The sequence below is a fragment of the Phascolarctos cinereus genome, unplaced genomic scaffold, assembly GCF_003287225.1.
Source record: "Phascolarctos cinereus isolate Bilbo 61053 unplaced genomic scaffold, phaCin_HiC Scaffold_1;HRSCAF=81, whole genome shotgun sequence".
Taxonomy (NCBI): domain Eukaryota; kingdom Metazoa; phylum Chordata; class Mammalia; order Diprotodontia; family Phascolarctidae; genus Phascolarctos; species Phascolarctos cinereus.
The window spans coordinates 189,025,839-189,097,927 of NW_027555514.1; the positions used below are offsets into that span (position 1 = coordinate 189,025,839).

At 38.6% G+C, this 72,089-nt stretch overlaps 2 protein-coding genes across 5 annotated transcripts in view; one reads left to right on the plus strand and one right to left on the minus strand.

The window, feature by feature from the left end:
* Positions 1-776: 776 nt before the first annotated feature.
* On the plus strand, positions 777-9,188 carry GPRC5D (G protein-coupled receptor class C group 5 member D). The gene is made up of 3 exons (XM_021001468.1): positions 777-1,656; positions 7,223-7,290; positions 9,117-9,188. Exons 1-3 carry the CDS (start codon positions 777-779, stop codon positions 9,186-9,188), a joined length of 1,020 nt encoding a protein of 339 aa, XP_020857127.1.
* Positions 9,189-47,467: 38,279 nt separating this feature from the next.
* Positions 47,468-72,089, minus strand: part of GPRC5A (G protein-coupled receptor class C group 5 member A) — a 25,827-nt gene continuing 1,205 nt past the window's right edge. The window contains exons 2-6 of one of the 4 annotated variants that reach the window (XM_021001709.2): positions 72,010-72,073; positions 58,646-58,825; positions 51,625-52,562; positions 49,025-49,086; positions 47,468-48,508 (exon numbers count right to left, since the gene is read on the minus strand). In XM_021001709.2, the coding sequence (XP_020857368.1) occupies positions 48,398-48,508; positions 49,025-49,086; positions 51,625-52,562; positions 58,646-58,680 (1,146 nt within the window). In that variant the 5' untranslated portion in view covers positions 58,681-58,825; positions 72,010-72,073 and the 3' untranslated portion in view covers positions 47,468-48,397. The remainder of the gene's footprint in view (positions 48,509-49,024; positions 49,087-51,624; positions 52,563-58,645; positions 58,826-72,009; positions 72,074-72,089) is intronic. The other 3 variants (XM_021001710.2, XM_021001711.2, XM_021001712.2) reach the window with 3 other exon arrangements.

Consider the following 72,089-nt stretch of genomic DNA (forward strand, 5'->3'; position numbering starts at 1 on the left):
CAAATATGAATTGAATCATAGTGAGATGAATAATTACTGATAGATTTTGGAAAAACCTCTCTTACAAAGCGTGGATGGTGTGATCACCAGAAACTTCAAGCAGTATTGAAAGTATTCCTGTGATCTCAAATTAATGTCAGGAAAGATGGATCAGGAGCAAAATGTAACAGGAAAACCAATCCAGGTACAAAGATTCTCCTTCCTATTTCATGAAAAACTCAAGGTTTTATGGAACACTCAATATGACAAGCTCAATGAACAGCATGACATAGATATGATCCAGTCAAGCTGGAGCCCCATCAATGAAATCTTTTTTGTTTCCCATTTGAAAGGGACAGATTCTTGGTATTTGGGGGAAATTTTTCTCTTTCCAGTCTTTACCATCACATTTAAATGAGTTTTGTAATATTATGTGATATTAAATTTGACTGTCTGTAGGTGAGATGCCTGCTCTTTGGTGCAGAGCATGCTTATACCTTTTGGAGTCTGGTTGCTTTTTTATGTATTTGTTTTCCCAGCAGAAGAAAAAATTTAGTTGGTATAAATACTTTTCAATCTTGGTTCTCTCACTGATGATTTTAAAAGCTTGCACATCTTAGCTCCCACATAGTTGTTGTTGTTGTTGTTTTAATTTGTTAATAGAAACCCATGACTAACTAGCAGCCATTCTTTGGGGGTGAAGAGCAACGCTATGTCTCCCTCAAGTCTGACCATCACCATGTTTCTGCAGGATTCTCTGAGAAGAATATTCTATTTGGTGCCACTCAGGTGTCACCATGTCTTCAGACTGCTTTGAGACCACCAATGACTACTATCTCCTCTGTAACACTGAAGAAGCATGGGGCATTGTTCTAGAGTCACTGGCAGCCATAGGGATTGTGGTAACAATTCTGCTCCTCCTGTCACTTCTCTTGCTCATGCATAGAGTTCAAGATTGCAATCGATGGAGTATCCTTCCCACCCAGTTTGTCTTCCTTCTGAGTGTGCTGGGTCTCTTCAGTCTCACCTTTGCCTTCATCGTCAGACTCAATCTACAGACCGGCCCTGTACGCTACTTTCTCTTTGGTGTCCTCTTTGCTCTCTGTTACTCCTGCCTCCTGGCCCATGCTTCTAATCTGGTGAAGCTTGTCCGGGGGAGAGGCTGTTTCTCATGGCCAACATTACTGGGCATTGCTATTGGTGTCAGTCTGTTACAGATCATCATTGCCATCGAGTACGTCACCCTCATGATGAACCGAGGTCCAATGTTTATATATATGACCACAAATCAACTCAATGTAGACTTTGTTGTGCTTTTGACCTATGTTCTCTTCCTGATGGCCCTAACCTTCTTTGTATCCAAGGCCATCTTCTGTGGCCCCTGTGAAGCCTGGAGGTGTCATGGTACATATATATTCATCACTATGGTCTTCTCAATTATTATCTGGGTAGTATGGATCACCATGCTCTTGAGAGGTAACCCACAACTACAACAGCAGCCCAGATGGGATGATCCTGTCATCTGTATTGCCCTGGTCACCAATGCCTGGGTCTTCTTGCTGACATACATCGTGCCTGAGTTCTATGATCTCTACTGTTCATGTAAGCAGGACAGGGTCTTCCAAGCTCCAACCTTCCAGCAGAGCTTCAAACTGGAGACCCAAGATGTTTCTCGAGGTAAATAACATATACACCTTTGTACAATGGGGAGATGGTAGAGTGGAATAAGCTGTATGATTTTAAGAAACAGGCAGATTTGAGGTGAGTTTTAGGAGAAAAAGTGATTCAGCAGTGCAGATTTGAGGTGAGTTTTAGGAGAAAAAGTGATTCAGCAGGGCAGGCATAGAAATGGAGATGCCCGGGATTATTTAGTAAATGTAAACCAAAAAAAAATCAATTCCCTCAAAATATAGAATATCATATGGAGGGACCAAAAGGGAAATGAATCATTGGCACCAAGTGAGGACAGTTTGATTTTGAGTGTATGTGGATAGTTATTTAAAGCAGATAGTCTTACCAGATGTCAAATCAAACTTGAACTGTGCAACTGTTGTGATATAGAATGGCAAGCCAACTGCTTTGGCTATTAAATGCAAACATCAACCTAGAAATAACTTAAAGTGAACTGACCCAAATAAAACATATTACACCTATGTTGGTTGTGAGTTTTACACAACTAGTTTTAAATATACCTTTATTAAAGTCACAAGACCCAGGGGCTTCTATAGATCTGATCTTTTGAAATGGAGTTTGTGAGAAAGCAATTGACATTTCAAACCCTGTAAATTTTTCCTAAGAGGAAAGAAGAAATTTTAAACCAGAGTCCCTGCATAATTCTAATAGGTGAGTAAGTTAACCCAGTAAGGTTACTGGGGAAAAAAATAATTTGTTTGGGTCACATTTTCTGTCTATTCCAGAGGATGTTACTGTCCTTTCATTTAAGACCAAGTTTCCTGTTTACCTTTTCCTGAGAGACAAGTCCAGAAATATGGTACAGTGGAAAGAATACTGGCTCTGGAGTCAAAGGGCCTGAGTTCAAATACCACATCCTATATTTTTCTGCCTGTTGGACCTTAGACAAGTCACATAACCCACTTGAGCCTCAGAATTTCTACCTTTAAATTTAAGGTTATTGGACTGGATGATTTTTGATAGAACTTGGACCCAGTAGCAAGATTGCTTAAGATATTCCAAGTTCATAGAAATCCTGAAGCCCTGCACCTTCTTTGGGAATTTGGGGGCTGATTATGTATAGTATAAAGTGCTACCACTTAGCCCCAATTTTCATTTCTCAGTGAGAAATTCATTTTTACGGGTAAGTTTATAGAATGTAAGCCTCTAAGACATTTAATTTAATTCCTTAATATCTTGTACAGTTCAAGGTATGCTCATCACACTCAAACAATGACTGATAAAATCTTCCCTTGAACACATGGAGGCACCAATTTATGAAATTGCAGGTGATGCTTCCTAAAAATTGTTTTAAATCCATGGCTAATTATAAATATAACTTCAAAATAAGCCCTATTCATACTTGTCTATTAATTAGTATCAAGTCAATTTAATAAGCCTCCAACATTAATACTATACATTACTCATTTATAGTGTAACTATAGTAAAACAAACTAGAAAAAGAGCTTCACTATGTCCAAGTACAACAGCAACAAAACAAATCTGAAGTTCACGACAGATAAGCTGATGACGAGAAAGTGGCATGGTGTTTGCTTTTGCTTTCTTAAAAAGCAAACACTTGAATGTGAGTGCAGCACATGAGAACAGATAATCCCCTCATTGTGTCAATCCCACACAAGACTACCCTGTCAAGTTTTAGGATCTACTAATGAGACATATGGGAAACTTGGAGAGAGTTTAAAGGAAATCATAAAGATGAATAAGGGGTTGGAACAGGAAACCTATGAAGAATGGTTAAGGCAATAAAACCTGGAATGGGAATCTTGAGCAACACAGGCCACTTTCAAATGCAACCTGCTTTTCAAAATCTCTCATTTCTAAATTAGGATTTTATTGTGTTTAAGATAGACAGACAGACAGATAGAGAGAGAATTTACTAAATATTTAATATGTTCCAGAAACCAAGTTAAATGCTAGGGGTGTCTGTAAATAAGACAATCTCTCCCCTTAAGGAGCTTATATTCTAATGGGAGAAGACAACAACATAAAAGAAGTGGTGGAAAGATAGTACGCATGGGGAAGGAAAGGAGGAATGCCAAAAACTATAAGAAGTGCTCTGGCGGCCTGGTTCCTAGCTAGAGAAGGCAAAAAGGCCTTCTCTTTCAGGTCAGGGGAGTCAGGAATGGTTTCTGAGTTTCTGGATAGATTGAGACAGTCTGAGTGAGCCCATGGTGGAGATACTGCAAGAAGTACCATGGTATCCTGGTTCCAGGACATAAACTAGTAGTTTAGAAGTCAGATGAACTGAGATTTAAATTGTTCGTACAAAGCACAAACCCCTTTGGATAATTACCATTATAAAACTTAGCAAGTGCCAACTAGCACCGGTCATAACATAATGAACAATTTCATGATTCCCAAAACAATTTTCTTCATGGCTGGGTGAAAACCATCTGACACATTACCACATAGTCATGTTTGTTCTTATAAACTTTAAAGAATCTCTTCTTTCCCTCAAAATAGATTCCTCCCTCAGAAAGATACCTTCTCCTATTGTATCCTCTTTCTCTTCTCTGGGTTTTTGTGACACTGCTCTCTCTCTTGATTCTCCTCTTACCTGTCAGACTGTAGCTTCTCAATTTCCTTTGTTGCACCTTCATCCATGTCATGCCCCCTAACAGTGGGCATCCTCTAGGGCTCAGTCCTGTTCTTTCTTTTCTTTTGTATCTCCTTTGATGATATCATCAGCTCCCATGGGTTGAAATAAGACCTTTTTGCAGATGATTCCCACATGTATCAGTCCTACATCTCCAACTGCATTTTGGACATTTCAAACCATATATCCTATAACCACCTCAAACTCAACATGTCCGAGATAGGAATTAACTATCCCACCTCCCCTGGCCTGCCTCTCTTCAAACCTTTCCTCTTAGAGTTGAGGCTCCCACCATCCTGCCACATTCGAAGGCTCACAACTTCAGCATCATACTCAATTGCTCACTGTCACTCATCCCACATAGCAAATCTGTTGACAAATCCTGCCATTTCTTCCTTTTCAGCATCTCTTCTATGGGTCCCCCTTCTCTCCACTCACATAGCCACCATCTTAGTTGAGGCCTTATCTCTTCTCACTTGAACTGTTACAATAGCCTTCTAATGGGTCTTCCTACCTTGAATCTTCCCACTCCAATCCAATTAAACTCCAGACAACTGCCAAAATGATTTTTCTGTCTATAGGTCTGACCATGTTACCCAACCTGCTCAGTAAAGTCCAATGGTTCCCTACAACCTCCAGGATTCCAATTAAAGTCCTCTGGCATTTAAAACTCTTCACAGCCCTACTTCTTCCTACATTTCCACTCTCGTTACACTCTACCTCCCATCCATGAACTTTATGACCCACCCGCACCAGCCTGCTTGCTGTCCCAACTCTGTACCTTTGCATTGGCCAGACCCCAGGCTTATAATGTCTCTCCATATCTCTACCTCTTGACATCCCAGGTTTATATCAAGACTTAGCTCAAAGACCACCTTCTCTTGAGGCCTTCCCCCTGACCCAGACACTTTCATTTTCCCTTTTTGAAGTTACTTTCCTTCTATCCTGGATGTATCTTATAAAAACTTATTCATTTACCTTCTGTCTTTTCCATTACTTTTTGAAGGCAAGGATTTGCCTTGATTTTGTATCCCTATCACTTAGGGTGCCTGGCACATAATAAGTGCTGAATAAACAGTGTTGGTTGATTGATTATCTCTTTGCATGAACCATTGTTAATAAGAAGGCTATTTATTAGGACCTTGTAAAATTAGTTTTCAAATAATTCAACTTGACATTCAGTCAAGCAACTTTATTAATTTAGTAATAGCTAGCATCTATATAGTACTTTAAGGTTTGCAAAGCCCTTTGCATGGTTTATCCTATTTGATATTCACAAAACCTCTTTGAAGTAGTTTCTATTATTATCCTCATTTTACAGATGAAGTAACTGAGGCTAAGATAAGTGAAGTGACTTCCTACATGATTAGGATGGATTAAGAGCTTTGGGTTTATGAAACAGCACAGTAAAAATGCAGAGAGAGTATTGAAGATAAAGCAGGGAAGGGAAGGACTAAGGGAATGAGACATCAGGAAGATTGAGTGGAGTCTGACAGTGTAGGATGACTTGGAGGGATGAGTTCTTGTATTTCTTATAATAAACGTTTGTTAAATTGAATTGAGTATGAGTTCAAACACCAGGACATGAATCAATATTCATTCATTCAGCATTCAATAAATATTTATTAAGGGCATTACAAGGCAGTGTTCTAAGTTCTAGGGAGGATCTGTACAAAAATAAGTGAAATCTTTGTTCTCAAGGTGCTTAACATCCAATGCAGTAGATAAGACAAAAACTTGAACAAGAATACATAAAGTACATAAAAGGTGTACAAAAAAGTTTCATACTAGGATGTAGTTATGGTCTTCATTTAATTTTGAAAGTAAGAAAGTCTCAACTTTTTATGAAGTGGAGTGAAGCTATGATCAGAGCTGAAAGAACTAGGACAGCATGATTCATGGTCCAATCTGATGAAATCTGGTCCTAAATGAAAATTTATTCCCATGAGACAGTTCCCTCATTATGAGTCACATATTCAACTTATTTTCTGGGGTTTAAGGGCAAGAACCTGGTACATTATATCATATCTGATAATAGTAAAACTAGTTGCCAAACTCCCCTTGTTGACAGAAAGGAGTGTACTATGTTATCTTTTTTATTTTTTACCTTAATTTTTTAACATTCTTTTTTTTTATCAGATTTTGAGCTCCAAATTTTTCTCTCTCCCTCTCCTTCCTCCCTTCCTTCCCTCCTCTCTAAGACAGTAAGCAATTTGATATAGGTTATATATGAGTAAACCATATTACCAAAGGGTCCTAAATCTCAGGTTGGAAGAAACCTCAGAAATCATGTAGTCTAAGTCCACTGTTTTACAGATGAGGAAACTGAGATCCAGGGATGTTAAGTGACTTACCCAAAATCATGCGGATAGAAATCATTAGAAGAAGAATTTGAATCCAGGTCATCTGACTCCAGAGCCAGTGCTTTTGACCACCTGTTATACAGGTCAGAACCTTTCTTCTTAAGAGGATGTTTTGCCAAAGGGACCCAAAAAAAAAGCCAGTAACTTTAACAGCCTTTCTCATTATTTATTTACAATTTGGCTAGTCAACCACAATAGTTCTCTTGCCTGTGTACCAAACTAACTCAATTAAATAAATATTTATAAATACCTACCAATTCTCCAGGCACCATGCTAGACACTGAGAATACAAAACAAACAAAAAATCCCTAATTTGAAGGCCTTCATGTTCTCCTGGTTGTATGTTGCATCACTGGATGCCCTTATCCTAAATATGAAGTAATAAACCACAAGTATCCTTGCAAATAAGCACATGACATTTCACTTTTTAAAAACTAACCTCCCTTCTTCCCAAGCTAAGTATTCATTACTAAAGCACTCTCTTGGCTTGAAGGCTAGAAGAGGCTATTTGTGGATTACTGGGTCTCCTTGTAGTTTTAATATGATATTTTTAGAGTGACTGATGCTAACCCAGTGCCTCTTTGGCTTTCAGCCCGAGACAGTGATGGAGCTGAGGAAGATATAGCACTAACATCATGTGGTACCCCTATTCAACTACAGGTAAATGTGCTCTCCTAATTTCACTAAGAGAAGAGAACAGTGAATTATCAAATGGAGCCTTTACATTTCATATTTGATGTGCTCTACGTATGCAAGAGAGATAAAGGCCACAACCAGATGAAAAGAAGGCAGAGTCAGACTTAGGGCTTTGCAGATCCAGGGCAATTCCTAGGGGCTACAACAAGAATAAATCACACACTGTGCATGTTCTTCTTTCCCTTCGCCCAACATTTCTAAATAGGGAAAATCAAGTTAAATTATAATTAACCAAAGCTTTGAAGGAGAAAATAAGTTATTAAATGTTAAGTTAGGGGGGAAGGGATAGTCTCACCCTTTTACCTTGGTAATGGAGGAAAATTATTGTTTTATTGAATGCACACGTTGTAATTGAGTTCTTTCAATATCTGACTTTTCGTGATCCCATTTGGGGTTTTCTTGGCAAAGATCCTAGAGTGTTTTTCCATTTCCTTCTCCAGCTCGCTTTGTAGATGAGGAAACTGAGGTAAAAAGGGTTAAGTGACTTGCCAAAGGTCACACAGATAGTGTCCAAGGCCAGATTTAAACTCATAAAGATGAGTTTTCCTGACTCCAAGCCTAGTAATCTATCCACTGTGCTACCTAGCTGCCCATATTGAATACACACACACACACACACACACACACACACACACCTACCTAAAAATGTGCACATATATGCATACATGCCTACATCTCAAGGGAGTTATGGTTTTAATTTGATTCTGAAAGTCTCATTTTCTTATAAATTGAAAAACAACAATCAGATATGAAAGAACGAAAAGCTTTTTAGCATCATTTGGATGGAGCCCAGTACTTCTCTCTTACCAGTTGTCTCCTTAAGTCATTGTCCATCATCTAGCAACCTGTCCTTCCCTCCTTCCAAGACATTGTACTGAAACAATCCTATTAATTTGCTATATATTAGCAAATTTCACTTTAGATAAGGACAGGAGACATAAAGGTAATAATAACAATAATTATTATTAATAACAACAACAAACTCACATTTATGTAGCAATGTAAGGTTTGCAATGTGGTTTACAAATATTATCTCACTTGATCCTCATAAAAGTATTGGGAGGTAGATTTGTATTATCCCCATTTTGCAGATGAGGAAACTGAGACTAGAGAGATTAAACAACTTGCCCAGGATCATACAGCTAGTAAATGTCTAAGGCTGAATTGGAACCCAGTTCTTCCTTACTGCAGGTCCAGTGTTTCATCTACTGTGCTACCTAGCTGCTCCAGGTAGGGAATATTGGAGGTACCTTCTGTCCACAAGAAGAAAAACCCAACTCCAGAAAGAAAAAAAAAGGGCTATGAGGAATATTTCCAGATGAGGAGATGGGGAGAGTGGGCAATGAGAAAATCAAGAACAAGATATAGTGAATTCCCCTTAGCTAATAAAGGTGAACTTATCTTTCTGATACATTCATTGGGGACTGGCTTAATTTTACTTTAAAATGACTTTAGCAGCAGGGCTTTAACATTTCATTCCTACAGAGATGCCTTATTAGTTTCTCCCATAGAATAAGGGAAATTTGACTGTCATTCAATCTAATAATTTTTTGACCTAGTTTCCAATTCCATGAATTATCCATTGAAGAAACTTCCCAAAAGATCATTGTCAATAGTTGAAGCAACAGGGAAGAAGGTGAGTAAGGCACATTTGGGAGGGAAGTATGAATCTGTCTCCTCAAAAAAAACCAAAAACATGGTAAGTGGAGGCAAAACTGGGAGTTATGTGCAGCATCCCATTCCTCTGTGTTCAGCTCTGAAGGCTGATGGTGATATTTATTCCTTTGCAGACTGTTGATCCAAATCAAGAGTATTTCATTCCACGAGTCAAAGTCAACCTTCACGAGGATACAGGATTATAAAGGGAACAAGAAGTAGCAATGAGAATTTGAAAAGAAAGACAGAACCTACCTAAGCATACAATTAATGAGTTGCAATACAGATATCAGCATTATAATTGAATTTCTAGAAATCATTATGCAAACAAAGCACCTGCCTCTCCTTGCTTCTTTCCTGATCTACAAGGTGCCCTTCTAACAGTTCTTTATCCAAAAAATCATTTACTTTATTAAAAAAAAAATTACAACTTTGTTGCCTGCTCTACATTCACTGAGTCTCTCTTTCTTCATTTATTTCACTGAGAAATTCACCTTTCTTAGGAGCAATTCCTCATGTTACACTTGGCATATGATTGGTAGAATTTAGAGCAAGTAGTAAATGAACTTTCTTATTTTACAGATGAGTAAACCAAAGCCTGGACAGGTAAAATGACTTGACCACATGATCAATAAGTAGCAGAGTCAGAAACCAAACCCAGTTCCTCTGACTTCAAATACAATTCTCTTCCCATTTTGTGAGGTTGCTTTGTACTGGTGGACTCAACAGACCCTTGTCTAAGAGAATTGTCATTCTCTTTATATGGCAGAAAAGCAGGGTCAGATTGCACTAGAGAATCACCTCCTGTCTGCTTTTAACACTATGACCCCTATCTGAAGGCATCATAATTTGTGCTTAAATTTTTAGTGGTCTTTTTATCATTTCATTAGAACTTGGTACCCAAACTGCATTGGCATGAATCTTTAGAGATTCTCCCATAGTGTGACCGGCCAGTACAGCAGCAGACCTGGAATAAGGTCAGTAACTTGTCCAATGAATCAGTAACACCAAAAGCAGAAGCAAGCCAATTTATACTCATAAAGAACTTTTAATAGCGAGTATGAAAAGTCTTCTTGGCGTGGTGTTTCTAACACACATATACCTTTGAACTAATTATCATGCCTTCATGAAGTTCAATATGTGTATAGGAGATTTACTTATTTTGTTGAAAATGGCATTTATTTCTTTATTTCTTTCATATTTTCAATATCCATTTTACTCTGGAGCAAAATAATTAATAAAAATAATAATATATCACATTCCTATAGTGCTTCAAAGTTTGCAAAGTGCTTTATATATATTATTTCATAATACTAAATGTAGCAGTGAACACTAAGGATCAAATGAGATAATTTACCAGATAATTTAATAAATTTAAATTTATTGAGCACTTCCTTAGTGAAAACTCTTTGAAGAAGAAGACAGATATCTATAGATAAAGTGTTATTACTGTTTTGACCAACTTAAAGTTCAGCACAGATTACTTGGTTGGGTAAAGAATCTCTGGGCAGAACTTTTGTTCATTTTGATTCAACATATGTCACTGACTGCCATGTTGCTTTGCTAGGTTCTGGAGGGAATATTCTGTGGATAACCTCAGTGGGTTTATGATCTCATCATTCTGGGTACTCCTTCCAATGGTGTAGTTCACAACCTGTCCAGGCGTTCTCATCCTGTGGGAACTTGGATACTCGTTCTCCTGCAAATTCTTCTTGGTGAGGCAGAGGGGTAAGGAAAGAAAGGTCAGCCCAAAATGCTAGAACACTTCCTCAGAATCTCTTGACATGAAGTCAACACAGCTGTCCATCAGGTACTGATCTCTTGGTATATGACCAACTACCTCTTTTTCTTTTTAAGTTTTTAATCGATAATATCTTTTAGGCCACTTCTTTTATATAATTTATCAGTAATATGCCGTAGACTATTTATACTAGTTACAGCCTATGTGTTTCTTCATTGTCGTATGGGTGACCTGCAACTTCAACTATTTGCACACTAATATTTCATATTCCACATTCATAGAGTACCACCAAAAAATTTGGGGAGTTTCTTTGAGGGAGGAGAGGAAGATTTGGTGATTCCTACAGTGTAAGGAATTCTCAGTATATAACCTCCCTCCATAATTACAGGGCAGCAATTTATAACCAAAAGTGTTAGAGAGTTGCCTGGGGCATTGAACGGTTAAAGGACTTGCCTGTGGCCTCACTACTAGTATGTATAAGATATGAGGCACAAATTGGACCCAAGTATTCCTGACTTCAAGATTACTCTCTATCCACTCTCTATCTGTCCTAACCTATTCACAGGAGGTTTCTGGTCAGGGGCAGGATTTGAGTTGCAAAGTTCATAGAATGTTCTTGCCAGCAGGACCCTCAGGGCTCATTGACTTTGACTCCTTCATCACTTGTAAGGACAGAAGATAGGCAGTATGGGTTATTGGATAGACTGTGGGTTCAGATCCTACACATACTAGTTGTGGGAAAATGGACAAGTCACTTAACTTCACAGTTCCTCAAGTGACTCTTCAGACTGTAAGTTACAAAGTTGTCCTCCAGCATCTGATGAAAAAGTTTCCATTTCAGAGATTACTTGCACTGATGAAGTCAGAGATTAGAATCGAAAAGAAAAAAGAAAAGGAAATGATGCACATGGAAAGTTTGAACCACTTAATTCTATGTCCAGTTCTATGTTCTCTGTATTGTTGACATTCTTCAAACCACATATTTCAAAAGGAGTGATTCATGAGAGTATGGTAACAAAAAAAAAAAAGCAAAATCTAGAAAAGTAATCTATAAATACTACTCCCCACATGGAGTTGGTTGCCAAGTTTTCTGCATCCTTCTTCCAAAATCTCTCTGAATCCATCACTTTCTTCCTATTTTTGTTTCTACCTCTCTCATCATTTACATACTTGGACAATTGCCACAATGTCCTAACCATTTTCCTCACCTCTAATCTCTACCCCCGACAATCCACCCTTCACATCTTTGCCAGGATTAATTTTATGCAGAGATCTTACCTTAGTATTTCTCTGCTCAAGATCCTTCAATACTCCTGGTTGACTGTGGGATGAGAGCTAAGCCCCAAAACCTAACATCAAAGCTACAACTAGGGATAAGCAAAGTAGGCTGCTGCCTAGGGTACAGAATGATAGTAACAGGTGTATGCATGCAGCAAAAGACAATTTTTCAATATTACTTTTTTCCATCAATATGTATGTAAGCTCCTTGAGGGTAGCTACTATCTTTTGCCTCTTTTTGTATCCCTAGTACTTGGCACAGTACCTGGCACATTTGTTGTTGTTCAGTCATTCAAATGAATCCAACTTTTCATGACACCATGAGCCATACTGTCCATGGGTTTTTGTTGTTGTTATTGTTGTTGGATTGTTGTTGATTTTTTCTGGCAAAGATACTGGAGTGGTTTGCCATTTCCTTCTCTAGTAGATTAAGGCAAACAGAGGTTAAGTGACTTGCCCAGGGTCTCACAGTTAGTAAGTGTCTGAGGCCAGATTTTAACCTGGCACATGGTAAGCACGTAATAATTGTTTACTGATTGACATACCAAATATTCTTTTGGAATTATGTACCAAATACTCTATTATCTATCCAAATAGAATGACTTCCATTCCCCATATATGTCCCACACTTTTCTGTCTTTGCCTCTGCCTTCATTCATCCCATTCCCTATACGTAGAATGTCCTCTCATCTCTGACATTTTCTTTAGCCCTCAAGGACTTATTTGAAAGCTACTCTTTCTAAGAAGTCTTCTCTCACTCTCCCAATTTGTGGCATGAGAATAGAGTGATGGATTCATGAGCCAAGGAGATCTTGACTTTGACATTTACACATTATGTGACCATAATATTGTAAATATAATATTAATACAATGTTATGTTATGTATAAAGGATTTCTGTGAGGCTAGAATGGTATGTGAACTTCTTTGAAAAGCTTAAAGCTTTATATAGATGTCAGCTATGATCTTTTCTTCTTCAGAACACACACAGCTTATGTGTACTTTCTCATGTACTTGTCATGCTCTATTATGTAATATAGTTATTTGTTTAAATGTGGCATCCTCCAATTAGATTTGCAAGTTCCATACAGATAGGCACTGAGTCTTCCTTAATTTTTTACTGTCCCCTCTAAACCTAGCACATTGTTTAAATATTTGTTGTCACTTAAATACTTGTTCAATTATACTGAAATACAAATTCCTTGAAAGGAGAACCCATTTAAAAAATTGTATCCCCTTTGATTTGTTAGAACATAGATGAAAACCAATGCCAAATTAGAACAAAGAATAAAAAAATGAAAAGATATGACATGAATTTAAATAGCTCCACCCTGATGTACTTAAACAAACTAACACCATTAATGCAAACTAGATGAAAGAACAAGCATTGAGAAAGACCATCATCATTTTCCACAGAAATTTAACCAATGTAAATCCTGCAATGAAGAAGCCAAAGAGCCTAGAAATTATTTTAGTCAGCAAATACTTGATCCCCTTGCCAAGCAGAAAGATATGGTAGTCAGGGCAACATCTATTTAGAAATAAACTTGTTTGCAAGATAGTGTGGTGAAGAATATTGGAAGATTATGAAAATAAACATTGGAGGTGATGGAGGTATAAACACATTTACAGAAATCTTGGAAAGAGCTTCAATTAAGTTGGATCACCCAAAGATGAGGATAAAGCTGAAAGGAGGACAACAAACAGATGATAAATGCAAAAGATGTAGAAGGATTTATACTCTTTCCTCCATAAGTGCCAATGGAAACACTACATTTAGACTTTAACATCCTGGTGCCCAGGTGCCCACAAAGAAGAAATGGCAATAAAGAAAACAAAGATGAGAAGAATAATTGGATTAGAACAAGACAATTAAAAGAAGGGGGGTGCTGGAGGCAATGCAATGCAAAATTTGAATTGAAATAAATTCTGTCAATTATCAAGATATGTAAGAAAAGTGGCAGGAGAGGAGGATATCAAATATTTGTGAAAAAATCTTATGCCATATTGTGACCAAAATAAAAAGGTGATTAGGAAACTATCAGTAACTATTTTCCTCCATCTCTGCCAGATTTTTTATGACTAATCTACCCACATATGGAGGGCATACTTGATGGATATGTGATAAGGAAAGATACATACTTTCAAAAATATTAATCTACAACAAATCACACACTAGAAGGTATAGCAGATACAATTTTCTATTTTATTTGTTGACTATAAAAAAAACTTTGATTCAGTAGAACAAAGTGTGACCTTAAAAATACATCATACAATATCCCTTTACAAATTTAACATCAGAGATAACTTTGTTAGATGACTCTGATTATTTACAGCAAATGAGAGAGAGAACAGGAGCCTATATACTTGGCAAAGGTGTTTCACATTTGTAAATGATGTCCAGCCCACATCCAAATGCAAGAGGGATTCCCTGGAGCCAGTGAGGTCTACCAGATGTTTTTTGTTTGCTGATTGCCTCAAGCCCTGGATGTGGTGGCTATGACTAAAGAGCTGTCAACCTGCCCTATCAGGGAGACTTTCTAACCACGATATTCTAGCCAAGTAGAGCTAGATGTCCAGCAGGTGTCACTGAAGAGATGTGCCCAGAAGCAGGTAGTACAGAACAATGCAGTAGGTTACTCAGCAGCCACTAGCCATCAGTTAGTTACCATAGGATCAATGGAGGTAACACCCACCAGAAGACCATCTCAGACCAGCAGAGCCATAGCCGGCTAAGACAGCTAAGTGTAGCAGTGCCCAGAATGGCAAAACCACTAAGGACCAGAAGGGCAACTCACCCAGAAGAAAAGGTACACATAGCAGGGATCAGACCCAATGAGAACACTGTGATGACATTACTAAGTGGTCTTGAAGCATGAGTTTCTCACCATGCGCCCTCACCATACATATCCCCTATATTTGTGCCCTTCATGTATAATCCCTATGCATGCCTACTTTCCCTTCTGATTGTGTTTGTATTTAAGGGATAGGGTACCCTGGGTTTGAAGGAGGGATTTCTGTTGCAGCTTTTCTTATGATATATTTTTTCGTTAAATATGTTGACCTAATTGTGTCCCCCTCCCTGACTAGAGAAAAAGAAAACTTATGAGTGGGAACTTTACAGGCCTATCCTACACCCTCTTTTTGGACTATCTGAACATTATCATAACAGTTCAGGTTTTGCCTGATTTTTTTTCCCTTTTCTTTAAACCAACTATTTCAACCAATTGTTTTTGCAGAGTTAACAACCAATTGATTCACTAAATATTTCACTTTGCAAACAGTGAATGCCTGTTTGGTATCATGCAGACACAGCCTAAGCCCCAGAAATAGACACTCAAATCATGACAGACACATACTAAGTCAGTCTATCTGACACAGTTATCACCCTTTTCTTGAAATCACCCACATTTGAAACCTCAGCACTCTGATTCTTCCCTCTTCCTCCCTTCCCACATTTAATCAATTGCCAAGTCCTATCAATTCTCTCCATATTATCTTTCTCATCTACTGATACTGCTAACAACCTAGTTGAAGTTCTCACCATCTGTTGCCTAGAGTCTAGACTAACGATGGAGCTTCCTAAGTGTTCTTCCTGCTTCCTAGTTCTTATTTTCCAATTCATCATCATTTATTGTATTTGAATTCCCAACACTGAGAATACTGACACATACCAGGTACTTAATAAATACGTGTTAATTGGTTGCTAGAGGAGACAGTGATTTTCCCCTCCTTGGAGGTCTTTAAACAAAGACTTGGAACAAGGATACTTCTTGAGATGCTATATAGGAAGTTTTTCCATAGGGCAACACAAGATAAGATAAACCAAGATAAGATAAGATAAACCATAAGATAAGCCAAGATAAACTTCCTAGTACACAGATCTTGTCACAAAATCCCAGAATTTCATTTGGAAGGGTTCTTAGAGGTCATCTATTCCAAACTGTTGCTGAAAATGACTCCCCACATAGCAATTTCATAAGTATTCATTTAATCTTGACTTAAAGACTTTCAATGAGAGGGAAACTACTATCTCATAAGGCAAACAATCAATTAACAAGTTTTTATTAAGTGCCTAGTATGCTTCAGCCAATGTTCTTAGTGCTGGGAATTCAAATGCAATAAATGAAACCCTCCTCAAAAAGTGCTTCCATTCCAAGACAGCCTATTTCACATTCAGTTAGCTCTGATCATAAGAAAGTCTTTCTTGACACCAGGCTTAAATTTTGCCTTTTCAGCTTCCATACATTGTTCCTCATTTTATTCTCTAGCACCAAGCAAAACAAACCTAATCTCTTTTGCAGAAGACAGCCCTTCAAAGGCTTGAACACAGGTATCATGTTTCCTTTATGCCTTTTCTTCTCCAGGCTAAAAACATCCTGAGTTTATTCTACTGATCCTAGGAGCTCACTCACTCTTAAATGAGACTTACTTGGTTATGACAGGTTTCTGTCAATAAAATCTGCTTATGATGCAACCTGTTCAGTTGCTATTTGGCATGTAGGACCGCTCTGCCAAGCCTAGCAAAGACAGAAGAAAACAGTTTTGCGGTATAAAAGTCCCTCAAGGACTGGAGTACACGATGGGGTCATCTGGAATGAATTCACAGACTCAAGCATTCTTTAAGTCAAGGCAGCAAAAAGTTTATTGTTATGCTTTTCAGCAAACAAGGATCCTTAAGGATCCTGCAATCTTAAAGGGGTACAGTTAAAGTTTATATAGGATAAAATAAAATAAAACATGTGCCAAATATGCTAACTAGGGGATTCAGGGTGGGATTAGGGAGTGGTTAAGGAGTGGTCGGTTCTTAAAAGAACATGCACTTCTTGTACCTACTACGCAGGCGTTTTACCCAGAGTTCACTAGGAAAAGTCCACAAGAGGGGTCACATGGAGGTGTGGTTTTAGGCCTGCTATGTCACTAAGTTAACTAGAGTTCAGGAGTAACTGAGAGTTGTTCAGTCTGCCACCAATCAAATTTCTTGTTTGACAAGATAGATGTAGGGAGTATACATATATCTTAAGTCTAGAATATAGTTAATGAGGAGCCCAGGATGTAGATAATGAGGTAGGGCAGTAGTATAGATAGTCCAGTGGGTATGGATGTCTTTATGACCCAGTGCAAAGCCATAATTCTTTCAGGTGCTGTTTGTTACTGCACCAAGGAGAGAGATAAGGGTCTTGCTGGGGCCCACTCATTAGTAATTGCTAGGCACAGTGTCCTTGGGCTGGGGAGAAACTGTCAGGGATAGTGTTTCTGAGGCTAGGGAGAAATTGGGGTCCAAACACAAGCACCCAAGCATCCCATCAACAGAAGCCTGTAAGCTCAAGTCAAAATCTTATCTAATTAGATCTTCCCTCCAAGGATCTCCTTTCCATTGATCCCCAGACATTTGCAGTCTTTCTCTGTTTCTCACTCTTATCTACCCCTTAGAGATGTGATGCACCCTGAGTACAAGCACCAAATTTTATTTATTTTGTATCTCTCCCTGAAGCTGCTTAATGAGCGTTTGTAGGCATTGATGCTGTTCATTCAAACAAGGAAGTGAGTAGGACTCCCTGAATGAAAGTGATTTAAAGATTAACCCCAAAGCCAACTCTTCCTGTGTGCATTTTTAAGGAGAGACTCTTCCAAGTAAAAGAACCTAGGAGGACCTGATCTTTTTCAAAATTGATTCTGTGCCTGAAGGTCATTGACACAGACTGTGATTCTTTGTTCCATGACTAAGATCACAGGTAAAGGGAAGTTGAGAATATTTTCTTAAAAAACAAAAGCCTATGATGTGAGCCTCTGGAGTGGTAAAGACTTAAAGAATGCTAAGTCTAATTTGCTAATCCTTTAGGATATATAGGGTGTTCAAGGACTAGCATCTATTGTGTGAGGCTTTGCTGAACTCTTTTTGGGGATGCTTATCCACCTTTGGTGTCTACCTGACACTCAACTTTCATCTGTGGCTCTGGGAAGCTGTAGCCCATGCAGCAGCCACACTCTGGTAAATCATCTCTGGTAAAACTGTCTTGGCAGATGATTCAAACCAGGTTGTGGTTAACCAAAAGGCTTCAAACCCATTGGTGAGTTAGACGGGTATTTACCCCAAGCATATGAAGACTTCCCCCAGCTACACATATGGTATTCCTATTGATTTCTATGGGAGCTGTGTGTATAGAATTGAGAACAGAAGTTTTCTGTGTATAAATATCCTTAGGAGAATGAGAATTTCTTTTTGTGCAACTTTTATCCAACAAGACTGTTATTTGCATCTAGTGAATGATTCCTCCTGCACCATTGTGTAAGGTAAACTGTTCATTTCTAGAATACCAAAATAATGTTTGATGACAACAAATTTACAGCCAAGAAAAATCAGCTATGCTTGCTTAAAAGCATTGGTTTTCCTATCAGTAAATCTCAGGTAGTGATTTAACAATCTGATACAGCACTGATCCTTCTATCCTTTCTGGTATTCATGCAGCTAATTTGATTAGGTGATGAATAGCTAAGTGTGCGCTTGTTGGTGGGAAGTGTGAGTAGGGAAGAATATTCACTGTTCTCCCCCATTATGCAGCTCTCACCTCTGGGTAGCTGTATCTACTGTTACCCATATCTAAAATAGGCTCTCTACCCCTCTGCCTATTAACATTTTTCCCTTCTTTCAAGACCCAGCTCAGATGTCATCTTCTCCATTGACACCTTCCCCAACCCCTCCAACTATCTGGAGGATAGACTGCCCTCCTATGCCCTGTAGAGGAGGCAATTGCTATCTCCCTGGGAAAGGGAGTGGGTCAGATCCCAGAACACATTATCTAACCATGTTACATATGAACTAGTTCATATCTTTATGTATTTAGACAGTAACTGCACACATATACCTAAAATTTGTAAGAACTTCACTAATGTGAAAATATGTTTAATGGGTATGTAAATGTAAAGCCTATATCAGATTGTGCGCCATCTTGGGGATGGTGGTGGGGAGGAAGGGGGAGAAAAATTTTCAACTCAAAAGCATATGGAAGTGATTGTTGATAAATCAAAATAAATAAATAAAATTTAAAAAAATAAAATAAAATAAAATTTGTAAGAACTGTGAGGTTTATGGTTGGAAACCAAACCAGACAAAGCTCTGGAAGACCTAATATGTGCCATGAAACCAAATATGTAATTTACATCTTTAAGATTTACAAAGTGTTTTATTCCACACTTAACCTCATTAGGACCTTCATAGTCATAACCAACTTCCTTTCCCTTGTCTTACCAACTTCCAACTTTTCCTCATGAATTTTTCATCATCTTCATCTTCCAGTCCTCTTTTTACTCTCTTCCCTCCAATCCTTCTTCCCTCCTTCTTCCTCTTCTCCTTCAACTTAGGCCCTTCTCCTTCTGCTCCTTTTTCTTTTTCTTCTCCAATCTTCCTCTTTGAATCTTTCTGGCAGCTAGATGGCACAATGAATAGAGCCCTGGAACTTGACCCAAGTTTGGAATCTGCCTTGCACACTTACTAGCTGTGTGAACCTGAGCAAGTCATTTAACCGCTATTTGCCTCAGTTTCCTAATCTGTAAAATGGGTCGTTGTGAAGATCAAATGGATTACTATTTGTAAAGTACTTTGTAAACCTTAAATTCCTACATAAATTCTAGGTATTACTAGTTTCTTTTCCTTTTTTTTTTGACCATCTTTGAATTCTTTTTCTTTCCTGCAGTTTGAGGCCTTCCCCTTCTTTGATTTCTTGACCTCTCCATAATTCCAAAACCCTATAAATCTCCTTCTCCACTCTTCTTTCTCTTCATTATTCTTCTTCTTCAAGTCCTTTTCCCAAATAACTATATTTCACTAAAAATGGTAGACATTATTTTCTAACCAATAGCAGTAGCCATTGGGAAATTCAGAACAATAAATCCATTCTGCAACCCATCTCAAGCATTGAAAGACTCTTTGAAATTTGTTTTCTCCAATCTGAACTGACTCTGTTCATCCATTTCCATTGAAGAAATCTCTGGAAAATAACATATACTTCAAAATTCTTTTTTTTTTCAACATGATCTTTTGGAGGAAAGGCCCAGAGGTGGCTGTTTGGTTTCCATAGCTGAACTTTGTTTTTATTTAATTCCCCAAAGGAGAAATATTTTCTGAAGTTGGAAAAAAAGCTTTAAGCAAATAACAGTTTAGATATGATGAAATATGTTCTGCCTGCAATGCAAGGATTGCTTTTTATTCTACCTTGCCTTTATATAACTTTCATCATATTGACATGTAAATGCTCTTCAAAATGAAAACAAGTTCTGCTATTTGACCAGCCAAAAATAGTTGAAATTCTTTGAGGACAAGTTGAAATTGGAGATTCCAGAACTGGTAAGTAGGAAATCAGATAGTAGTTTCCAGAAATAAAGAATTAAGTACTAAAATTGCCCTCTTAAAGATCTCCCATGGCATCCTAATTACCAAATCTAATGGTTTTTCTCCATCCCTCACCTTCCCTGACCCTCCTGCAGTGCTTGACATGGTTGATCATCCACTTCTCCTGAATATTCTCTGTACCTTGGGTTTCTGTGAGAAACATTGCCCTGATTCTTCTTACCAGTCTGACAGCTCCCTCTTTATCCATTCCACACCCTTTCATCATCATCCTCTGGCCTCTTCAGTGCAGATAGCCAATAAATAAATATTAAATACTTACTATGTACCAGGTCCTATGCTAAGTGCTGGGGATAGAAATAGGAAAAAAAAAAAAGAGAGTCCCTGCCCCCAAAGAGCTTACAATATAATGGAGGAAAATAACACACAAAAGGAAGTTGGGGGTGGCAGGTACCCAAAGAGATGACAGGTTTAGGATCCTTCTTTAAATGGAGGCTTTAGGAGGAATTCCTTACTCCATAATCTAATCAGAAAAGAGTTTACTAAGAGTAGTGAGGAGGTGTGAGTACCAAAACTGGCAGGATGCTGAGTTTCCTAATGATGAGGGTCTCGGGGGTGTTATTGAGTCCAAAGAAGTGCGACTGGGTGGGAAATGAAGACTCTTCCCTACATACTTTTCTTTCTATCCTCTATGCTCTTTTTCTTAGGGACCTCACTCATTTTCATTGGTTTAATTAACAAATCTATGAAAATAACTCCAAAATTTAGCTATCCAGCCTTAATTTAGGTGGCACAGTGGATAGAATGCTAAACCTGGAGTCAGGAAGACCTGAGTTCAAATCTGACCTCAGACTCTTACTAGCTGTGGGACCTTGGGCAAGTCACTAAATCCATTTGCTTCAGCTTCTCATCTATAAAATGGGGATAATAACGACAGCACCTACTTTACAAAGTTGTTACCAAGAGCAAATGAGACAGTAACTGTAAAGCACTTAGCGTGGTGCTATACACTATTATTATTATTATCATCCTCTCCTTTGAACTCCAGTTCCCTATCTCCAAAAACTCATATGGATGTCCCACCAGCCTCTCAAATTTAACATGTTTAAATTCAAATTCAGTATCTTCCCCCACCCCAGACCTGCTCTTCCTGCTAATATCCCTATCTCTGTCGGTGGTATCCTCCAAGTCACTCAAGTTCAAAGTCTTGGCTCTTCCCTCTACCTCACCTCCATATTGGATTACTTAACAAATCCTGTTGATTCTACTTCCACAATATACCCTGCATCCATCCCTTTTTCTCCACAGTCTTCCCTAGGACTGAGTGTACTTCATTATATAGCCATTTATTATAATAGCCATGCCTGGCTATTACATTAGCCTCCAAACTGGCTCATTGGTCTCACTGAATCCAGTCTCTGCTCAGTACTTCACACTGCTGAGGGAAGGAGGAAGAGAGGAAGGAAGGAAGGAAGGAAGGAAGGAAGGAAGGAAGGAAGGAAGGAAGGAAGGAAGGAAGGAAAGAAGGAAGGAACTAACGAACGAACGAACGGAGGGAGGGAGGGAGGGAGGAATGGAGGGAGGGAGGGAGGAAAGAGAGAAAGGAAGGAGAGAAAAGTAAGAGAGGAATGAAAGAAAAGAGGAAAGAAGGCAGAGACAGAGGAAGAAAGAGAGGGAGGAAGGAGGGAGGGAGGGAGGAAGAAAGGAAAGAAGTGAGGGAGGGAGAGAGGAAGGGAAATAGGAAGGAAGAAAACATGGAAGGAAGGGAAATAGGAAGGAAGAAAGCATGGAAGGAAGGAAAAGAGAAAGGGAAGGCAAGAGGAAGGGGAAAAGGAGAAAAGAAGGAGAGGAAAGAAGAAAGGGAGGGAAGGAGAGGAGGAAGGATGGAGGGAAGGAGAGAGGAAGGAAAGAAGGAAGAAAAGGAGGGAGGGAGGAAAGGAGTGATGGGAGGAAAGGAGGGAGGGAGAGAGGGAGGGAGGGAGGAAGGGTGGAAGAAAAGGAGGGAGGGAGGATTTCTTAGGCACTTACTGCATGAAAAGAGAACTGTGGTAAATGCTGGGGATACAAGTAGAAAAACAAGATAGTCCTTGCTCTCAAGGAGCTCACATTGTAGCATAAGGGAAACAAGACAAATGGAAAGTCCCAAAGGTCCCTAGAGCGCAGAAAACAGGTGGTGATGCATTTTCTGTAATGATATTCCAAATCGATTTCTGATCTTGATTCTTTGAACGGTGCCAAGTACTTTGGTGGTGAGAACTTTCTTTTCCATGGTGTAAGTCACCATGACCACTGAGTAGGTACAGGAAATGGTCTTCAGGATATAGCCACAAGGTCACTTCTTAGATTGATGGCTTAGGGGCTCTGGGCTGGAAGCAAGGCAAGTAGACTTGGGGTCTCTGCTCTGCCTACAGCTCAAGAGTCTGCCTTTCAGACAGTGGTATTGGGTCAGAGATTGGGTTGGTGGCAGGCCCTTCTCCAGGTCCCTTCTTCACAGGGATTGCTTTTCTAGGTGATGACTGCTGGAGCTGGGCTGGAGACAAACCTGTTGAACTAGGAGACGTTGTTCCAGGCATTCTTGGGTTTAATTGTCTGGCAGCGGCACATGGTCAGTATAAAAGATGGTGAATCCTTGTAATAAAGGGGATGCATCTCTAAGAGGGAAGGAAAGTTCAGGCAGTTATCTCCCTGCTGGAAACCCCTCTACTGAGGCTCACTACTTTTTCTTTTAATTTTTTTTCAATCATTAAGCATCTTCCCATCTCTATGAAAAGAAGAAAAAGACATAGCAAACACATAGTCAAGCAAAATGAAGCTTCACATTGGAAATGTTTAAAAATGTTTGTCTCATTCTGCATATTTAGCTCATCATCTTTCTGGCAGGAGGTGGGAAACATTCCTCCTTGTCCTTTGGAATCATTGATCCGCATTCTTAAGTCTTTCAAAATTCTTCATTTTTACGCTGTTGCTATAGTATTAATCATTCTGTTCACACTTCACTATTCATCAGTTAGTATAAGTCTTCCTAAGCTTCTTTGAAACTGTCTTATTTCTTACAGTGCAATAATATTCTATTATATTCAATACCATAACTGGTTTAGCCATTCCCCAACTGAAGGACACCCCTTTAGTCTTTAATTCCCTAACAATACAAAAACAGTTGCTTTCCATATTCTTGTACCTATAGGACCTTTTCCTAATGGGCTCATTACTTTTTGATTTCCTGCCACTGTCCTCTGTAATGGGCACCTGTAGTAGAATGCTTAATGTAGTTAAGCTCATATTGTCATGGAAAATTTAAGTTTTCTGACTTTCTGTCATTTTACTGTGAGGTTTTTTTCCCTCTTTGATTCTATACCAGACTTCTTCCTTCTTTGCAACCATTCCTTACCCTTTCCCTCTGTCATCACCAGCCCTCACGCTTTTGACTCAGCTTTAATCTTCTCCCCTGGCTGTCTCTTTACAATTAGTTGTTAGAACACCATCAAGGTTTTAAAAATTCTACAGGAAGTTGATGACTCAAATGTTTAAACTTTTACTCTGCGAATTTGACCTGTCTTTTTTATTTTGCTGAATGATACAAATCACAGGGTAGTTTTATTATAATCCACAGCTAATCATTTTCAAAGTATAGCATGTGCTATATTATGTCCTTTCATAAAAAGATTTCCAATAAAGAACTGAATTAGGTAGTATAATCCTTATGTTACACTTCTGACATAAATGGCGCAGGTACACTTTGAAGGCCTCTTACTTCTCTGGCATATTCCCTAATTAGGCAACTGGAAACTCCCTCAGAGGAGCCATCTGTCCCCTTTATAAACACACAAGTTCATAAGTTCAAATCCAACACTTACTAGCCATGTGACCCTGGGCAATCACTTAGCCCTATTTACCTCAGTTTCCTCATCTGTAAAGTGGGCTGGAAAAGGAAATGAAAAACCACTTCAGTATCTCTGCCAAGAAAACCCTAATGGAGTCGTAAAAAGTCAGACATGACTGAAACAACTGAACAACAAAGTATATGAACTCAAAAAGCTTCACATTATAAATAACATGTTTTCTGGGGTCCTGTACTACAATTTGGGCATTCTGATCTCCAAAAATGAGTTAATTACTACTCCTTCAGGGTCCTTGGGGTAACTCAAAGGATTTCTGGTATTTTCTGGTATTACCCCCCCTCTTCTCCAGTATATTTCTCATTGACATTGGTCAGTCAGACTAACTTTTTGGGAAAGGGTATTTACTAAGATGCTTTAGTAAGAATAATTGGCACAAAACACCTTCCCTCAAAAACCCTAGGGCACACTGTCCCACAAATATACATAGAGTCAATAAGAGTCTTCAGGGTGCTTTTTCCTTCAAATAGTTATCTTTCCATGTTTAAATTTGTCCTCAGTGTGTCTCTCCCTGCCCTTGAGTGCATAGCCTCTCCTTTCTCAAGAGACCTTCTGTTTGCCCTTAGTATGTCTCTCTGCTCCCTATTAGATGCCTTGTCTCTAATTGGTCCCTTCTTTCTGGTGACACTGTTAATGGAGAGAGAGACAAAGAGACAGACACAGAGAGACAAAGACAGAGACTCTCTCCCCTTCTCCCAGAGAAATTTCCTCTCAGGTGCCTGAACCTGAGGCTATTTGCTGTAGAACTGGTTCACTGATTGACTGCACTCATACCTGAACCTGACTACTACCTTTATAAGTATCCTAAGAAATGTGCAGGAATCAGTGACTCAGTAGGAGAAGGGAAACACTCAGTCTTCTCAACAAATCACAAAATGTTTCCAATATGGCATCATCTGCCAAAAGTCCAATGATTCTTGCAATCTGATTAAGGGCTTATTCCTTAATACTGAATTTACTCTGTTGATTGATAGATGAATGGGTTGAATCAAGGTTTCTATTCCTTCTGTAATTATATTAATTAGGGTGGAGATAGAAACTCCCACCCTTACACATAAAAATTTTATTTACCCAATAAAGGACTCAGATCTGAGACCATTAAACATCCCTCCTGCCATTGGGCTATCCTCCCCTTAAGATATAGCACCTTTTTGTTCCACCGAAGACAAGTTGGGACCTGTCAAAGCAGGCAGCCAGCATTCAATCACTCATGTCAGAACTCTGCACCACATTGCTCTCTCACATCTACTGCTTCTCCTTGTGCGTGGTCTTCCACACTACTGCTATCATTATTCTCAGTATCTGAAAGGAGACATGGATCCTTCTCATTTCTCTAACTGTCCTCAGCTATGCTTCACTGCTTTCCACTGCTCAGCTCTCCTCCAACAGAAGGTCCTCTCCAGGGACTCCTCCTGGGTATTCAGATTAGCCTGTGGCTCAGTAGACAGTGTGTCAGTTCTTTTAGGCCTCTGGGAGCCGGAATGCCTCCAGCCTATTTAGGTCTTCTGTTTTCTATAGCCCTGACTCTCCACACCAAAGGTAACCTCAGGTTCCTGGAAGAACATTCATTCATTGGAATCACCCAAAAGATTCTATTTTTCACCTTGTTATCAGCTCATGGCAAGTCAGTTCCACCTACTTTCTCCTCCCCAGTGTCTCAGTGATTAAAAACTCTTGTTCTTATCATCATTAATCTTTTGGTGCTCAGAAAGGCACGTCTACTCTTTTTAACTTTTGTCTTTCTGTCTCCTGTTTTTGTCTAGAGCCGTTGGGCCAAATAATACAAATTGTTTCTGGCTTTTCTTAACAGTCTATCTAAAAGGGAAGGGAGAAGGTCAAGGCCTTTTTTGTAGTCATTAGTGACTCAGTGGGAGAAGGGAAATACTCAATTCAGTCCATTAGGCATTGAATGAAAAGATTCAACACATTAATTTTAAAAATATTATTGATGCCCTTTGTTTTTAATCACATTCATTTCTGAATTCATATAGCTCTTTGCTCTTTTGAGGTAAATGAGAGAAAGAAAAAAGGAAGGTAAAAGAGAGAGAGAGAAAGAGAGGAAGAGAGGGAGGAAGAAGGAAGGAAGGAAGGAAGGAAGGAAGGAAGGAAGGAAGGAAGGAAGGAAGGAAGGAAGGAAGGAAGGAAGGAAGGAAGGAAGGATGTTCAGCAAAACCAACACTTCAACCACATCTGACGTTTTCAGCATTCCACCTCTACAATCCCTCACCTCTCTCATGACGGCAAGAAGGTACATTTTCTCATCCTTTCTCCTATGCCAGGCTTGGTCAATATAATTATATAGCATTCAGATTTGTTTTATTGTTTGTTCCATTTCCATTCTTGTAGTCATTAGCTTGCAATTCATTGATTCTTGTGGTTTAAAAATACTGCTTCAGGGGACAGCTAGATGGCATAGTGGGTAAAGCTCATGCCTTGGAGTCAGGAGGACCTGAGTTCAAATCCAGCCTCAGACACTTGACACTTACTGGCTGTGTGACCTTGGGCAAGTCACTTAACCCTGATTTCCTTACCCCATTAAAAAAAAACTGCTTCAAATCAAAGTTAAGAGACGATCCTAATCTTTGTTTGAAGTCATTTAATGAAAAAGAGCCTACTAATACCACATGAGTCAGCATATTCCAATTTTAGAGAGCTCTAATTCTTTGGAAACTTTTCTTATACATTTCCAATTCTGTCTTCTGGTCTAAACATAGCAAGTCGAAACCTTATTCCATATAATAGCTCTTCAAATACCTGAGGGTACATATCATGCCATCTTCCCACCGTGTTTTCTCTTCTGCAAGTTAAATATACCCAGGCCTAGGGGTGTGCTGAAGCTGGCTCTGACCAGTTTTTGACAGGTAATTGTTGAATTTTCAGTGTGCTTATGCTGCAGAAGTTAGCAAACATTACAAATCAGGAATCAATTTATCGTTTTGTTGATTTCTAGACTTAAAGTGATGGAGAAAATGTTAATAATGAAGATTAAACTTAAATGTTGTGTTGGCTTTTTTTTTTCAGAAAGCTAGTTGTTAAGCATTTACTAGCACACCCCTGAAATAACCTATCTCCATCCCCCAGTTAACCTGGGGGATGTAAATATGGAAGTGTCCTTGACAGTAACAGGCAAGTTAGGGTGGGTTTGTGGGAAAAGATAATGTACTGATATCTAAGATCCAGGTCATAAGTCACTGATGTTTGCTCATTCTGTATGACTTATTCTGTCCCACCCATGATAAAAATGGAGAGCTGGGGATCTTACTCGCTGGTCACTGCCCTCAAGCATTGAGCCCGTCTCTCACCTGCTGCAGCCATCATGAGATGTGGTAGAAGGGAAGAAGTGGGATCAGAATTTTCCCATTGACACCTAGAAACTACTATAAACAGCCATTACTTTAGTTTATAACTGCCCCGAAGCTCTCTCACTTGGCTTAGAAATTGGAGGATTAAGAACTTGACCCACAGAGAAAGAGTATAGAGTGAATAAATCCTGGTAGCTAAGGACTGATAGATTGTATTAGAGGTAAGCCATAGACTGGTATTAAAGCAGGGGTGTAAAGCAATATGTCAGTTTTATAATGTACGTAATTATTAGAATAGCAGTAAATGGGGCAACTAGGTGGCACAGTGGATAGAGCACCGGCCCTGGATTCAGGAGGACCTGAGTTCAAATCCAGCCTCAGACACATAACACTTACTAGCTGTGTGACCCTGGGCAAGTCCCTTAACCCCATTGCCTAGCTCCCCCCAAAAAAATAGCAGTAAATGTATACAATCTGTAGGGATAGGGACTAAACCACCTGTGATTTCATTGATAGAGGAAATTCACAGATGAGGAAATCCCCTCTATTAATGCAAGTTGCCTAGAGCCATGAGAAGCTAAATGACTTGCCTAGAGTCACACAGTTAGTATGTTTCAGGTATAGGACTTGAACCCAGCTCTACCTCTCTCCAAGACTAGCTTTCCATTCATTGTGCCATGCAGCCTCTCATATAATTTATAAATAAGTAAATGTACATATATTAAGATACATGCTGAAACAGCTTTTAGGGATATGCCATTGAAAAAGTTTGTAGACTACTGATCCAGACTATGACATGCAGTTGGATGGCCAGTCCAGTGATTAGCCCAACAACATACATGTCGGGAGCAGCAATGTGGTATAATGGTTAGGGTTCTGGACCTGGAGTCAAGGCAGTATACATGCAACTCCTGAATCTGACACTAGCTGTAAGGTCAATGACTAAGTCGGTAAAGTTATACAAGTCTCAATTTCCTCTTCTGTAAAATGAAAGTAAAGGCCAGCTAGGTGGTGTAGTGGATAGAAGACTCATCTTCCTGAGTCCAAATCTGGCCTCAGATACTTAATAGCTATATGACTCTGGGCAAGTCACTTAACCCTGTCTGCCTCAGTTTCCCCATCTACAAAAGGAGATGGAGAAGGAAATGGAAAACCACTCCAGTATCTTTGCCAAGAAAATCCCAAACAGGGTCACGAAGAGTTGGATGCAACTGAAATGACTGAACAACAACAACAACAAACGAGGGTAATACCTGTATCTCTGACCTTATAAGGGTGCTTGTAAGATTCAGATACAATAATTACTGAAGCAGACTAAAGTCAAGCCCCACTCCCTCTTTTATTTTTTTTAATTTAAAATTTGTTTTCAATTAACAAAAAATTATTTTCTCTCCCTTCCAAAGAAAGAAAAATAAAACCCTTGTAATGAGTAGGTATGTGGAAGTGCAGCAAGTTACTATACTGGTCACATCTGAGGAAATATGTCTCATTCTGTACCTTGAGTCCATCACCTCTCTGTAGGGAACTTGGTAGCATCTTTCATCAATTCTCTGAAATTGTGCTTGGCCACTGCATTGTTTAACATTCTTAAGACTTTCAAAGTTGTTTTTCTTTACAATCTTTTTATTGTATACATTGTCCTTCTGGTTCGTTCTAATCTTCCCAGGTATTTTTCTGCAATTATCCCTTTTGTTGTTTCTTACAGCACAATAATATTCACATATCATAATTTATTCAGTCATTCCCTAATTGATGGGCATGCCCTTAATTTCTTTTTTTCCACTACACGAACAGTTGCTATAAATATTTTGTAAATGAGTTCTTTTCCTCTTTTTTAAATCTCTTTGCACTATAAGACTAAGGGTTGAATCACTGAAAAAAAGAGTATGTGCAGTTTAGTAATTTTAGGGGCGTAAAACCAAATCACTTTCCAGAACAACTCAACCAATTCCCACCAACGGTACATTACTGTACCTGTTTTCTTGCAACCCCACCAATGTTTGTCATTTCCCTTTTTTGGTATCTTTGCCAATCTGATGGGTGTGAAGTGGAACCTCAAAGTTGTTTTAATTTGTGCTTCTCTAATTTTTAGTGGTTTGGGGAGCATTTTTATATGAGTATGGATAGCCCAGATTTCTTCTTTTCATAACTGCCTGTTCATACATTAATCATTTATTAATTGAAGTAAACACCATGCCACTGGGCATCAGTGTCACTGCTTGTTATCGCTGAAATGACATTGAATATTGTGCCAAAGTAATTGTGATGAAACAAAGTACAACTTTTGTCATCATCTTACTGTGTAGCAGTGTGTATTGAAGGTCCTTCTTTCGGAGCTGTTGTATAATTTTTGGAGAATGGATATTTTTGTAGTGAGATTTAAGTCTCATCAAAGACTAATGATTTGGGAGAGTACCATTTGATAGTAATAATGATATTGAAAGAACTTTATACCATTGTGTGGACATTTTGAAATACCATCAAGCACTAATATATGTGTGATAGAAAACAATGGTGGGTGACTTTTGAGCTCTATGAGACTATACTATGTTCAGAAGAATTCAGAGATGGGCAAGCAATGGTATAATTGCTTTTCATCTCTTCCCCCTGCTCTCCATTCCCCTGCCCTGCCCTTGCAGACAACTCTCCCAGAATGGTCTGGGATGGTCCTTGTTTTGAGGAGGAGAGAAGGGAGATGACTGTTTGGCTGCCTTGCTACTTGGGTCTTAAAAAAGACCCAGACAAATGAGATGTGTCTGAATATCCCTGAGCTCTACAGCCTATGAAGGACATTTTCCTAACCTGGTAATTGTGTAGCTGGAGAAGAATATGTTTTGTATCCTTTTAACTATGAAATGGATTCTTTGAATCTTTTAAATAGTGTTAACCTGAAAGTTTGGTTAAAGAAGGCAAACAAGTTAGGTGATACATAATTACATAGTTTATTTCCTTTTAGCTAGCAAATCATGTCAACACGGAAGCCAGAATGTGATTCTGACTCGGAGATTAAGCAAAATGAGAGAGGTTTTATACAGTTTAGAGTGATCAGACTCAGGATGTCTGTGTTACAAAAAATACAGCCTCCACATGTTTGTTTAACATATAGCATGGGAAAGGAATTTTCTTGATTGAATAAGGTTGTAAATACAATAAAACAGAAGAATGTCAAAGTGTCAATAGAAACTCAAGATAAGAAAAGTCCCATTATTCAAGAGAGTATCTGGTCCCAAACATCTGGGCTTGGTTGATCAGTTCTATCTGTTCCTGGAATTTGCTGACACAAGAAGGGATGTTTTTAGTTCACTCAGAGAGAAAAAGATTAATTCAGGTTTTTTGGCCCTTGTTGGGGCTCAATTGATCTTAAATGATTATCATTTTCTCCTTTTGGTCAAAGGTAAGCCAAAGGCTTCACCTGTAGACCAAGAAAGGTGTGGGAAAAACCTTCCTCTTCGTCAGGATGGAAAGAGATGTCCACTTGGAGCAGGCATCTTCAGATGATCCCAGAGTCCATATCCAGAAGTTGGCAGCTATGGGAGTAGTCACATAGACCTGATAGAGGCTCATAGAAGATGTATGAGTTGGTAATTGAGAGAAAATACATAACATAAGTCTTTAGTTAAGGCACATAGAGATGGTTCAGTTTCCCAACCACACAGGACTAGGTTCAAACAATACAACAAAGTTTTCTCATAATTCACAAAATCACATAATTACATTAAGTCAGGTACAGATTAAATTACTTAGAGGGTTCACAATAGACTAGTTTTGAGAAGAGAGATTTACATGTAACCAAGATAACCAAGAAAACTTAAACATGAATCATACAAAGCAATACAATCATTACTACCAACATTAATTAACATTAAATTCCTTGCTCATGTACAATAGGTTTAATTCATAGGCAGTTCAAAAAGGGAGTTCTGTTTCTCTGGTTTAGATTTAGAAGTTCCCAGATAATTTTGACTTAGTATGAATTAGTATAGTCACTTAAATTTGGTTCTTCATTTTTGTATTCATCTGTTCTTAACTACATCCTGTACCTGGTATAAGAATTGTTTAAAATGTGAAGATCCAACCATAAAATGAGCTCTCCTGCCTTTTAAAATTACCAGATACTTTAATAAAGGAGAAATAATTTCACTTACTTTTACCACTATCCTATACAATTTTTGTGAAAAATCTAAATTGGAGATCTTATTACCTAAACATGTTTAAAGCTTGGATTTCCATGATAGATACATTTTGGAAGCCAATCATATACATCTGTATATAATTCTTAGAGGAATCAGCCTAATCCTGTTGTTTTTCTCAAAATTTGCTATCCTATTTAATTAGACATCTATCACATTACATCTTTGTCTTATTATTTTGTCTAAACATTTCCTCCTTAGGAGGATGATATTCCTATATTATTATTACTTGGCCATGAATGTAAGTTAAAATTGTAAGCTATTCATACTTGCATCGTATTATGATAACTCAGAGATGTTCCAGAGGGACAAGGTCATATATCATATCAGAAGGAAAGAACTTCCTTAGCTCTATTTGATTCCAGGCATGAGTCATATCTGATAGCCAATCATGTAGTCACTGGATGTTAAAAGCAGGGCTTAGGATTAATTAGGTGGGGAATTTTCCTTTTCAGAAAGGAAATAGTACAATTGGGAAATAGAGTCAGGAAGATCCTACCTAGGCTGTGTCCAAGGTGTCCTCAAAACTCTTCCCAGACACAGACATCCACCTTTATCAGTTCTCAGCCTGCAGCACATGCCATCCTACTATTGGCTTCATGACAACTCAGACAATTATCCTGGTAATCAAAGCTCAAAACAATAGTAAATTTCTGTCCCATAAAGTCACATATCCTAGATAATAAGAATTTAATCTCACATTTGTAACAGTAAGAGACTGATCACAGAAAAATACTACTGCTCTCATAATTCCTTTAAACAATGGGAACATCTTTAGGTGAGTCTTCAGAAGTTTGTATAAATTTCTGCACATGTTCGAATTCCAGATTGATAATAATATTAGATTTCCCATTAAGTTAACACAAAAGAGCTCATAAATTACTACTCTTCACTAACATAACTGCACTGGAATCCTAATCCTTAAACAAAACAAAGAGGTTACTAACTTTAACCTCAGAAGTTGATGGATTTATGTCCTTGTTCACAAGCTTGTTTATTCTTCTCTAATTATACTCACTCTGAAAGAATGAGATATTTCAAGATTTGAATCTTATACATATAAGTTCAAACACTAATTTAACTCTTGCTTAGGCCATGGAGTAACTACAGATTCGGATCAAAACAGCAAGATCTCTTCTGCTTTACAGCTCATTACAATAATTTAGCAGTAAGTTATCTTGCAAATGAAAATTTTGTAGGCCTCAAAAAAAAATCAAACAAGATATATCTTCTAAAAGTATTTCCCTTCTTTAAAAACAGTTTAAAATTTGTCCTGATGTTAAGAAGAATAATCACTAAACTTTTATGAAGAACATTTGTTAGAAATTTTTAAAGTGAAGATATCTTTCCTTTCCACCTTAAAGTAAAAATAAACCTTTAACATTGGAATTTATTAAAACTAAGTTGATGTAAAATGTCCTTAAGTAACATAAATAACTTCCCAAAGTACTATAACAAACTAAATTCCTAGTTGTTACAGAATTCCTAGATATCACAAAGTTCCTTAGTCAAAAAGATATTAGTAATGGAGAAAAAATTCAGTTTTTATAATGCATAAAGAACATACCCATTTAAATTAGCCTTATCACAATAAAAAATATTATCAAGCCTTTAAAAATTTACTCAGTATTTTTTTTCTTTCCTTTGTCTTTAAATATATCACTGGAAGTTAGGAAAAACTTTACATTCTGGAATCTCACAAAGATAGTGAATGTGGTAATCCATAAATCTCCAAATTAACATATCTCAAGGATTCTCATTTACTCAGGAATTTCACAACACAGGAAACTTTTACACAGATTTGATAAGAATTTTAGGTGAAACTTCCTCTTAAAAGCAAATAAAACTTGGAAGTTTATTCTAACCCATTCATTCTCCCCTATTATTATTATTTTGGAGGGGTGACAATTCTTGATCTAACATCTCTGGATTATAAGAGAAATTGCTTTTTTTTCAACAGTATAGCTGATACAATTTGTTTACCAGATTACACCATATAAAAAATCTCAGAAATATAACTATACCATAAACAATTATCAGGTATTTAAAACTTGAAAGAACCAATTAATTACCTGCTTACAACCAAATATACCTCATTAAATGTTAACAGTTTTCAAATTATCCAATTTTATCACATCCTTTTAAAAGACAAACCATATGTACCATTTCTACCTCACAATGATCTCTCAAATTTTACAATCTAAGAAAGTTTTAGAAATACAATACAATTTAGAAACATACTAACAACACAAACAATAAACTTCAGATGACATCAGTTGCATTTCCAGATTATCACATATAGAAATTATTGATCTTATTACTCTGGTATTTAAAAACCACTTCAAAGTTATCAGGTATGGAACAATTACATTAAATTAGAGAGATAATAATAATGTTGTCTAACATATGTCATTGTGTTAAGCACTTTGCAATCATTATATCATTTTGATCCCATAACAACAACCTATTATTTTTCCTTTTACAAATCAGGAATCAGGGCAAACAGAGATAAAATAACTTGCCATAAATTCGAAACTGGAACAGAGAAGTATGGGGCTTACCAAGAGTAGAAGTTGGCTTCTCACCTCATAATGCTATTGCCAGGCCTTCCAGGGGTTTGGGTGGCTGATGCCAGGGCTTTGCCAGTGGTGATAATTCTTGGTGGCAGGGCATATGGAATCTTATCATAGTTCTGACCTGTCCACTTCTCTCCTCCCCACAGCTGCATAATTTACTGAGGCTGGTGCCGTTTGCAGCTGCTGGGGCAGGCTGGGCAGAATGTACTGAACCTGGATGTTAGTCCCAGGTCTTGCCTAGAAGTGGGCTGCAAGATGCCCAGGGGCATAGGGCTGATAGCAGACCATCACTGCTAGTCTGTGTTAGCTGCCCCTCTCCTCCTTTTGCCAGATAGGGAAGGCTGATTTAATTTTCCCTACAATTCTCTAGCATTCTCTTCTCTTTTTCAGTCCCCTTATTGAGATGCTTATCTCTGAGGGGGGGAGTGGGGAATGCTGAGGAATCAGGATTGGAAGGAGGTGTTTTAGCAGAGGGTGAGCTCCTGGAATCACCCCCAGTCTCAGAAGTTTTCTCCAACAGTCCCAAAAATGAACAACTTCCCAATTTCTTAATGATTAATCTCAAAACCTTTAGAATCTGCTAAGAAGTCTTTAGCTGTATCTAACTTTTCACTGTAGGTCTAGGCTGGCCAGGCCTGGACCCACAAGAAAGGAGTTTTACAATTTGTTGTTTCCCTAGCTGCAGCCCTTTGAAGTCTTGAGCTGCGTTTAAAATCTTATAAGGTACAAATACAGAGACACAAACCGACAGACAAATTGACAGGACAAATACAATACAAATATAATGACATAGTGTGCACTTAATGACAGAGACAGAGGGAATTAGAGGCTGGTTAGAAAGCCCCCCCCACACGAATTGGCTATTATTATTATTATTATTCTGAGGAAAAGGGGTTGGAGAATTTGCGAGGATCCAAGACCTGATAGTGTAACTGGATCCTGTGAGCCTTCCTCAGAGTGACCCTGAGATTGCAGATTTAAAGGGGCAAGTCCCAAAAAAGTTAAGTTTGGGGATCTGAGTACCTGTCAGGACCACAGCCTTTAAGGGAAAGGGGAGGAGGAGGAGGATTATTTGGAGCCTGGGAAAGAGTGCTGAAGCGGCCTTGCGAGCCTTAAGGGAAAAGGCTTCTGCCTTTCCTTCTCCCCCAGCCACCTCAGCAACCCAATGATGAAAACATTCCCACTCCTGGCTAGATGTTTTGTTGGCCTTTAAACTTGATTTGGTTTTAAGATAAAGTAGCTTTGACCAGTCAAAAGAACCCCATATTGTGACCAACATGATTTCGGGTTATCTTTAGTTTAACTGACATCAGTGCTAGCAGTACTTATGGTCACCAGATTGGCAATGGCTTGACATATAAGAGGCGGCGGTCTTGTTAGCCGGATTTTAGTTTAGTTTCTGACTGACCCATAGCCAATTTCTCTAGATCGATCTTTACCTGAGGGGATCTAACAGACACAGGAGTCGAAGTTTCTGAACCTCGACTGGATCCCCGACCCCAGAGCTAGCTTGAAGGGAATTTTCTTTCGGACTTCAACCAAACTAGTGGGAGGTCCATGGAAGCTGGGAATAGAAGAAACTTACCCCACCCCATCAAGGTTAGGACTCCAGGAAAAAATGGATCCTGAGGCGCCTGAGCCACTAAAGCGTTGCCGAGGTGGGCTGGAGTTTTCTCCCATTCCTTCAGTTCCAATCCAAAGTCACGGCACCATTACTGTTAACCTGAAAGTTTGATTAAAGAAGGCAAACAAGTTAGGTGATACATGATTACATAGTTTATTCCCTTTTAGCTAGCAAATCATGTCAACATGGAAGCCAGAATGTGATTCTGACTCAGAGATCAAGCAAACTGAAAGAGGTTTTATACAGTTTAGAGTGATCAGACTCAGGATGTCTGTGTTACAAAAAATGCAGCCTCCATATGTTTGTGTAACATATAGCATGGGAAAGGAATTTTCTTGATTGAATAAGGTAGTAAATACGATAAAACAGAAGAATGTCAAAGTGTCAATAGAAACTCAAGATAAGAAAAGTCCCATTATTCAAGAGAGTATCTGGTCCCAGACATCCTGTACTTAGTTGATCAGTTCTGTCTGTTCCTGGAATTTGCTGACACAGGAAGGGGTGTTTTTAGTTCACTCAGAGAGAAAAAGATTAATTCAGGTTTTTTGGCCCTTATTGGGGCTCAATTGATCTTAAATGATTATCAGTAGTAAAATGATTTTTATTGTATTTTAGGGTCGGTCCACAAATGACTCATTGAATGTTAACCCTTGATCCTGAACCGTTAGAACAACTTCATGTAGGTCTGACCCAGAATAAAACCAGATTATGGAGAGCCTTGAATACCAAGCTAAAGAATTTGAACTTTTTTTTTTTAAATAGACAGTGGGAGCGGTATGCTTAAGTTGTAGTCATCATATTGAGTCTTTCAGTCAACCACCCTACCAAACAACTCAACTCAAATCGACCATATCCTTTTTAGTAATGGAAATCTCACTGGATTTGAGCCAGGAAACCAGGATTCTAGCCGCAGCTTCATTACTAGCCAGTTGTGTGACTTCGAGTTTCATTTTCATCTGTGGAAAGAGGAGATTGGGCTAGACAACTTCTAAGTTCCTCTCCTAGCTCTAGCATTCTGTAGTTATGTGATATTTTGTAGCAAAATTGTTTTAAGTTTGCAGAAATCAACACCAGCTGCCTCCATTTATTCAACAGAACCCTGTTTTGATAGCTCTGAAAGAACCGCAGCATAATTGAGCCCATTGGCTGGATAAAGCAAATTACTTTTTGAGGGCAGGAACTGCTTTTTGCCTTTCTTTGCATTTCTAGTGCTTAGCACAGTGCCTGACACATAGTAAATGCTTATTGAATGCTTTTCACTGACCTGCAGAATGACCCAGAGGATTACTGTGTTGAAACCATATAAAACTCATCAAGGAGTTTCTGAAAAACCCTTCCCAGAAAGGCAGTTGCTCAGACACTTGCAAATGTCTCAGAGAACAATATTTATGAAATTTATATTTCTGTGTAAACAGAAGCCTGTCTTTCTGAGGCAGTCTCTTTTTCTTTCCCCCATGTATCAGTTTATAGAGCAGTGACTGACACACTAACTTGGGGTAGAAGCAACAGGAAACAAGTGACTACTCAGGCACAGTTCAGTAATGGGAAGGGATATATAGTACCAACCTTTTTTGAGCAAGCCTGGTACTGTACGCTTAGGCCCATAGCAATGTACTCGTGCCATATCCCATGGATACTAATCAACACTCGATGACAGCAGAGACAGCTGACATCAATAAATACATTATATGGGCATACAGGTGGGCTTGTGATATCTCTGGGTGTTGCCCAGAATTACTTTTGCCAAAGGGAATTGAAAATAAGAAAGAGGGGCAGCTAGGTGGTGCAGTGGATAGAGCACTGGCCCTGGAGTCAGGAGGACCTGAGTTCAAATCTGGCCTCAGAAACATAGTACTCACTAGCTGTGTGACTCTAGGCAAGTCACTTAACCCCAATTGCCTCACCAAAAAAGAAAGGAGGAGGAAAAGAAGAGGAGAGAGGACATTAAACAAACCAGCAGCAGCCTTTTAAAAGGGACGGAATTAAAATCCAGAGTCTGAGTAACACAGTAGATTCTGCTCTTAACTTTTCAGAGACAAGGTCACAGTCATTTTATGTTCAAGTACCATGCTGTGACTCCTGTGGGTATGACAATCTTGCAACAGTCTCTCAGCCTAAAAGGATAAGACATGATCTGGTTCTCAGATGACAGTGGGAAATGGGAAATAGGCTACTAAAAGTTAGTTGCCAATCACCCATTTAGTTCAAAGGGGTTACCAGTTTAATTACCATTTGTCAATCCATTGATAATACCCCTAAGACCAGCAGATTTTACTCATTCATTTGATTGCATTCTAGGTTGGGACAGAAATTGATAGAAACTATTTTAATGCCCTCTTCTGCAATATCTGTGAAAACACCCAATTGCCTACACTCCACCACACATCCTACAATCTATTTATTGTATAAAAGAGCAAGGGAACAAATGTGTGATTATAGCTATGTATATGTACAGACTATTTAAGTCATTGAATGAGATGGGATATGCAGCAGGATTGGCACGTAAGGTGAATGTCAGATACTTCACAATGTGGCAAATTAATTTTTGTGATCTGATGTGAGTGAGAATTTAGTGAGGGAATGGGGTTGACCCACCCTCAGCTCTGAATCTTCATTTCTCTGGAAATAACTGAGGTGTGTAGAGGAAAGAGGGATTAACATGAAGTCAAAAGAACTGAGTGTGAGTCTCAGGATCTCTTAATAGCTATAAGTTCCTGGTCAAGTCACATAACCTCTTTGAAACCCAGTTTCCTTCCATGTAAAATAGAAATAACAATGCATTTATTACCTATTTCACAAAATTATGGTGATTCTGACGAAGAAGAAGGAACATGAATCTGAAGTGAGAACCTTGGGGGAAATGGTCTTAAAATGAACAAAGAAAGGGACTCTATATTTTAAAGAATTCAGAGAAAGGATAAATTAGGATATCAAGGTATAAAACTCAACAATGGAAATAAAAAAGGAAGAAATTTTAGTGATGCAATCAATAATCAAGCATGGTGGCACACATCTGTATCTGGGGATGCTGAGGCTGGTGGATCACTCGAGTTCAAGAGTTCTGAGCTAATAGAGCTAAAGTCGGCTGGGTAGCCACACTAAGTCCAGCACCTATATGACAAGCTTCCACGAGTGGGGGATCCCTAGGCTGCTTAAGGAGAGGCAAATCAGCCCAGATTGGAAAAAAGAGAGTACATTAAAGCCTCCATAGCTATCACTTTAGGCATCAGGTCCATGAGTGACCACTACACTTCCAGCCTGGGTGAGATTTTTTAAAAAAAAAGGCAATCAGTAACAACTGCAATGATGAAGATAAAGAAAAGTGGAGATTGTTTAGAGGGTCTGATGTAGTTGTACAAGGAACTCATTAAGAAACTTAGATTTTTTAAAAGCCATGTATAGAAACCGCATTCATAGACAGGTGATGGAATATGAACACAAAAGGGTAAAAAAAAATTCCAGAAGAATAGCATCAAACTATAGTTCAGAATGAGCTGGAGCTAGTGATGAAATAAAATAATAAACAATAAAAGAATTTAATTCCCCATAATGAGTTTAAATAATCAGATAGGTACATCCCATAGTACTGAAAGAAATGGCAGATGTGATTGTCGTCCGTGACTGGGAAATGCTTATGGAGAGTGATAGAATTGCCAAAGAAATGAAGAAGGGCAAATGTCTTGGTTTTTAAAAAAGAGAAGAATATTATCTTCTATCTATAGACCAATGATTCCTGACCATATCATTAAAAGTATGGTCTATAAACATTTAGAAAAGGAAACAGTGATCCCTAAGAGCCAGCTTCATCAAGAACAGGTCTGACATAACTAAATTCATTTTCTTCTTTAGCAGGATAATGGGGAATGCTTTAAATGGAATTTACCTAGATTTCAACAAATAGCTTCACAAAGTCTCTTTTTTTTGTGGATAAAATGGAGAGATGTGGGCTTGGTGAATTTGTTGGGTAAGTTCAAAACTAGTTTATTGATTAGACCCAAAGAGTAGTCATTTATGGCTCAATGTCTAACAGAGATGCAATAGATTTAGGATGCAGAATGAGACATACTTATTTTTGTATATACCCAATGAGGGAGATTGTCTTACTTAACTATGCATATTCATTACAAAGAATTTTTTTTTCCTTTTCTTCTTGGGGGATGAGAGGAAGAGAAAATAGATTTCTGCTAATTTAAAAAAATTAGAAAATAGATGGAGGTGGGGGAAGGAATGCTTCAGATGTGGGATGTTGCATGTACTGTGTGAGGTCACTATATTGTTATTTTTATTTATTATTTTACTTTCATATGAGACCTCTCATAGAGTGAAAGTCATCTGGAATTGTTCGTTATATAAAAACAAAATACATCAACAAATTTTTTTAAATGGCACAACTACACACCAAAAAATCAGATGTGAATGTTAACAAAATTATACAAATCAAGCAGGATTATAATAAAGAACTATGAGAAGTCACCCCCAACTCACTCCTTTGTGATGGTGGGAGGTCCATATGTGTTACACTTTGTACAGATTTTTGGACATATATCCATTAGTTGTGCTGACCTTTTTCCTCTCTAAAAAATACCATTTGTTGTATGGGATTGTTCTCTGGGAGAGGTAAGGGAAGGAATACTTAGGATAGCTATTATGATGGGGGGGAAAACCAGATCAATAAATATGATCAATAGAAACTTATTTTTAAAAATGAATGGCACAATGTCAACATATATGTCTCTAGTGGAGTGCCTCAAGGATCCTTGGCCTTGGGCTGTTTAACATTTTCATCCATCATTTGATTAAAAATGGATAGATGTAATACCTGTCAAATTTTCAGATGACCCAGTGCCAGGATAGGTAACCAATGTTTTAGATTACTGAAGTCAGGTTCCAAAAAAATTCCTGAAGGCTAGAATTATGAATCAGATCTAATGAGATGAAATTTAGAGGAGATAGATGTAGTCTTTCAGAGGTTCAAAAAATTACCTGGACAGGTGTAGCTAGACAATAGTTCCTATGAAAAAGATCTGAGTGTTTTAATGTCAGTATAAATCAATAATGAGATGCAGCTGCCAAAAGAAATTGATGTAATCTTAGGCTATGATAAGGGAGACATACAGTCAGGCCCACTGTATTCCACCCTGATCAGACCACACATCTTTATGTGTTGTTCAGTCCTAGGTACCACATTTTGGAAGTTGACACTGGTAAACTGTAGTGGGTCCACAAGAGAACAATGAAGGATTGGTTGAAGGAACTGATAGTATTTAGCCTAGAGAAGACTTAAAGGAGATATGATATAACTATTCAAGTATTTAAAAGGTTATCACCTGGAAATGAAATTAGGCTTCTTCAACTTGGTCCCAGAGGGCAAAACTGCAGAGAAACAATGAGAAGTTGCAAAGAGACAAGCATAAACTTGAGATCAAGAAAACTTCAGCTATGCCAAAGAGGAGTACACTGCCTCAGGAGGTAGTGGGTTCTCTCTCCGTAGTGGTCTTCAAACAGATTGGATGATTTCTCATTGGCAATGTTGTAAAGGAGATTCCTGAACAGGTACTGGTTGGAACAGATAACCATGAAATTTTCTTTCTATCCAGATATTTCTTGGAGCCTCCCTTGACTAGATGCACAAGAAGGGAAGGGTTAACCAATTAGAGATTGACCACGCCCTCTGGTGTAGGGCTGTGTTCTCCCTGTCTACCCAACAGATAACTGAGCCTAGAAAAGTAGACCAATGACTGCTGCTAGCTGCTTAACTCTAGAAAATCTAACAAAGGTTCAAAGACTGCAAATTTTCCCTACAGTCTATAGTAGGACCTCCAGAATAACTCTTCTGTTGAGTGTACCCTAGATGGTTCAACCACTTCCCAGTTTTCATATACTTCTAGTTCCCAGTTTTCTCTTCAATTCCAAATAATATTATTCCTATAAACCATTTAGATAGGTTTATAATATTACTATTGATGCACTTTTTTTTTTGGTTAGGCAACGGGTTTAAGTGACTTGCCCAGGGTCACACAGCTAGTGTTATGTGTCTGAGGCCAGATTTGACACAAGTCCTCCTGAATCCAGGGCCGGTGCTCTATCCACTGAGCCACCTAGCTGCCCCTATTGATGCACTTTTTTATGAAATTTAACACTTCCCCCCAAAAAACACGTATACATATACACCAAACTCCCAACAAAGTTAATTCCCCCCAAACAGGTAAGGAAAATTGACTAAAAGAGTATATGCAAGTAATAGTACATGACATTTTTGTAGTTTAGTGTTAGTTAACACAGTGTTTCTGATCTATGAACTATCTGATGTGTAAAAACAAAGTGACCCCCAAAAATATTTTAATAAGTTGGTTCAAGTTATGAACTTAATAGCACCTTCATAAACTATGTCCAGAACCAAGCAGTCTAGGGTAACACTGGGCAGTGGCTGAATGTTCATAATAAAAGTCTGACCTTGAACCAGGGCTGTGCTGGAGCCAGCTTTTACTACCTTAGGAGAGCCATTTGTTAAATTTTACAGCTCAGAAATCAACATTACAAACCAGGGCTTGATTAAAGGTTTTACTGAATGCTATGGAGAAAATAGTCAATTTAAAGGTGTCATGCATACATGTTTTTTTCAGAGAGCTAGCTGTGAAACATTTACCAGCACACCCTTCTCTATATAATGGCTTTCTTTTATAGCTGCTCACTGGGGGGAAAATATGGTTGATAAAGAAAAAGTGTTTGATGTAGCTAGCTCAATCACTGAATCAAGAGATATTCATAGGGAACCAAACTATACAGGAGCAAATGTTATGGTAAACGTTTAGAAGTGCAAGGAATAGGCTCAGTCTTTAGAGGATGTACTATCAAGTTTGAGAGATGTCTCTATGTATGATTGGGCTTTCTTCAAAAAGTATATTATCTCAAACTACTATTCTTGACTGGCCTGACTTTGGACAGTCCCCTGGTAGCTTATCTTCAATATTAGAACAAAATGAGACATACATAAGTCATTCAATAATTAACAAAAGATTCACTTAGCCATGACAGGAGAAGGATATTCAACCAGAAAAGGGATTGGAGATACCTCAAGTTGATTCAGGTGAACAAAGCTCCCTTTCTGTTACTCATCCTGATCCACCAGCCAGCTTGAGAGCATGCTTGGAAATGCTACTGGCTGATTTGTTCTCAGACAATTAGGAAGTAACCTCAACAACTCAAGCCTTTAAGGTCTCCTTGCCTTTTAAGCAAAAACTAACTCAATTTGCATGGGATAAGTGGTTAGGCTATTATTCCCACCGAAACTACTAAGACAATATTATTGACTTATGGCCGCTTGAAGAAAAGGACATAAAAACATTGACTGGGGAGGTGGGATGGGGAGAAAAGAAAGTAAGGAGGAAAGGATATTCAACTACACCTAACAATAGAAATATTTTTAAATCTCTGTCTTTAATTGGAAGAGATCTCAAGCATTGTTTAATGGCAGAGATTTTTAATCTTTATCGCATCATAAACCTCTTTGGCAGTCTGGTGATACTTGTATTACCCTTGTGAGAATAATGTTTTTAAACGCATAAAACAAAAAATACATAAAACAGTGATCAGAAATTAGCTTGAACCTGATTATCACACCCCCAAGACTAACAATATTTAAAAGTGCAGATAGAAAAAATTCTAGCTCCTTACCCCCTCTCTCTGAGGACAGAGTAGTCTCCAGCCCCAACTTCTTACATACCCTTCTGGAAGGAATTAAAGTCTCCGTTGGAGATGGGTGGGAGGAAAAGACCCTAAGGATGTCTATTCCTTTGAGCCACACAACACCCCTCCATGCCATGTGTGGGGCACACATATGAGGCCTCACTACATATAGGATTATAAAAGAAACTAATTATATTGAAATACAGTTATCAGAATAGTTTTAGAGACAAATTCATAGACCCCATAGACCTCTTCTTAATACCTATCAGATTCACGAATCCTTTCTGCAGTGTCCTTGACAAAGTTATCAAGCCTCTGCTTGAACACCTGCAGCAAGTGGGGACTCATTACCTTGAGAGGAAATCCATTCCTATCTTCAGTGACTCTAAGCGTTAGGTAAGGTGTGGTCTTACAATAGAACTATTGCCACCTTGTTTAAGGCACTAGGAGTAGCTGGGTGGTGCAATGGATAGAGTTCTGGTCCTGGAGTCAGGAAGACCTGAGTTCAAATCCAGCCTCAGATGCTTCCTAGCTGTGTGACCCTGGGCAAATCACTTAACCTTGCTTGCCTCAGTTTCTTCATCTGTAAAATGAGCTGGAGAAGAAATGTTAAACCACTCCAGCATCGCTGGCAAGAAAACCCCAAATGGGGTCATGAAGACTCAGACACAACTGAAACGGCTGTACAACAACTTAAATTAATGTAGCCCGAGGCTGTATTCTCTAGGGACAGCATTGATTCCTCAGAATACCAACTTCATCCTCACCTTCATTTTTTCTTTTGATGAAGGGCAAGCAGTTATTACCAATACCACTGGTAAAAGGAACTCTCCACCAATGTAGACGGGTACCTGCTCTGCAATTTATAATCTCAGCAAGTTACTTAGGGTTAAGAGGTAAAGTGACTTACCCAGGATTATATAGCCAATGAGTATCAAACGGTAAACTTAAACCCAAGTCTTCTTGATTCAGAGACCAATTCTCCATTCATTAAGCCACATTTTCCTTTTGATGAAGTGTGAATAAGCAACCAGATACTTACCAGTTAATCTCCTGACTTAAATACAAATTTAGATGTCATTCTCCTCCATAAAGTGAGGAAGTTAGTATTGCCCCACCCCACAGAAATGCCAATAGATTAACACTAATATAGCTTGGTGCCGTGAATGTGTTGACTATTACTGTAATAAAGAATCAATTCTGCCAAAATGGGAGCTAGGGCTTTGCTCACTCCTTCAATTACACCTCTGGAACTACTTTTAAGGTCTCCTCCCATTCTTCTCTTGCTGTCACATTTCAACCCAAGTGTTCTCCTAAAGTTTGCTGAGTGACATATCTCCCAACCCTACCCTTTCTCTTCTAAGATTCCTGCAAGAGCACCAAAAGGGAATGAACATTACTTCTACGGTGGCACGCATGCTGTTCAGCAGTTCACATATGGCTGTGGTCTTCTTCCACATCGAACCCACATGACAAGCACTCAGCTTCAGAAATACTTCACTAAAATGAATCTTTATTGAAATGAAAGACTGTCTAGGTGGTGATGAGGGAGATGGTCAGGGAGGGAGCAGGAGGGCTTGGGAAATTCATTCTAAGGAAGAAGAAATGGGGTAAAAACATAATGTCAGAAAAGAAGATTCCAGAAGGGCTACGTTGGAGACTCAAATTTATTCCTAACAGTTGATTAGGTAGGGGAGGAGAGAGCCAGGATGAGGAAAGTTTCCATCTGACTACTTTTTAAAAGGGCACAAAACCAAAAACATATCCACTACTTGTTAGTAGGTTTAAAACCAATTTGAATGCATAGGAGTCATGCTAAAATTAGTCCCTGAGTGGCAGTTAAAAAAAAAACAGCTCTCTCATCCAGGTTCCCACCCATAGCACCCATTGTGAGACAAGCTTAAATCTGGTTTAGTACAACAGGTTCAAGGCTTTTTTTTTAATTTAATGCAGTAGGTATTTGTGAACCATGAAAATCCAATTAAACTCCTTTAATAATTGATGTTTTTACTGATGAAGTGAAACATACCTTCCATAGTCAAGAGCTGTAGACAGCTTATTCTGGAATACATTTCTGACAATAGAAATGTTGGAACAACAATCTTCCTCACCCCCATGCCTATTATTTTATAATTGAAACCACCATGGTGGCTTACAAAGCACCAGGTAGAGATGAACCAAAGTTTAGGGCTGAGGATGGCCAGTGGTTACAACAAGGGCCATAGTCCTCATAGTTCATCCAAGCTCCCACTATATGACCCAACTACCCCTACCCACCAGTTCTGCATCATTATAGTTCTTTTAAGGAGAATCTGGGAAAAGAAAGATTTTAGAATTGTGACTCCCTAACATAAACCAATCAGAAAAAAAATACAGTCTAGAAGGGATAGGCCTCACAGCAGCTTCCAGGGTGGGTACTGTATTCATGATATGGACAAAGGAATAGGTAATTAGTTGAAGCTGTGTAAATTAAACAAATACTCCCACTATGGGACATACTGGAGCTTTGGGAGTAGCAGCTTCCCCCTCCCCCAGACCACCAGTCTTGTTTCCAAACCAGCTTTCATAGCCATCATCCAAGTAAGCAACTCCTGTGGAGAAGGGGCCAGCCTTCCCCACTAACTGCCATCTGCAGAGAAGACAGGCCAGCCTGGCAGAAGAGGCAAGAAACCTTGAGGCAATATGTGCCAGGCAAGTCAAACCACCACCATTTCTCCTCAGACCATGGTGGACACAGTCTGTGACTCTGACCCAAGAGCCTTGGGAATAGCATTGTTCTATGAATACAGGCTTCAGTCTCTTGCCTGCCTCATTATTTTATTTTTCATTTAAGTAGAGGAGATGAATCTAGAGGCTGTGGCCTTCTGAGTTTTGAAAAGTCAAGAGAACAAGCCTCTGGGAGTCTGAGGAGTCCAGGAATTAGAACCTGTGCTGGGCTTTGCAGCCTGCCCACAAGGAATGAGGACCTCAGAAACATCAGCAGCTGAGTGAGTACTCAAACACTCATATGACTTCTGGATATGAACTTGGCAGGAGGAGTGCTATGGAGAAACTATGCTAATTTTGAGCCCTTCTTTCTACATACCGAGGCGATATAAGAGAGAACAGCTTCTCCAAAGTGTAGGGGCAAACATTTGTACTTTTGTTCCCAAAATAAACATCCCTTTCTAAAAGCTAATTTATGTTAAGTAGTCAAATGCAAATGAGTCTTTAGTCACTGGTGGCCAAAAGTGGGGAAATAACTAGCCGAAACTTGAAACTAACTAGTGGAAACATTAGAGAAAGGGGTACCCCTCAGGGTACTCTTAGAATCTTGATGGGGTGATGTAACTAGCCTGGCTCTGGGATATTGCTCCCATGGAATACTTACTACATTAGAATGAGCTTATTAAAACTGTGGTCTCCTAATAACCCCTGAATGCACCTTATAGACATAAATAAGTACTAAAACAGTGTGCTACCCAGCCCTAACCTCTTTTCTCCCCATTCCTTTTAGCCAGAAATGTTAAAGTTGCTCATTGGTGGAAGAACTCCATGTGGGATTAGGCTAAAGTTTGTTCCCTAAAAAGCATGACATCACTATAACTACCCTGACTTTATACAAACTGGCTTCCCATTTCCCCAGAAAGAAGCATTCTGACCACTTTGCTAGGGAAGACACCCATGTCCCAGATGTGGAGAGGAGAAAGGAAGATGCATCCACCCCTCTGCTGAATTCAGATCCATCAGGAAAGAGCTTCACTCCCTTAAGCTCCTGCCCAAAGTTTGTCAGAAGTTAATTCTAGCTTGCATGATAGATGATCCCCACAACTTGTTCTGTTCATGAAAGGGGTGGAGAATAAATTACTTCAGTTACTAACTCACCTTTTATTGCTTATTCCATTTGAGAAATGAATAACTTATTACATAATGAAAGTCTGCCACATTAGTAAACACCATCCACACATTTACTGAATATTAGACTATTTACAGAGGATGTACAGCTAGGTTTAGGAATGAGGGTCAGTGCCGCAGTTTTGCTTCCAGAACAGAGCAAATTCTTCTGAGAAAAGAACATCAGGCTTATTCAGGGAAGGGACATCTAGAAGGCAAACTCTGGATAAAGCTTTAGTCTTGGAATTTAATGGGAAACAAGTGAAGGGTTTGGCCTATGAAATAATGCCAAGGAAAGAAGAGGTCACTATATTGGACAGGTTTGCAGAGAATGCTAAATCTAGAGTGGTGGAGAAGTCCATCGTGCCCATAGAGAAAGATAAACGTCAGGGAGTTGATTTGGGGAAGGGGGTTAGATTAAGGCAAACATGGATTGGGAGGCTGGTTTTGACCTTTTGTTGTTTTTACTCCGTTTTTCAATCCTGTTCTTTGCAAAGCCCATGGATCACAACAAAGACAGCTAGGCAATCTGTCTTCAGAATGAGGAGTTGAATTTGTAAAGCTCAATGAACCAAAGATATGCATTCAGAATGGCCAAATTGGAGGTCACAATTATACTGAGATGGGGGCCTCCCTCACCTGGCTGGAGGTTCTAATCCTGAGTTGACAAAAACTACTTGTGAAAGAAAATACTTTGGGGTAGTGACCAGGGAAAGAAATAGACAACATTGTCTAGAACATCAGCCTGGTTTACTCCCTTCTTTCCAAGAGTTAGGAGAGAGTTGGGGCTAGTAGGAAGGAATAGCCCCCTACTGTTAATCCAGTTTCCTTGGCATCTGGGGGGGCTTATCCCATTTTCCTATAAACCTTCATCTGGTTCTGCTGCTGTTCTGTGTTTATCTTCTCATTTTGCATGGTGATATTGATTGCCTTCTTTCCTTCCATCATAATTATTATAGGGGCTTGAACCGGCCTTGGCTCGTGGGATTGAGAAATCCTTTCGGGAGTCCCAATTCTGAAAAAGGAAATAATGCTACTATTAAACGAGTTAAAATGTTATTATTAAACTGAGGCAGCTAGGCAGTACAGTGGTTAGAGTCAGGAAGATCGGACTTCAAATCTGGCCTCAACCATTTACTAGCCGAGCAAGTCATTTAAATCTCTATTTGCCTCAGTTTTCTCATCTGTAAAATGGGGGTAATAACAGCACCTACATCTCAGGGCTGTTGTAAGGACCAAATGAGATCATAATTGTGAAGCACTAAGCATAGTGCCCAGCACATGGTAGGTGCTATGTAAATGTTATTTTTTATAAAACTCATCCCAGATCTTAGTGAAAAAAGCTTATGTAGAACTCTACTCTGGGGCTCCCCTTTCCCTGGTTTTCCTTTTAATCACAGTCCCTTCCAGGATATCCTGGCTGAAAGAAGAGTCCCAACTGTGCCTTCTAGGCCCAGAGTCCTAACTAGCATAAGAGGTAGCTCTGATGCCCTAATGCCACAGGTAAAGAAAGGAAAGGAAACTAATTTACCTGCAACTGGAAATGGGTAGTGTATGGAGCATAAAGTGTGCTGCTGCCAGGGCTTTCAGGGCCTGAAAGAGAGAAAGAGGGGGGAAAAATCACACATTCCTACACAAGTTACATACAGTCTCATCATCTACTAGAGAAACAAATCAAAGAAATCCATTGAATTTGGCATTGCCCCTCCTCCAAGGACAAAACACTTTTGCAGTCTTTGACTTTATCTAGTGGCAGGTAGATAGAGCTCTGGGACTGGGCTTGGGACGTCCTAAGTTTTAGTTGGGCCTCAGACATATGGTAGCTGTGTGATCCTGCCCAAGTCACTTTCTATCTGTTTGCTTCAGTTTTCTCATCTGTAAAATGGGGATGACAATAATAGTACCTTCCTCTTAGGGTTGTTATGAGGATCAAATGAAATAATAATTGTAAAGCACTTAGCACAGTGCCTAGCACATAGCAAACACTATATAAATGTTAGCTATTGTCATTATCATTATTAGTGTTATTATTATCATGAGAGTGCCAGAAAAGCTCTGCAAGTGAATCCTACTCCTGATTTTACCCATTTAATTCCTTTTACCCATTAATCCATTTCCCGGATTAACAGAAGTATGTATGGAATAATTTTACATATACACATATATGTGTGTGTGTGTGTGTATACATATATATATATGTACATATATATATGTACATATATATATATATGTACATATATATATATATGTATATATATATATATATATATACATACACACATACATATTTGTGTCTAATGGTGGCCATCTCTGGGGGAGGAAGGGAGCAAGAGTAAAGAAAAAAAGAAATTTCCACAATTACTGTTGTATATTTAAAAGGAATAACAAGTTGTTGCACATAGTAAATTTGCAGTTTCATGTGCAGTCATCTTTTTTTATTATATTATGCTATGGAAATGCTTGTTTTATTCTATAAATTAAAAAAATTTTAAAATAAAAAAAGGAAGGGCAAAGTAATCTTTTCGAACTTTTTACTAAAAACCCTATTCTATGTGCACTGAAGCAAGCAGAGGTTCTAAACTTCTAAACTTTTCAACCCTATAAATACTATAATACTATGTAGCATTTCAGTTAAAAATCTAAGCCATTCCCCAAAATTTACCTGCTTGTGCACATCTGGGGACAGAAAAGAGTAAGGATTTAAGAAAGATCTCCTCTCTCTCTCTTCCAAGAACCCCTCCCTGCACACACACCCTTTTCCTTTGTCTCATCAGTCTTCCAGGTGATTGTCTGGGAACCACAATAGTGCTAAGAAATAAACCAGGAGGGATTGCTTTCTCAGGACTATGGTACTCTGGAGGGACTCACTTGTGACTAAGAACAGATCCATCTAGTCTGCCCTAAAAGGTCTTAACGTCTAGTTTCAAAACCATCCACCCATAGAGTTAGCTATGGTTGTCTTCCACACCCAGGACATCCCAACACTTCAGCGCTGCCAAGTGTAAGGCTCTAGATGTAAGCAAAGTTCTATTAGTATATCATCCTTCTTCTAAGAGTTCAGCAATTGAATTCTCTATTTTTTTTTGTTGTTTTGGTCATGACCCCTTTTGGGGGATTTTCTCGGCAAGGGTACTGGAGTGGTTTGCCATTTCCTTTTCCAGCCTATTTTACAGATAAGGAACTGGGGCAAATAGGGATAAGTGACTTGCCTAGGGTCATACAGCTAAGGCCAGATTTGAACTCAACAAGATGAGTCTTCCTGACTCCAGGCCCTCGTTCTATCCATTGTGCCACCTAGCTGCCCCTATCTACTGACAAGATTTAGATTCTAGTTTCAATTACCAGCCGTGTAACCTTGATTAGTTACTTGAGCTACCTGTATTTCTGTTTCCTTATCTGTAAATTGGGACTGATAATAATTGTATTAACATCTCACAGAATTGTTAGGAGGATGAAATAAGATTTCCCCCTCCTTCTGTCATGAATGGGATAAAATAATATAATAGTGTAGATGGTAACAAACTGAAAAATGCTATAAAGCTATGAAGCGTTAAAAAATTATAAAATATCAAATTGCAATAATAATACCTATTTTCCTTATGCCATAATGTTGTGGTAAAAGTTCCATGAGATCATATGCTACAGTGCTATAAAACCTAGAGCTATTCAAATATGGGGAATTATATATGACAGGTAGTCATGGTGAAGTGGAAAGAATAATGGATTAACAGTCAAAATATCTGGGGGCTTTTCTACTTACTAGCTTTGTGACTTTGGACAAATCATTTGAATTATCTGTCCCTCAGTTTTCTTTATCTAAAAAATGAGAGAGTTGTACTGGATAATATCTAGACCTTAGCTTAAAAAAGCCAATGTCTCCCACTGCATCCAAAGCCATCCCCTATCATCCTGATCTATATCTTGCCACTGGGCCCAGATGGCTCCAGAGAAGAAAGTGAGGCTGCACAGCCCTCCCTCACTTAAATCCAATCTACTTGCAAGTCATGGAATCACCTTCCTGCTGTCATGATCCCCTTTGAAAATAAAGGACAAACAACAACAATCCTTTCTAGTTCTCAAATTCTATTAATCTTTTACCACTCCCTGTATGAGTGAATGTCCATGCGTTACCTTGAGCGATTTCCTCTTGCAAGTAGGCTCTGTTCTCCATACCATAGCTCTGTTTCATGAATTGAGGCTTACAAAGGTTGTCTTCCACAGGGTAGTCTCTTGGGTTACGTTGCTTGGTGAGGAGGATTAACTCAGGCAAAATGTACATTAATAGGAAGACCCAGCCATTGGCAACCAAGGCAACGCTAAGAATGGTATCATCCCAAATTGGCTGTAAGGGTCTATGTAAAAGCAAAGTAATCCATGCTATCCAGATGGCAATAGAGAAAAGCATGGTTATGTAGATGTGTGCACCATGCCGCTTCCAACCAGTAAAGGAGCCACAAAAGGTGGATAGAGACATAATGAAGGTGAAAGCCATCAAGAAGAGGACATAGATCAGCAGCATCACAAAATCTTCATTGCGCTGGGTCCTTGACATGCCAACAAAGACATTAGTATTGGTCTTATGCATGGTGACAACAAGATAAACAATTGCAATGATGTCCTGAACCAAGCTTAAGCCCAAGGCCACGCCCAGGATCATCAGTAATGAGAGGGGCTTCTTCCCTCGGACCAACTTGGCCAAGGTGAATGTATGTGCAAGTAAGCAAGAGAAGCAGAGAGCAAAGAGGACTCCAAAGAGAAAGAAACGAGTGGGACCAGTTCTGTCATTGAGTTTGATGATGAAAGCAAAGGTGAGGCCAAAGAGGCCCAACACACCCAGGAGAAAGACAAACTGGGTAGGAAGGACTTTTCTACGATTGGAGTCCTGGACCTTGCAGATGAGCATAAGAAGAGATAACATGAAGACAATTGAGATCACAACTCCAACTGCTACTAATGCCTCTAGAACAATGCCCCAAGGGCTGTCCAAGTCACAAAGGTTATAGTATAGGGAGTTTAGGCTGGGGTTGCATCCTCTAGGGTGAAAAGGCATGGTGATTGAAACAGCAGTCCTAGAAAAAAAGGAAAAGAAAGAAAGGGGGTAAAACATTAATAGATTTAGTTATTAGTCACAGGAGACATGTGAGGATGGTAAAAAGACCAGAGATTTTCTCAGATAATAAATTGGACACATTTATTAAAGTAAACCTCATATTTATCTATCTCCATTTAATTAAACTATATATATGTATGTGTATATATGTATATATGTGTACATATATATACATATACATATATGTATATATATGTACATGTATATACATACACATATATGTATATAAACTATATATCAGATGTCCTAAAACCAAAGGACTCGTTCTTTAATCCATTTGGTTCCAAAGTTGAAATTCATGAACTATTATTTGGCAAACACCTGGTGTACCAGGACAGACACAAGAAGTAATTGATATTTTAGGGAGTAGCCTGGGATCAAAAGAAGTGGTCATCTGGCTACCTTTTCAGCTACTTTTGTTTACCTACAAAAAGGAACCAGACATAGTGATTAGAAAATAGGTATCAGACTCAGGGAGAGCTGGGTTCAAGGTCTGTCTTTGACATATGCTGGCTATGTGACCCTGGCAAGTCATTTAACCTCTTAGTACTACTCCCAGGAAACTCTTCAAGATTATAAATTACAGAACAATTGATGATCCATATTGGCAAAGGGAGCATCAGTCAGTTGATTAATAAGCATTTATTAAGCACCTACTATGTGGCAGTCATTGTTCTAAACACTGGGGATACCCAAAGAGGCAAAAGACAGTCCCTGTCCTCATGGAGCTTACAATTCAATTGGAGAGACAACACTCAAACAAATACATACAAAGTAAATAGGAAATAAGTAACAGAGGGAAGGCACTAGAACTAAGACAGATAGGGGAAGGCTTCCAAAAAAAGATGGGGTTTTAGTTGGGACTTAAAGGAGTGTCCTCATTGGGAATGAGGAAATCACAGACTCCCAACCAAAAAAGCAAGGTTTAGCCACACCCCCAACTCTTTTAAAGGAGATAATCCTGGTGCCAATTTTGTCATGCCTTCACAACCCTTTTAAAAGTAATCACTGTTAATATGGATTAAATCATAAATTACTGAGATGTTTTCAGCAATGCATTCTCTAAATTTCAGGAAAACAATTTGATTAATAACTTTTCTGATACATTTCATTCAGCAAGTATTAATGATTGCTATTTTCTTCAGGAAACAATGAAAGAAATATCTGATTGATTTCCATTCTTCCCAATCATTCTCAACCTTTTTCCACCTCTGGGCACCTGTCTAAGCTGCTGAGGTTCCATTTCATATTTTGGACATTTGCCATCCTCCCATTGCTTGCGATTGGTACTTTCTTTGCCTTTACTTTCACATCTCTACATCAGGCCAATAACTCCTGTCTGAGCACTTGAAGCCCATCTTTAGCTCTGCTGCCTGTACAGCCAAAGACTTATATTCTCTAAGATTTGTCAGTAGAACCCTACAACAGCCAATAAAGAGTGGAAGGGAGTTTCATGCCATATACAGTTATAAATGGGATGTTTGGAGTCAAAGACTCCATAGCTGACCCTGAGCTAACAAATGGTCATCAAGCCTTCAGGTAAAGAGGCCAAGGGAGAGGAAACCTGGAAGCCTAGAACCATGGCAGCCCATTCCATTTAGGGATAGTTCTAAGAGTTAACAAATTCCATAGTTTCACAGATTTAGAGCTGAAAGAAGAATCATTTAATCCAACCCCCTCATTTTACAGATGAAATAATCAAGGCCCAGAAAGGTTAGGTGTGACCCAAGGTCACACAGGTGGCAAGTAGCAGGGGTAAATTCTAAGCCCAAGTCCTCCAATTCCAAAACCACCTTTTTTTTTTCCCCTTGTTTATTTGCTCAGTTGTTTCAGTCAGTTGTTCCGACTCTCCATGACCCCATTTGGGTTTTTTTTGGCAAAAACACTGGGGTGGTTTGCCATTTCCTTTTCCAGCTCATTTTACAGAGAAGGGAACTAAGGCAAATAGGGCTAAGTGACTTGCCCAGGGTCAGATAGCTAGTACTGTCCAAGGCTAGATTTGAACTCAGAAAGATGAGTCTTCCTGACTCCAGGCCAAGGGTGGGGAACCTGTGGCCTCAGGGCCATAGTAGCTCCTCGAGAGTCGCCCTTTGACTGAATCCAAATTTCACAGAATAAATCCCCTTCATAAAAGGATTTGTTCTGTAGAACTTGGACTCAATCAAAAGGCCACACCCAAGGACCTAGAAGGCCTCCAGGCCACAGGTTCCACACCCCTGCTCCAGGCCCAGCCCTCTATGCATCATGCCACCTAGCCACCTTTTCCTAAATCTGCCTTTCTGTAACTGCCACTCACTGCTCCTAGCTCTTCCCTCCACAATCAAGCAGCAGAAACAAGGAGGAAATCTAACCCTGCTTCCATGTGACAGACAGCTTCTACTTTTGGAGACAATCTTGCCAACCCTTTTTCAAGTTAAAACATCCTTAGACTCAATCTCATCCCATATGATCTTATCATACTGGTCACCCCCTTTTGGGCAGTCTCCAAATCATCACTGTCTTTCCTAAAAGGCAACACCCAGAGTTGAACATGATTTTACAAAAATGTTCTGAACGGGACAAAACTATGTTTGTCCTAAAAAGTATGCATCAGCCTTGGGGGATTCTGTTATCTCTTAAGGAGCACACAATCTACTAAATACTCAGACTTTTTCAAACAAACTATTGTCTAACCACACCGCCTGACTCTTATATTGGTGAGGTCTGTTTTTTAACTTGTGTATGACTTTACCTTTAACCCAATCAAATTTCATCACAGATTCAGACCAAAATCTTATCCTGCCAAGACTTTTTGGATCCCGAGTCTGTCATCTGGTATGTTAGGTATCCCTTCAGCTTTATGTCATCTGCAAACTTGATAAACATTCCGTCTATGCTTTTATCCAAGTCACTGAGAAAAATCTTAAATAACACAAAACTAATCACAGATTCTTATAGCACTCCACTAGAGACCTACTTCCAAGTTGACATTAGAGTACGAATGTTCTGGTCATTCAAACAGTTCTTAATCAACCTTAACATACCAATGCTTAGCCACATCCCTCTATTTTCTTCACAAGAAGAGCAGGTTAGACTGTCAAATATTCTACTAAAATCTAGATGAATAGTATCTATAACAATCTCCTTACCTATCTGTCAAGTAATACTATCAGAAAAGGAAATGATGTTAGTCTATTAAGATCTGTTCTTAATGAAGACTTACTGACTTTTGTAATTACAGTTTTCTTTTCTTGTGTGTTCACTAATCATCCTTTAATAATATCTTCTAGATTTTTGCCAGTAATTCAAGACTCTATTCTCTTCTATTTTCTAAAATTTGGTATCGTAAGATACCAAAATCCTAAGAAAAGGTTTAGAGTTGAAAGGGACTCTACAGGCCATCTAATCCAAATATCTCATTTTACAGATGAAGATATTAAGGTCTCCAGAGGCAAATTTGAAACCAGATCTTCTGACTATAAATTCATTGCTTTTACTACTGTACCATACTTTTCTTTAATCCAACAGAACCACCTCTTTGATCATTCAAAGATCTCTAAAAACAATGGTTCAGTAATCACCTCTGCCAACTCTTTCAGTATCTTTAGATGTTGTTGATCTGTGTCTGATGACTTGAATCTATCAAGAGCAACTGGGGACTCTTACTCTCTACATGTTTACTATCAGCTCCCTATTATAGGCCATTTTTTGGTTCTGTCCTTTCTAATCTAAAGATAATTTTTTTTTAGGTAATCAGGGTTTAGTGACTTGCCCAGGGTCACACAACCAGTAAGTGTCTAAGGTCAGAAGTGAACTCAGGTCCTCCTGACTCCAAAGCTGGTGCTCCATCCACTGTGACCTCTCATTCTCTTTTTCAGGATAAAATAAAAACAAGTAAAGTAAGAATTACATGGCTCCACCTTCTCTCTGTCACCTAGAGAGGCAGTAGCAACATTCACCAAGGGATAATCAAGAAACAGTACATTGATCTAATTGTACAAGCCTTATTTCCCTCATCTGACTCAGACTATATGAGTCAGAGTTCTGCTTTTTTTTAAATATATCTCCCAAGAAATTACTTTCGTTCCTTCCTAGTTTCCCACTGCCCACTGTGTCAGAATCCTAGCAGATTAAGGACAACAGCAAATGATTAGATTGGAAAAGGGTTGGGAGAGGAGTACAGTTGTTCTGGAAAGGATGAGTAATATAATGGCTCATAATAGACCTATCATAGATATTACCACAAAGCTCCATGGGCAACTTAAAGCCAAATTTAATTCAACAAACATTTATTAAGTCTCCAGTAAATGCAAGGCCACATACTATAAAGCAGCTAGGTTTCATTTCAGGAATAATGGCTTCTCTACAGAGTACTTTGAGTTATGACCACTTATTTTAGCTAGCTACTCGTATCTTATACTTTTGGTATTTTTTAATTAAAGCCTCTGTATTTTTGTTAGTATTATTTTAATTTTAAATAACAAAATCCTGTTTCTAATTCCTACCTGCAATGCATAATACATCATCACATAAATGAACTTTCAGACTTCTAACTTTTTTTTCCTGTTCAGTGTTGAAAGTAATTGTTGTGAGGAGGAAGTTCTGACTATAAACCAATAGCACTTACAGTTGTGTGATTCTGAAGTCACATTTCTAATCATCAAAGGATAAGACCTTTTTCCAGGAGCAAATAGTTGGCCCAGGAAAAACATTCTCCAATTCCTTAGTCTCCAAGCTTCTTATTGGGAACAGTTTAGAGGAGATGCTTGTTGAGGTATGAGTTGTACTAGATGACGTCCGAGGTTCCCTTCCTATCCTAAGATTCAGTGATTTATGTCATAAATAGTCCCTCCCTTCTACCATCAGCATACCAGCACCATGCCCTCAACCAGGAAGTCCTGTGCTAATCAGGATAAGGTGGGGGTTGGGGAGTAGCAAATAGGTGGGAAAGGATCATCACGTCTAAAGAAAAGCATTAGAGATCTATGCCTAATGTTAAAGGGACCAGAGTGGGAAAGGGATCAGGGAAAGAAGAATTTATAGATAGAAAAGACTACCAAGCAGGCAGGCAACTATTGTTTACTGTGTTTCAGGTACTGGGCTAAATACTGCAGATACATATACAAGCAAAAAGAAAAACAGTCCCTGCCCTCAAAGAGCTTACAGTCTAAAGGAAGTCCAATCAGTGAAATAGCTGTGCTGGTGAAGCAACAGGGGAATTCCTAGACAGAACCAAATCCTGGACAAATGGCAGCTTAAGTTAAGAGGCATCAAGGAACAAAGTCAGAATATGGAATCAAATATGAAACTTGTCCTTCACTGATACCAAGAGTTAAGTAGATTGTGCAGGGTCCAGGGAGTGGGGGGTTTTCCTCTATTGAAGTGCTTTTCCATTGGTAATGATCTCAATCCCAAGGTAATACTTTAAGCCTGAAAGGGCATATATATAGATCTCTGGCTGAAATGCAGTTTTCTAGAGGATAGGGCTGCTTCTTTCACTAGCAATCAAGAATTTGAAAGATGTCAAACTAAGGTAGCATCATAAGTCTGAAGGGATATATAGGTCCTTGGGAAAATGGGGTTCACCAAAGAGGGAAGGAGAGGTGTTTTTACTACTTATGGGTGCAAGTCCTTCATTTTTCCCAGTGAGCCAATAAAGCCTGTCCTATATTCAGTGTCTTGCTATCTTCAGTGTTTGCCCAGAAGTTAAGGCTTCTTTTCTTTTATTGTGGAATCATGAACATTATAGGCAAATTCTGATTCCCAAGGAAAACAAAACCCTGAGTTGGGGTAGAATTAGCTAAATTCTGATGTTGGAGGAAGGAGGGAAAAGGGTGATAAACTCCCAAGATTACATGAACCCCAATCTGTGTAAACCTAGAGCTTTAGATTTTGGACCACAAGTGAGAGAGATAATAGATAGATAGATAGATAGATATAGATAGATAGATAGATAGATAGATAGATAGATGTAAAATATGTAATATATTTATATAGAAATATATACATACATACAGATATGGATATACACATATATATGCAGACGTATATGTGCATACATACCTGATGTATACACACATATGTCTATATGTACACATTGAGAATGTAAGCTTAAGGCAGGGATCATTTTTGCCTTTGTATCTCCAATGTCTCACATAATGCCTTGCACAATAAATATCTCTTGAACACTAATTGTGAAATCTCTGTCTTCTTCTGGCTCCGCTTTCTTTCCATTACACCACACTAAGTAAAAGAGAAAAAGGAATCTGAGGTCAGAGTATCTCCCAGACACTTTTTACTGTCCAGTACATTCAGGCTCCAGAACAATCTAGGAGTAATAATAACTCACATGTATAGCACTTTATTCACAGTAATTGTGAAGGGTAATAATTATCATCTAGTTGGTAATGCGGAAAAGGAAATTGAGATTGAGAAATTAAGTAATTTGCCCATGATCACATAGCTGGTAAGTACCTGAAGTGGAATTCAAACTCAGGTCTCCTGACTTCAGGTCCAGCACACCATAAACTACACCTTATGACCTTTACACCCTTTTGCCACTCTACACCATATCTTCCTGTGTCTACATACCATTCGTATTACCTACACACACACACACACACACACACACACACACACGAGTGTCTAATTGGCTAGACCTCAATGACTATCTCTCTAAGACAACTCTGCCATATACAGTGGCCAAAAGGAATAGGACAAGAAAGGATCCAGGCTTTGCTCTGATGTAATCTCAAGAGCATGAGAAGTAGAAGGAAGGAGATATAAATGAAGGAAACAGAGGTGAAATACAGATAGTACTAGAGGTATGATCACCTTTAATGAACATCCCTGGTATAATACTCCCTCTTACTGCTACAACAGAAAAGGATGAGGAGACAGAAGTCCCTCTGTTGAGTGTTGGAAGCAAATGGAACATGGAATCCTCTGTTATTAATTTGTTCATTCATTCATTCACTCTGTCAGTCAGTCAGCAAACATTTTGAGAGACTACACATTAAGAAAAACATATTATAAATCTCTTTCTGAAAGCCCATAGAAGACCTCTCCCTGAAAAAAATCTCTGCTTCTTTCAAATTCGAGTTTTTCATAAGCTTAATAATCTATCTACATACTCCTTCTGAGTGGCTGCAAGAGAATTTAGGGATCGGTAGTCAGAAGTGGGCAGGTCCAGTAACCAAGTCCAGTTTAGGGTGCAAGTAGGAAGACCAAAACCAATCTGGTGGAATCGCATTCCATGTCAGCTTAAAATTCCATCTCAGTTTTCAACACTCTACTTCTCCCCCTCTTTGAACAATCCTGAAGTGGTTGGTATCTGGCAGGAAGAATGCTTCCCTCCTCTTTTCATTCCCATTAAGATAGTTGGTTTGTTGACAGGGAGTTTTAATTGTTAGTAGGTAAATAAGGAGAACTAAACTTGGCAGACCTCAAACTGGTGGAGACTACATGGGGTTTTGCCCAGTGGACCTAATCCTCATATGAATAGCAGAGATTTTCCTAGAAGAGGATCTCATAGGGCATCTTCTTCCCCTAACGTCTTTATCCTTGTTCTCTTGGTCTCACTTTGGTACCTGCAATGAGTGTCTCAACAATTGGTCGGGAGGACAGCAGAAGAGAGATTGGTCTTTGAGGCTACGGGACATAGGTCCCTGTCACCACTGAGCAGAGTTTCTCTTTTGAGGTTGTTTATCTTTCTGTCTCACCCAACCCAGACCCTAGTTGTAGTAATCCATCAACATGCAGGTCTCTCCCCCTCCTTTCTCAAAAATTTCAGTACCTGGCTCAGTCTTCCTTTCTACAGGACGCCCTGCCCTCATACTTCAGAGATCTCATTCTGCATAATGGATCGATGCCCCCTTTAACACCACATCACAGAATATGAAAGTTGGCAGCAACCTCAGTGTATTCGTAGTTCTATCCACATCCGAACAAGGAAATCCGCAGCAATATGCCCAACAGTAGGTCATGCAGAGCTCCAGTGACAGGGAATCCGTGACCTACAGAAGCAGCCCATTCTGTTTGAAAACTCTAATCATTAGGATGTTTTTCCTTACATTAAACCTGAGTTTATTTCTCTGCATTGTCCACCCATAGCTCTTTTTTCTGTCTTCTACAAGCATAAAAATGTCTAATCCTTCCAACTCATGACAGCCATCCCCACCAAGTCTTTTCTTTTCCAGGCTTAAACATCCTCAGTTTCTTCAACTGATCTTTTGACAACGTAGTCTCTAGTCCTCTCACCATCCTGATGACCCTCCTCTGGACATTCTACAGTCTGTCAATGTTCTTCATATGATGGTGCTCAGAACTAGATTTGGAAATATATTTGAAGTCTGAACAAAGCTCCTCAATTTCTATGACCCATATTTTCATTCCTCTTCAGACAACTTTAGGGATAGTCATGCCTTATATCCTACCACTATTCATAATTGTGCTACCTCCATAATCCCAAACTTGGAGTTTCCTATCCATATCATAACCTTCTGTCCTTCCATCTTTCTCCGTACCTCAACTCTAAGACTTATTCCTCATTCTTTCCTATCTGTTTTCTTAGTCCATCACCTCTGCTCTGGCCTTCCTTTTGTCTTTTTATGCTCTTAAATTCTATTCAAAAAGTCTTAGTGCAGTTTTGAGCTGGCAAGCCTAAAAAGTTTCTATGGAAATTTTGACTATATTTGAACATTCCAACAGTACACTAACTAGGCCCCTGAATCTGTTCCTCCCTTATGCTGACTACTCATACCTGGCCTATGATTTTATGTACAATTCTCTTCCTGTGTTCCACTTTGTAAATGAAAATACTCATTTTATTTGGTGATTATCAAGTTTAGAATAAAAATGAAATTTTAAAAAAAGAATTTGCCATAAAAAGTATAGGTGAGCAGTCATATGCTAATCTACGATGTTGCAGACATCAAACCTGATTTACCTCCACTTAGGGTTTACTCTTGGTTCACTTCTATTTACCTTTTCTACTAGTGCTACTATGCTTCAAAAATAATTTTCCTAAGACACAGATCTGACCATATTACTCCCTTGCACAAAAATTGATAGATTGTTTCCTATTGTCTCTCAGATAAAATATAAATTATAAATATAAATCAGTCTAGCATTTAAAGCTCTCCACAATCTGGCTGTTACCTGTGTTTCCGCCTTTATTTCATATCACTCCACTTCATGCTCTCTATGCTTCTGCCACACTGACAGGCTGGCAACACTTCTCACTCAGTATTCCAGCTCCAGTCACAGCATTTGCCTCCCACAGACCTGGAATGCACCTCATCCTCACCCCAGCCTCTTAAAAACTCCTTTATTCCAGGCTCAGTTTAGCTGCTCCTACACAAAGCCTTTCCTTCCTATTCAAGCTACCTGTATACATGTTGTATTCCCCCCAAGAGAATGGGCGCTCCTTGAGAGAATGGTCTGTTGGGTTTTCTGCTTTTGCTCATTTTGGGGGTTTTTTGTTTGTCTGTTTTTTGTCATATCCTCAGCACCTAATCACATACCTATGCTGAATACTTAACCAATAATTGTTTAATTGAATTGTGGGGAAGAGGGGAAATGACAAAAAAAAGAGAAAGAAATCCAAAGAAAACTGGTCTGTAGGTATAGGGAGGGAAGGAAGGAGCAAAATGTCAGTACTGAGTCTAAAAATTGTTTTAGTATTTAACTGACATGTAATGTTGATACAATACGTACTAATGTCTGCCACCATCATAGGTTAGCATACGACTGCTCATCCTCACTTTTTATAGTAAATTCTTTTTTAAAATTTTTGTTTTTATTCTAAACTTGATCATTACCAAATAAAATGAGCATTTCCATTTACAAAGTGGAACAGAGAAAGAGAATTGTACATAAAATCATAATTCACTCTTAAATATGACTTACTTTTCCTTTTAAGTTTATAATGACTTTAATATGCAATTTTCAAAGATATCCTGCTTCTTTTTCCTTTTGGCTTTCTTTCTATTCTCTTCTGTTCATTTAAAATACTTCAAAATGACCCTCTTTTCTTTCTTTTTCTTTTTTCTCTTTTTTGGCCACCTATTGCCGGCTCCTTTCCCCCTTTTTTTTTTGCTTGTCCCCACCTTCATTGCAAAGAAAAAAGGAAAACAAAACAGTTGTGACAAATATGTGTACTCAAAAAAGACAAATTCTCAAACTGACCATGTCTGAAAATGGGTTGTCTCATTCTACATTTTGAGTCCATCACCTCACTGTTTTCCCATAACCCCTCCAACATTGTAATATTCTATCTTTATCATCACTGCCAATCTGATGGGTATGAGGTAGAACCTCGAAGTTGTTTGAATGTGCATTTATCTAATGATTAGTGACTTAGAACATTTTTTCATATACTTATTGATATTGATAAAATCCTAATAAAGCTGCCCCCAGCCCCAATGTTCTAACTTCCTTATGGGACTCACTGAAGAGCAGACATGTCCTGATTTAACCACACAATCTGGCTTTCACCACACCACAGGCCCCCAGATTCAATATAGCAAATTCCCTTACCTAGCCACCCCCCCCCCACAGGCCTCAATACCCTAACTTCCTCATATATGCCTCACTGCTCACTAGAACAACAGGTGTGTCCATGAACTCATATTTTCCACAGAAACTGCAGGCATGTCCATGTGATGGGATCCCAGCCACTGCCTCTAGCTAGCCACTACCCCCAGACCCATTTCTCATATTTTTCCACAGAAACAGCATGCATGTCCATGCACTCAACCACAACCACATCCATCTAATCTCAGACAGGACTACAATACTCAGCCAATCAAAAGGCAGCACCACCAGGAAGCCCAAGCAGGATATGGACCCCAAAACAATAGAAGGGACTTTTCCTAAGTAGGCACCTGTGCAGTAATAGCAAAAGCTGTGCTTTAGGTGAACCTTATTATAATATCATTATCATACATACCTACCTCCCCCCAATGGGTTTCTCTGTATGTACTGTGGGTAATCACATGGAAGTTCCACTGAGGCTGGGATCCCCCCCCATTACTTAATCCCTTAACAAACCCCTCCTACCTTTATAATATTCATAATTTCTGTTACATAATTACATCTTTATCCTATAAAAATCCATCTTGCTTTTATATATATTTGGTGAGCAATCAGGGTTAAGTGACTTGCCCAGGGTCACACAGCTAGTAAGTGTCAGGTATCTGAGGTCACATTTGAACTTAGGTCCTCTTGACTCCAAGGCCAGAGCTCTATCCACTGTACCACCTAGCTGCCCCCCATCTTGCTTTTAGTAAAGTTACTGGTTCCTCTTGGAACTTAGCCTGCTTCATGAGAGGTGTCAATCTCAATAAATGCCTATATTTGGATTAGAAGTGGTCTGACTCTGAATTCTTTGAGACACTGCCACCATAACACACCATGAAACCACAACAATATCATGCATGTTTTTTCCTTTGAGAAATATCCTTTAACCATTTATCTGTTGAAGAATGGTTCTTGTTCTGTGTTACTATGTTATTCCTTACATTTATTTTTCTTTCCTTATTGCTATCGCTAGTATTTCTAACCCTATAGCAAGTAATAGTGATGATAATGGTCATCCTTGTTTTAACCTTGATCTTATTGGAAAGGGCTCTAGCCTTTCTCTATTACATATAATGGTGGTTCTTGGTTTTAGATAGATGCTGTCTGCCATATTAAGAAAAGTCCAGTTATTCCTATGTTTTTAGTGTTGTTATCATTTTTAATATGAGTATTGAATTTTGTCTAAAGCTTTTGTAGCATCTATTGAAATAATCATGTGACTCATTTTTATTGTTCATATGATCTATTACATTCATCATTTTCCTTATAGCAAACCATCCTTACAGTCCTCTGATAAATCCAACTTGGTCATTGTGTATAACTGTATTAATATCTTGTTATAGCCTCATTATTAATATTTTATTTAATGTTTTTGCATTGATATACATTACAGAATATTGTTCTAAAGTTTTCTATGTTTTGTCTCTCCATGATTTAGGTATCAAAATTACAGTCATATCATAGGAGTAGTTATTTTCCTCTTTTTGCAAATGGTTTATATAATACTGGAATTAATTGCTCCTTGAATGTTTGATAAAATTCAATTGTAAATCAATCCACTCCAATGCAATCAACAGCATGCCAGACACTACTGTAAGCACTGTGGATACAATAAACAAAAGAAAGGCAGTCCCTGCCCTCAATGAGCTTACAGTCCAAAGGGTGAAACAACACACAAAAGGAAGAAGGAAAGTGGAGATGAGAAGGAGGCTGGGGGAAGAATGGGATACCAAAGGATATCCATGAAGTTGAAACCAGGCAGGGCAGTAGATGCAAAGTGGAGTAATCTAACAGTCCAGTTTCTGTCCTCTATAAATATAGTCATTGGGAGGACGTGGTACTCCACTCTCCAGCCCTCCAAAAAAAAGGGGAGAGAAATCTGAAGGAAGTAGAGTCAATCAAGGCTTGAGTTGGCAGCATGGTGGAGTTTAAGAGTGGATGAGCTGACAGTCATCGAGCTTTGGTTTGATTTTGTTTGCATTTTTTTCTCTTTGGAAGTTTACTCATTGATTGCTCAATTTCTATTTCTGAAGTTGTGTCACTTAAATTCTCTATTTCTTCTGTTAATCTGGGCATTTTTTTTTACATCCATCCATTTCATCTAAGTCATAAGTTTTGTTGACATATAACTGGGACTTTTTTTGATACTTCCTTTATATCACTTTCTACTGTTGTGAATTCTTTTTTCATTTTTAATATTGATGATTTGATTTCCCTCTCTATTTTAAAAATCAAACTAATTATATACCTTACTCATTTTTAATTCTTTTAGCTTCATTTATTAATATTTTTGTTCAATTTTGTTAATTTCTTCTTAGGTTTTCAGAAATTTTAAGTTGATGTTAAAAACTGGAGGGCTTTATATGTTTGTTTTCTAGCGTTTTTTATTTGTATGAACAACTTATTGACCCATTATTTCTCTCTTTTGTTGATGAAAGCATTTAAAGATACACATTTTCCCCTAAAGACTGCTTTGGCTGTATTCAAAAAGTTTTGGTATGTTGTCCACTGTTGTCATTTTCTTTGATGAAATCTTCTGTTGTTTTTATGATTGGTTCCTTAATCCAACAATCTTTAGGAGTAAATCATTTAGTCTCTAATTTTTAATCCTTTCTTCAAAGACTTTTGTTGATAGTGTTTCTACTTTTCTGCATTTGTTTGTTAGGGTTTTATGCCCTAATATGTAGTTAATTTTGGTAAAAGTACCACACACAGGTCATGAAGTTGTGTACTTTTATCTGCTCCCACTCAGTAACAACAAAAGCTCTATTATATCTAAGTTTCCTAAAATTCTATCCTTAACTTTTTCCTGCTTATCTCCATTACAGTCTAGATTTGAAAGTAGTAAACTAATGCCTCCAATAGTTTTACTGTCTATTTCTCCCTATAATGTGATTAACTTTTCTTTTAAATACTATGCCATTTGGTACATAAATATTAAGACTTGGTATCAATTCATTATCTATGGTACAGTGTTTATATAATATAGTTTCTCCATTTATCTCTTTTAATCAAGCCTATTTTTATTGTTGCCTCCTCTGAGATCATGATTGGTACCCCATTTTTTATCTTAAATTAAAGCATAATAGACTTTATTTCAGCCCCAATTTTGATTCTGTGTGACTCTCTCTGTTTCGTATGTGTTTCTTGCAAACATTGCTGGATTCTGCTTTCTAATCCGTTCTGCTATGCTCTTCCATGGGTAAGTTCATCTTATTTACTTTCACAGTTATGATTGTTTATCGTGTATTTCCCATCATCTTATCCTCCTGTACCTTTTTCCTCTCACATTGCAAGATCTCTTTTTCTTTATCATGATTGCTGCTAAATCTTATGTAACCTTGCCTATGGTTTAAGTTCTGAAGTGCTTACATTCTTCCTTTATGGCTGCTTATGATATTTTTTTTTCTTGGCCTGGGAGCTGTGGATTTTGGCCATGATATTCCTGAGAGTTTTCATTTGGGAGGTTCTTTCAGCAGGTGACTGGTAGATTCTATCTATTTCCACATTGCTCTTTGGTTCTAAAAGATATGGTCAGTTTTCATTTATGATTTTTGAAATATGGCATCAGGAATTTTTAAAAATAATGATTTCTCAGATGGTCAGCTGATTCTAAGATTATCTCTTTTTGACTTGTTTTCTGGGTGATATTTTTGATAGTACATATCTTATATTTTCTTCTATTTTAATTGTACTTTAATAATTCTCATTGTCCCTTGGAGTCATTGCTTTCTCTTTGTTTGTTCTAATTATCAAGGACTTTAATTCTTGGATAAAGTTTGCCACCCTCTCTTCTAAGCTATTAATTTTCCTCATTATTTTCTCCATAGCTGTCATTTCATTTAACATTACATTTTGCATTTCTTGCTTCATTTCTTCCAAGTACCTCTATAGTCTTTGTGACCAACCCTTTCTTTTCTCTGAAGCTGTATTTGGACTTGTAGAGTCACTCTCTTTTTCTAGGTTAACTTCTTGGGGGGGGCGGTTCTCTCAATCTATAGTATTTCTTCATTGTATTATTGTCTTCTTTTGTTTACTCATATCTCCAGCCTCACTTTCTGGATTGGGACTTTGTAGTTAGTTTGGAAACTCTGCTGTCTCATATTCTTAGATGAGGTGGACTAGCCCTGCTTGTTCCTAGATGTGACAGCTATGACTAGACCCTGCCCTCTACAGAAATTCCTAAGTTTTTACTTCATCTACCAATGACTGGATTTGGGTTTGGTTTCATCCTCTTTTCTGATACCTTCTTTTTGCACAATCCCAAATCCAAAGTTGGCACCTTGCCTTGCTGTGACCCTGATAGGTCCATACTAAATATTGTTAATTGTTCTGGTATCAGGCCCCCAGAAATATATCAGGTGTCCCAGCTGCTGCCCTAACCCTTTCTCCTGCTATATCTTGGGGAAATTTTCTCTGGGTACAGGATTGCCCAGGTGCTAATGTGGCTCTGTCTTCTGCTCTGGCTCCGGAAAGGTTTCTTGGGCCCTATTCTGAGTACAAGTAAGCTGCCTAGTCCCTGTACTGAGTGTTGGTCTGGCCCTGTCTCTGGCCATATCTCATAAGAGTGTTTATGGGAGCATCTGGGCCCCTTTATATCCTATCATGCTGCTATCTTAGCCAGAAGTTCCTCAAACTTCTCTCATGGTAAAATCTCTAAGGAAATTTTGGCCACACAAACCTACATTGCTTAGCACATCCAATCCACACTTCTCATCTTAAGTTGGGGGTTCTTCATCAATTAGCTCTACTCAGAGTAATATCATTATTCCTCCTAATGTCTAGCTCCTCATCTCAGATTTTCCAGTCTAGCCCTCAAAATCTATCTAGTTCTAAATATGGTATTTTAGAGTTAGAAAGGTTTTTAGAAATCATCAGTTTCCTGCTCAGACAGCTATACTCCTGTTTCTACATAAATCATTTGCCCTTCCTGGAATGTTCACTCTCTCTTTTTTTTTTCAGTCCATAACAGCCTCCTTCCTTCAAAACCTGACTCAAAAACTACCTCCTCTAAAATAGCTTTCTAGATTAAATCCATTTCATTCAGCATCTTTTAGGTATCTAGTTTGAATATTTGTGCTGTTTCGCCTTGAAATGTGTTCATGTTTTACAGAATGCTGCAGCAGAAAGAGATATGGAGTCGGATGACCTCATTTTGAATCTTGGCTCTATAACTTAAATGTGTAACCCTGGGTAAATCATACAATCTCTCTGGACCCTATTTTCCTCTTCTGTAAGTTGAAGAGATTGGTTTAGATGATCTCTGAGGTCTCTTCCAACACTTAATTACTCTGATATATCAGTGTTATCTTTTCAATTAAATGTTGTTTCTTATACTATAAATTCAACTTTAAATTTTATCAAAGACTTATTGAGGACTTATTAAATACAAAGTACTATTCCCCTTTTCTTTTAATACATTGTTTTCTGTCCAGTGTATACTCCATAAATGTTAATTAACGCATTGTTGTCCCTATAATTTTAGTAAACATAAGCAATGGGGGGGAAACATTTTGAAGTACCATATATGCTCATAGCAATCTCTGAAATTATATCCAGGTGTCATTTCTTCTTAGAAGGTAGTGGGATCCCTCTGGGTATTACCTTGCTCCAGATATTGGTACCATCTCTAAGGAAATTGGGGGTCTAAAGATGAGAAGTATCCAGAGAAAATCCTACAAGAATCCAGCCTATCATTGACCCAAATGTTAATCCAAAAAGACAACTAATGAAAAATGACTGAATAATACAACAGAATTGAGTTTCCTTATACATCATTTGTGAGAAAATGACCTAGTAAAAGCTACCAAAAGATCAAATATCTCTCTCTGACAACTGCCAACCTCATCAGAACTCAAACAAGCTAATAAGGACTTTATTATTCAGAAGAGTAAAAACTAAGACAATGGAAAGCATTAGGAAAGAAATCAGTAATGAAACCTTCCCAACCAATTCATGCTCAACATTAGACACTAGCTTCCACTTCATTTTATAGGCCTGGAATTACCAGTGTGCCTTTAGTTAATGAAGTGATTGACAAAGAAAATCATTAGTTGTAAATAACAGTGAAAAGGTAAGAGTATGCAATGCAGAGTTGAGTACAGATTAAAAGGCCATCAAATGATCACTAATTATTTTTCTGCTAAGCTTTAATAATTGCTCTTCTAAATTTGATATACTGAATTGAGATCTAGCCATGAAAGTGAAGTTTCACTCAATGGAGAATATTGATAAAGGGAAGGAAGGAAGCACTTCACAAATATTGTTTCATTTAATTCTCACAACCACTCTGGGAGGTAAGTGCTATTATTTGCCCCATTTTGCAGTTAAGGAAACTAAGGCAAATAGAGGCTAAGTGACTTGCCCAGGGTCACACAGATTTGAACTCAGGACTTCCTGACTCCAGGCCCAGCGCTTTGTCCACTGTGCTACCTAGTTACCTCTAGAAAGAAAAAAAAAAGCTAGCCTTTATATAGCACTTTAAGGTTTGGAAAATATTTTACAAATACAATCTCCTTTCATCTTTTTTAAACTTTATTTTTTTTTTGGCAAGGCAGTCAGGGTTACGTGACTTGCCCAGGGTCACACAGCTGTTAAGTGCCAAGTGTTTGAGGCAGGATTTGAACTCAGGTCCTCCTGACCCCAGGACCAGTGCTCTATCCAATGCACCACCTAGCTGCTCCCTCTTTCCATCTTTACAACCACTCTGGGAGGTAGGTGTTATTATTGTTCCCATTTTGCAGGTGAGGAAACTGAGGCACAGAAAAGTTAAGTGACTTGCCCAAGATCACATAGCTAGTTAGTATCTGGGGCAGGATTTGAACTTCCATCTTTAAACTCAAGGCCCGGCTCTCTATCCAATGCACCACCTAACTCCCAAAGAACTAGATCAAGCCACAAAGATGTAGGCTTGAATCTGACTCTAGTACTTACTGTCTGTGTGATAGACATTTCTCTGGGCCTCAGTTTCTTCACATGTAAAATGAATGGGGTTGGACTGGATGAATTCAAAAGTCTCTTTAGCTCTGAATCTCATATTTCTATGAGCAAGTAGACTCCAGAGGCTTGTGTAGATAAGATCATTTCTAGGGCCATTCTTGCACTACCTATCATTTCCCCAGTCCTCTTCTTATACACTGTGACTATTCAGTAAATACTTTGTAAAGCATCAATGTATTTAGGACTAGCACATCCTATAGCTACCTTGCCCTCTCTTCTCTACATGTGAATTTGGAGGTGACCATCCATCAGGCCAAAATTCCAGAAGGAGAACTCAAAGACCACTCCACTTTTCCTTCATACCTAGAAGTCAGATGCAATGGACCTTCTTGTATTCTCAAACTAGGGTTTTTCAAGCTGAGGAACAAATAGAGAGCATCCTGTGGAAAGTAGAGTGTAAGAAGTAGATTCCTACAACTGTGCCCCTTCTCAAAGACAAACCACTGCCAGAAAAAATCACCAAGAATATTCTGCAGCACTAGGGCTAAATCTCAAGCTATGCCCTGGATTGCCAGGAAATTCATTCTTTATGAGTACAAATCTGAGGTGAATATGAAATATCTATTCAGAAGTTCCACAAAGTGTTGAAAATACGTGTTAAAGCATGTTCATGAGTCTTCAAATAAATAGCTCTCCTATATCTGACGTCTACTACTTTGTCCATTAAGTAACTTTTCTAGAAGGGATACTTTTAATCGCTTTGAGGGTAGATTTCTAGACGTGAGCCATACCTAAACTTTGTTAAAAAGAGATTTTCCCAGAAGCTCCATTCCAGAGTGGGAATATAATGAGGAATAGAGGAGGAGGAAAAAAGTCTGACTTCCCTCTCTTTGGAGCCACGTTCACCTCAAGATTAAATCCAGTGCATGAGTCTAGCTCTGGAGCCCTTTTCATCTTGGGAGTCTGCATTTTGGGCCACAAGTGACAATAGAATTATCATATTTCAATACTAGAGCTTGAAAGTGTCCATAAAGGTCATCTACTCCAGGAGTGTAAAACTCCTATAGAAAGGGATCCCTGCAGAATACATAGTGATTTAGAAAACAACAAATTAACATTATCTATGTTACATTGTATTTTAAATTTATTTTGTTAAATGTCTCCCAAATACATTTTATCTGGTTTGGCCTCAGTTTGACTTCCCACACTCATCTAATCCAATCTTACATTTTCTTGGTGAGAAAAACCAAGCTAGTGAGCCCAAGTGAATCGCCCAAAATAACTGAGATAATTGAGGCAGCTAGATGGCTCAGTGTATAGAGTTCTGGGCCCAGAGTCAAGAAGACCCAACTTCAAATCCAGACTCAGACACTCACTGGCTATGTGACCAGGGTTGCCTTAATCCACTGGAGAAGGAAATGGCAAACTACTCCAGTATCTTTGCCAAGAAAACCTCATGGACAGTATGGTTCACAGAGTCATGAAGAATCAGACAAGACCAAACAAAAATAGAGATAATGGTTTAGCAGAGAAACCAGAACCTAGTTTCTTGACTCACAGGCCAGGACTTTTTCTACTAAACCACAATGAACTGCTATAGTTTGCTCTACTCTTCCTTGGCCAGGTCCCCTATTTGGGTGCTGAGGAACTCTGTGGGTTTTCACACCCTTGGGAGGGACTCTTTTATGCACCCAAGGTATCACCTTGTGTCCCTTGCCTCTCTCCGACACAGAAGGCTATAGCCAACACACACCTGGAGGGTGGGGCTCTCTCTTAGCTTCAGCAAGCTAATCCTTTACTGAGTAGAATCTATTCTAACTCCTTCCCATGGGCCTCAACCCCTTAAGCACTCCTAGAAAGAGAATCTGGAGTGAAGAGAATATTCCCCTCAACAAATTACTACTCACTCTTATATACAGCACTTTGAAGTTTTCAGAAGTTCCACCCCAGGAGTTGTCTTATACCAGTCCTCTGCAGAGAAAGATAG

Excerpts from the sequence above, each read along its gene's own strand:
- GPRC5D (XM_021001468.1), top strand. The coding sequence starts at position 777 with ATGTCTTCAGACTGCTTTGAGACCACCAATGACTACTATCTCCTCTGT. Across the intron at positions 1,657-7,222 it reads GACCCAAGATGTTTCTCGAG|CCCGAGACAGTGATGGAGCT; the intron begins GTAAATAACATA and ends TTTGGCTTTCAG. Across the intron at positions 7,291-9,116 it reads GTACCCCTATTCAACTACAG|ACTGTTGATCCAAATCAAGA; the intron begins GTAAATGTGCTC and ends ATTCCTTTGCAG.